Genomic DNA, 71,692 nt, shown 5'->3' with positions numbered 1-71,692 from the left:
GTTGTTCCTGTAGAGGGAAATCTAGCACAGTGATTTTGGCCGCACCTTTGGGAAAAGCTGTAATGTAAAAAAGGAAATACAAGATCAGTCATTAGGGACATAAGACAAGAACACTGTTATAATAAAAGAAGACTGGAATCATATATTGATCTGACATAATGCTAATTTTCTTGTACATTAAAACACTGATACCATGTGATACTACTGTATGTAGCGTAAGTCTAGTGAACAATGCCATGTTAGTGAACCAAAAACAACATAAAATCAGAGTTATCTGGCCTTAAAGATGATATATTAATATTCTATTTTATATTATAATAGATAAAAGTAAAAGTAAAGCATGGCTAATAAAAAAAAAGCACAAGAAACTGCAAGAAAAATAACGGAGAAACTCCTGTGTATTAAAGGAACAGTACCATGACACGCATTGCAAATATAAAATAGTACAGCAATAACCAACATAAACAGAGCCGTTTGTACCATGTTTTGTAAAATGTACCATGATGCCCTTGACTACTTAATACTATTTAATAACACTTCACTCGTTTCAGTATCAGCATTCGATATATTTGCTCATACACGCCTTTCTATGCTAAGACAAACCTCACAACTCTGAGATCCAAGCATGGAAACCAATGTAAATCATTTCTCTCCTAAAATAAAATAAAGGTGTTAGAAATGCTATGCTGTCTATGCTGCATTGTGTATTTAACTTCACAAACATACAGACAGGCCAGACAGGAAAATATCTAGGTTATTCAGGTGGAGTCAGAGACCTGTAAGAGAACAGAGTTCCAGCTAAAAGCTCTATAATGTATTACAACAGACCTGTAATTACATGAACAGAAAAACATTGCTTATCTTTCATTTTTGTCATGAATTCAAGTTCACATACATAGTTTACCATTCATTCATCGCACACTAGACACACTGGTTTAACACATGCGGTTTGTAAATTTGTCTGTCAAACAGGAGCTTTTGCATGGTGAGAGCATGTGTATGCTGTATTCTGGATGATTATACAATACATTTCACGTATGTTTGTACATTAGATTAATAATTACTAAAATATCACTGCATTACTTAATGAAAGACTCGGATTCTGATTCATTTCCTGTAACAGCAGACCTAACTGCAAGCTTTGCATTATAAAATTATATTCCGCCATGTTATTGTTTCTATAGTAACAGCTTACAAGGTGACCTGTATGGTGTACTCATCCGTCCGGTTTTCAAATAAAGAAAAGTTTATCCAACATACATAGAAGGAGTCTCCAGTGTCAGTGGTGTGTAGCAGTCAAATTTAAAGCTTTAACATTAGACAGAGGGTCTTCTGGTTTCTCAGGAACACGACAAACTGCAATTGTTATAATTTATATTATAATTCTTTTAATATTAGTTGAGAAAAACAATTGTTTAGAGACATTCCACAATTTTAAATAACTATAAACATATAAATGATCATAATTCTCACACCACTTTTTTTCACATTTGTTGATTATTGTGCTAACACCGTGTTGTTTTCCATACGCAAGTGTTTAAGATTTTATAAAACAGACTAGTCATATGAATTATTATTATTATTATTATTTTTTATTTATTTTTTTAAATAGGCATACTTAAACCTATTATATCTATATTTGTAAATATATTTTTAAATATTTATTTTACAATACTATTTAGTATTTTACAAATACTAATTATTACTGCACAATATATATTTGTATATTATTATATAATTAATTCATATCATAATTAGGATATAGAAATTATATATAAATAATTAGATAATTATTATACCATTTAGAATAGATTCATGTTATATAAATAATATGTTGAATAAATAATACAATGCTGTGAAATCCATATAAAGTAGATTTAAACATTATTTATATTCTGTAGTCATTAGTAGTGATACTAATACTAATATAATCACCTGTACAATAGATCAGGTCTTTTTACTAATTAATTATACAATCCATATTGCTACATTTATAATAATTTTATTATATTATATTCCAAATGAATGTTTTCTTACCCCAAAGTAGTTATTTGGGACTAAGCCCTCTCGCCCGTAGAGAGAAGCCCACCACCAGTCCATTCCCTCTGGTTTCTGCAGGATGGTCACCATGTCTCCCTCCTTGAAGCTCAGCTCATCATGTGTCTGTGCTGGGTAACTCCAAAGAGCGTACACCACGCCACTTTTCTCCACACCCATCGCCTCCTCCACTCCTGTCATCGCACACGTACACCTGTATTACTATTTATACAGGTATCGGCCTCAACAAGGACAACACGTACGACCACAAATGGATTTTATACAGAACGCATTGTACTAAAAGGCACACATCTGCAATAAGCATTTCACTGTCGTATTTCTCTACATGTTGTTTGTGGTCATGTGTCCAGTGACTGAAGTCACACTTACCTCTGAGGAAGCTCTCACACTCTTCGTAACCCACAGCATAAGGGTCACATTTCTGTGCTGCTGTGGCTCCGTCGCTCTCGGTCACAGCCATCACAGCTGCACCGCTATGCACCAGAAACTCACAGAGGGACCGGTCGTTACAGGAGGCAGCACAGTGCAGGGGCGTCCTACACACACACACACACACACACACACACACACACACACACACACACACACACACACACACACACACACACACACACACACACACAGACACACACACACACAGTTCATATACACATTTGAGGTGTAACGCAATGTCACAATCTGGAAACACACATACAGTGGTGTGAAAAAGTGTTTGCCCCTTCCTGATTTATTTTTTTGCACGTTTGTCACATTTTAATGTTTCAGATCATCAAGAAAATTAAATATTAGACAAAGATAACACGAGTAAACACAATGTGCAGTTTTTAAATTAAAGTTTTTATTATTAAGGGATTTATCCGCAAATGGAACATGGAACAGTAGTAAACCTTCCCAGGAGTGGCCGGTTGACCAAAATTACCCCAAGAGCGCAGCGACGACTTATCCAAGATGTCACAAAAGACCACACAACATCCAAAGAACTGCAGGGATCACTTGCCTCAGGTAAGGTTAGTGTTCATGACTCCAGCATAGGAAGGCCTAGTCAAAGTCCTGACCTGAATCTTATAGAGATGCCGTGGAATGGCCTTAAAGAACGATTCATGCTTGAAAACCCTCAAATGTGGCTGAATTACAACAATTCTGCAAAGAGGACTTGACCAAATTTCCTCCACAGCGCTGTAACAGACTCATTGCATGTTAGCGCAAATGCTTGATTGCAGTTCTTGCTGCTAAGGGCAGCCCAACCAGTTATTATCTTTAGGGGGCAAGGACTTTTTCACACAGAGCCATGTAGGTTTGGATTTTGTTTTCGACTAATAATAAAACCCTGCATTTAAAAACTGCATGTTGTATTTACGTGTGTTATCTTTGACTGATATTTAAATTTGTTTGATAATCTAAAACATTGAAGTGTGACAAAAGTGCAAAAAAAAAACAAGGAAGGGGGCAAACACTTTTTCAGGCTACTGTACATATATACATGCATACATACAATAGTACACCCCATTTGTGTTATCCAGATTAGCACATTATCCATTCATTTGAATGTATTTGTATTTATTTCCATCTCTAATACCTCACATGGTACAAACGCACCCTGCACACAAAGCTAACAAAAATGCACAAGCCATACACATACATTATAAGTGAAGGTATGAAACTAACCAGCCGTGACTGTCTGGGGCACTGACGTTGGCACCGATGCTTACGAGGAACTCCACTACAGCATAGTGTCCACCACAGATAGCATTATGAAGGGCGGTGATGCCCTCATCATTTGGCTGGCTCGGGTCACTCATCTAGCAAAGAAACGTGTTTATTACATATAAATGACATAAAGGTGTCAGCCTTACACAGCTTTTATGCTTTTAATTTGTGAGGTGTGTTGAGTGTTTGTGTGTACTGACTTCCTGCACGGCTCTCTGCACCGTATCCAGCTCTCCAACCAGAGATCCGTCCAGCAGCAGCACCAGAGGACTGAGACGAGCGCGCTGTCCTTTTCCACTACTTCCTTTAGGCTTACGCAGAATTGATTGAAGACCCTGAGACACACACACACACACACACACACACACACACACACACACACACACACACACACACACACACACACACACACACAGCTTCTATCAATTAAAACTAAACAAACTTTTACAGTTATTACTGTTATTATTATAAGGCTTTTTAAGTTAAATAATATTGATACTTTTTGAACATAAGAGTCTTTCCTCACCTTCTGCTGGGGTAGCATAGCCGTGTTTGGGACAGGTGAAGGTGAGTACGGTATTGATGTTGTGTTCTCCTCTCCGTCGGAGGAGCTGCTCTCGCTGCCCGTCTCACTTTTTGTTTGGGGTCTATTCCTGTGGAACATTTTTTTAATCATCTGCTTGTACTGGTTGGGTTGAATAACAGACTTCTTCTTCAGGCTCAGTGAATGGTCGACGGAGCCTCGTTTCTTCAGGGCACGTGGGATCTCAGCTCGGATCTGGAGCAACATGTCCATATCGGGGACAACGGGAGCTTCCGGGGCCACGACTCGCTGCAAGATCGCAGGGCTTGGGGGTCGTGAAGTCGATTCCATCTCCGAATCATCAGTGTTCTCCTCTACTTTGGGCTCGACTGAGGGTGCTTGGGTTTCTGGGGGCACCGATGGCTTATTTACGGAGTTTATTTTTACAAGGTCCACATACCCTGGCTTGGGAGCTGACAAAAAAAAAAAAAAGAACAACAATATTATACAACCTACAATTTCTTCAGCATTTCATATACCTGATATAAGGATAAGCTTATGATTCTATACAAAGGGTGCACATTTTAGAAAGAATGATACGTCAAAGGCTTGATAAAAGTGTTCTGGAGAGGAGATCATGGAGAGTGTGAAACACATTTGCTTCTTCATAAATATTTTAGGAATTTTATAAAACACCCTTAATAGCTTTTTTATAATCAATACAAATGTTGCACTATTTGCTAACTATTTGATCCTGTTTTATACAAGATTTCTTGTGTTTCCCTTTCATTAAAACCAAATGTATCCTCCTGAGTAATGTCATATCTGGGTAGATATTGGTATCTTCATTAAATTTCTAATAAAAAACATGAAAATACATGGATAAAAATCCCACTTTTAATTTACAGTACTCCCTTTAGTACCTTCTGGATAATAAACCGGAGATCTCTGCTCTTGGATGGGTTGAAAGTGGTAAAGCAAATCTCGGGGCAGGGGCAGAGGTGCAGGCTGGCGTTGCATGCTGAGATCTCGCTCGCCCTCTGCATCATATGGATATCTGGTGGCTGCTGTATAGTATGGGTTCTGGAGCCTCATGATGACAGACAGAGGAATGGGCTTATGTGCGCGGAGCCCGGATGATGCTGGCGGGATGGAGACGCGGGAGATGATTGGCTGAGGGTTAAAAGGTGACTGGTTTGGTGGGGCACGATCAGGTGGCACAGAGATACGGGTGTTCCTGGGCAACGAGCCATCAGCCGATGGGAGATGACGAGGCAAAGTGTCCTGTGGACAGAATGTTTAGAAGAATGTGGATGGGGTTGGAAAGTTGCTTTAAGGACACATCATGACCAATAAAGAATAGAAATTACAGTAACTGAAACATTTTCATTTAAACTAAGGATGAATAAACGACCCTGCAAACACTGTAAATCTGCACATCTCAACGGTATTTGTTTGTTCCATAAGCTTCATACATGATGACTAGATCACACTAGCATGAAATTAAATACGTTCAGCTAATGTGATTTATTTGTTGTGTCCATTGGGATCCCTGAGACCTTGATGCACACCCCTATCTCAAGCAGATGACTCGTGAACCTTTCTGGCAAACTTTACAAGAAAAAAAAACTGCTCCGGCTATTAGAATAATAATCTTGTGTTATTTATTCCTGTAAGATGTATTCTTACAGACATACTCTTAATTTATAAAATTGTGTATGTACAAAAGTACGTTCACAAGACACGTGTCTAGAGTTTAGCCTCGACACTATGATAAAAAAAAAAATTCACAAGAATCATATAGTGGGTGCTAAAAACATATCTTGACTGATTCGATGCTTATGAAGAAAACCTGAGTAAGTTTCAAACCGTTTCAAAGCCTAACCCTGATCTCTAAATCCATTAGGGTTACGCCTAATCCTAAAACTAACATCATTTCAACAGATTAAAAAAACTATTTAATATAGTTAGGTTTTCTCTGAGGAGCCGTTTATGTGACTTTTTTTGGGAGGAGTCTGTAGTGTCAGCAATATGTCCTCACTTTCCATAGTTTAGGTAATGTATTTCACGTATTCGAATAGCATATTTTGTCTTGCAGGTCTGACACTACGGTAAAAAAATTTCTGCACTGAAAAAAGAAGGAGGTGAGGCAGGCAGTACCTCCAGTGTCTCACTGAAGGGGGCATGTGTGAGCCCGTTGCTTTATGCTTGTTCTGTTGCTCCTCTTCTCCTCAGAGATGATGGCAATTGCTGATACACTAGCTAAAAAAACCTAAGTTAAGTGCACCGTGTCAGTCAGCAAAAACGGAAGCTTCTATGGCAAAAATTAAAATATAATAAAAGATGCTAGGTAATAAAAACTGGAAGATAAAGCCAAATGAACGGTCATTTAAGGCCATCATATTTTCCGCACTATAAAGCACACCTAAGAGCCTTAAATTTTCTCAAAAATCGGCCGGGCACCTAATAAACCAAATGATTTCGCAGCTTGCCATCATTCCGGGAGGATTAATGAAAGAACTCCAACCCCTGGACATTGCTGTAAACAGGGCGTTCAAAGTGAAGTTGCGAGCGGCGTGGGAGCGATGGATCGCAGACGGCGAACACACCTTTACTAAGACTGAGAGGCAGCGCCGGGTGAGTTACGCCACCATATGTAAATGGATTGTGGATGCCTAGGCTAAGGTATCTGCTTTAACTGTTGTCCGAGCTTTCTCAAAAGCCGGCATCATTGCTGAACAGCCACCTGGCAACGAAACTGACTCTGACAATGATGAGAGGGAACCCGGGATGTTTGATGGCGAAATTGCCCAGCTGTTCAATTCAGACACAGAAGATGAGGACATTGATGGATTTGTAAGAGAAGATAAAAAAATTAAAATATTAAAAAAAAGATTAAAAAATAATGTGGTGTTAAATAGAAGGACGAATAAAGTTCAACTAAACTCACTTTGCTTCCGTTACCTTTTTTTTGTAGACTGTATGTTTTAGCATGTGCCTTATAATACGGTGCGCCTTATGTACGGGTTAAGTACAGAAATAGACCCGTAATTGAGATTGCGCCTTAAAATCCGGTGCGCATTATAGTGCGGAAAATACGGTACTCTTTTGAATTCATGTGTGTAGTGAAAATTTTAAATATAATGAGTGTTATATGTGCTTTCATGGTAAATTCTGTGTGTCAGACTAGGGAGAGAGAACTGGAGGGCATGTCCCTACCATAAACATTCCTACCACAAATGTTCCTGCCATAAATGTTCCTGCCATAAACATTCCATATGTAAAAGGGTTGGGAACTTTAGGGGAGATTGGGTGCATGTGCTTGATAAGATCTGACCTTACTGAGGTGATTGACAGGTCACATAACCACAAGCACACATCTAGGGTATAAACAGGAGAGCTGAATCACTAGTCTTTGCTTCTTCACTGCGTACACTCGGTAATCTACACTGTAAGGAAGACGCCTTTTGCTGCAGCAAAATAAATATCATTTTTACTTATTTGCTTTTACCACCAACTCCGAGTCTGACTGTGTTTTTTTACATGTCGATCAAAACTGCCACCACATATATTTGTAAGACTTTTGTAAGTTAGCGTATGTCACTACACTTAGCCGCGTATTAGAATTAGTGTTAGAAACCTCCTAGCCAGATAAATACACTTCAACCGCAAAGACATGGAGGTGATAACTGATGAAGAAGCCTGCTGTTCAGGGTTTAAAATATGTCCTGATTTTAATTAACATGCACTCTTCGTTATTGGAAATAATTGGTACTAGTGGAAATACTGGTACTGTCATCGCCACCCTGCTGCCGTTTAACATCCACCTGAAATGAGTCACTCACAACCGTTTAATTGTACAGTTCAGGAAAACTATCATGACTTTATTTTCAAATATTTCCTCCTCTCACTAAAATTAGTTTCTGGTTACACCTCTTTCTGTCAGCAAACACGTGCTTCTGTTTTTGTGATTTGTTTCGAACACAGCACACAGCCGTTGGTTTTAACCCCTCTTTCAGGCAGTGGCCAAAGCCGGCATGATAAAAACCGTTGAGAAAAAAAATAATGAACGTTTGCAGCCTGTGTTCACAAACTGTATGGTGGATCTGTAGTGAATTCAAGACAGTTGAAAATGCTGTAAGAGTAAAGTAGGCCTACATAAATGAAACGAGGCTGCAGGTCGGATTTGCACATCGGATCTTGTGCTTGACTTGTATCCTAGAACGTCATAATGTCAGTAAAACCTGTCTCTGTTAAGAAAAAAGATTTATACAGAAGACATACAGACATGATGGCTAATAATAATAAAAAAAAACTGATATTCACTTACAGGTTAATTGCAGGGCAGGGTGCCGTGTTACTAATCTGGAAATTACTATTCTTCTAGTCACTAGTCAGACATGCACCAATGCACGTACACACCCACATTGTGTGCACACACATGCATACACACACATATATACACACGCTTATACGCACATGTTACTAATCTGGAAATTGCTATTGTACCAGACACTAGCTAGACATGCACATTGCACGTCCACACACAAACACACCCCGAAACATATATACAGTACAAGGGTTGAACAAAACAATGTGAACACCCATTGTTATAGTGATTAATATTATTTATATAGGCTACTGTGAAAAAATAATTGTCGTGATTATCATTTCTTTATTTTCATTGTATGTATTTGTCTAGGTTGCAAATTTATGATCCTTTTGAAATCGGTGACATGTCAGACTTCCAAAGAAAAAGCTTCTGTGACCTTTACAACAAAACTCTTTGGTGTTTCAAGAGAAACATTCTCCACGATTATGATTGCGTATACAAAGCATGGCAGGACTTTATCAGCGAAGGAGAATAGTGGACGAAAAGAAAAGAAAACAATAAGGACCGGAAGGATTGTGTCCAAACAACAGAGACTACTGCAGCAAAAGTGACAGCAGAACTTAATAGAACTTAGTAGAACTTAAAGACCCTGCAGAGAAGGTCACAAAGCCAACATCCATGGAAAAGTTGCAATAGCTAAACCATTAATCACAGACACCAATGCAAAAATGCAAAAAGGATGGTGTCATGTTCATAAAACATTGTCAGCTGAAGACTGGAAACGAGTAATATGGTCTGATGAGTCATCATTTACATTATTCCCAATAGTAGGTCATGCTTATGGATGAAGAACCGCCAAGGAAGCGTAAAACATGGACTATGTGATTCCAGCTACCAAACAGGGGGATGGATCTGTGAAGATTTAGCCGGCCATATCTTGGTATTCTGCTGGCCCCATAATTAGCCTATCTGGAAATTCTAAACAATTCTGTGCCCATACACACAGACAAAACAGCTCAATTTTGGTTTGAGGAGCACCAGTATGAACTTCAACATCTGCCCTGGCCGGCCTAATCGTCTGACTTCATATCATCAATATCATTGATATACTTTTGGAAATTTTGGAGAGAAGCATGAGAAGCAGGTTCCCTGCCCCAACCTCTCTGAAGCAGCTAGAAGATATTCTGCTAGATGAATGAATGATACACAATTGCAGTAAAAGATATTCAGAAGTTGTATGAATCTATTCCTAGAAGGTTGGAAGCTGTATAAAACTGTATAAAACACAAGTACAATTATACATTATTCATCCAATATGAAAAATACGTACGTACTAACATGCACGCACGACCAAGCAAATACACAGGCATATATGCACTCATGAACACATACCGTACCTTTCGAGGTACAGCGGGTGAGTCCAGATTGGACTCTCTCCAGTTGCTGCTGGTGAAAGATGGTCTGATCCAATCATTCTCTGGAATGGAAGGAGGTCAAAATAAGTGCACAATCTGCTGTTCTATACCTAGTGCTTATCGTATGCTTAGTTTATCTTTGTCAAGGTTAAAGATTTGTTCCAGGACACTGATGGCAGATTTGGTTCTTATCTGCTGTGCAGACTCACTGTCATAGGTGTGGTGTGGTTTTCTTTCATAAGAAACATCCAAGTCTGTCTCGTTCCATTTTCCAGAGCCGCTCTGCCGTTGTACGCCGTCATCTGAGAGACGACGGCAGTGAGAGTGAATTTAAAGAGGGATTATAGACAGTCAGTTAACTCAAAAAACCTTGACACATTTAAGTTGCCTTCATACAAGCATGATGACTCACCACACACACACACACACACACACACACACACACACACACAGACACACACACTGCACAAGTATGCAACCATAAACAATAAAGCTCTTTGAACGCTAGACTGAAATTCTGAGAGAAATCTTGTTTGTTTTGTGCTTTAACGTTTGACCTGGTTCCTCCTTCCTGAGCTACGCTACAGGTGTGATTCACAGTGCTTTAAAAAAAAAAAAAAAACTAAATCACAAAATAATAAATAAATAAATAAATAAATACATAATCAAATAATAAAAAGAAGACTTTGCTAAGATTTTGCCACACTGCATCTGGTGATTTCTTGCATTTCATTCTCCTCAGGTCATTAATTAATAAATTAGTGAGGAACATTAGTGAGTAATTTCATTTCAAAAATGATTTAAATTGTATATAAAATTAGTTCCTGTTAAAAGATGCAAGTTAGGGTTGAACACATGGCGTCTTCTGTTATTATACTGGTTTACAAGGGAAATTTGTCTACATTGGTCTTATGACATATTAAGCAATGTATTTGTCCAAATAATGAAAAAGATTTGCTGTGCATTTTTACCTGTAGTTTTAAATGGAGTGAAACTGCGTGGCAACGTGCTCGCCATAGGTTGGCTGAAAGGTCCAGGTGAAGGAACTCTGTCCAGCCTGGGTGATCTCCGTCCACTGGTGGGTGAGTCAATCGATGCCACCGGATTGGTTAAGACTTGAAGCATGCTAGGAACAGATGGTTGCTCATATTTGAAGGTAGGTGTGAGTTCAGAAAAGTTGAATGAGCCACTCAGGTTCCGCTCATGTGACCTGGTTGGGTTTGGTGATAACCGGCGTGGGGTATGTGGTGACTGATTTGGGGGCGTCAATGTTCCGTGTGAGTAGACAGGCTCAGTGCGAGTGTTTCGAGGTTGTGTAGAGGTATACTGATAGACCTGGGAGTTTGGGGAGGGCTTTTCTCTAGTGGTAAAGAAAGAGTCTGATGAGTGAATGCTGGGCTCTGAAACTCTGATGGGCGGTGTGGTTTGGGGGAAGGACATGGTGCCTCTATTCTTGCCACTTCCACCTGCATCTCTGATACTGGCAGTGGAAACACTACTGGTGTTGGTGCCAGTCTGAATGGAGCTGATGTTGTCCTGTGGTTTTGAGCTGGAGCTCTATCATAAAAGGGCATAAGAGTACATTCATGATTTCACTTGAGCAAGGTTGAGTAATTCAGTTGAGTAAGTTGCAGTGTGTTTATATAATAAATTACATAACATAATCAAACCTACACAATCTTCTCTGAAAATCATATCTTACTAATATATCAAATACTCCCGAATCTTTAAGGTCTAAAGTAAAGAAGCAATTTGGCTTCCATCCAAGTTACGATATTGACTGTACGTAGAACTAGACAAAAAAAATGATAGAAATCAACGAAACAGGGACGTGGTAGCCTAGTGGTTAAGGTGCTGGTCTACTAATTGGAAGGTTGTGCTTTTGATTCCCACATCCACCAGGCTGCCACTGCTGGGCCCCTGAGCAAGGCCCTTAACCCTCAATTGCTCAGTTGTATAAAATGAGATAAAATGTAAGTTGCTCTGGATAAGGGCATCTGCTTAATACTGTAAATGAAATGTAATTCTCCTCGACAGGGTGGAGAACCCAGGGTTGTAAAACACTTTTCGAGAATTATGCTACTTTGATAGAACAACTAACAGCAGCACACAAAATAAAATGCCCCATGCTTCGGACACACCACATGAGAGTCAATTCCGTGAAAAATAATCCACAGAGCTAATGATAATTAGCTCTACATTCTAATTCACAGCTTTAGTTTTGGTAAATATTGCTAAGAGTCTGAATAGATCACACAAACCCTAGTGTATAGTATGTTCTGATCACAAGCTAATAAAAATACAACTACAGCATACACTATGCAGGCCTAGATCTGCACCCCTTCAAACAACTTCACCTACATGTTTAACTGGTTTATCTCACTGTTTTTGAAGCACTCATTTTGAGACCTTGTAGGAATTGATGCCAGCCAGAAACTATGTAGTTAAATACAAACACATATGTCTTAGGTGGAGCTAACTGACATAATGCATGCTCTCCTTACGTAACTGCCATTCTGCCCTGTCTGCATATGAAAAAAATGATCCTGATCTAAACACTGCCAAGGATAATTTCTAATTAAAATAATAATAATAATAATAATAATAATAATAATAATAATAATAATAATAATAATAATAATAAACCAGTGTAATAGAGCAGTTGGTTGTGAATAAGTCTAATTAGTTACCTGTGCTGTAGAGCTTCCATTACTGTTAGAGGAGATATCCTGCATGAGGGAACTAAACTCACGAGAGAGCTCATCCGCCGTCGCCAGTGACGCGTTCAGATCATCCGTGATGGACTGGACTACAGGTGAAATCAACACAGACCGTCAATAAAATCATGCCCAAACTACACAACACAGAGCACTCGTGGCACATCTCAGCATTCATTCTTAAAATAAATTTCCTAGCTTTAACAATGGATGTTATCATCAGCGCTTCCTGTTTCCCCCCTTTTTAAAGGCCCACATTAATGTTTTCAAGACTTTGGGTCAAAGACAGGGACAAACCAGGAATGCTGGCATAATAACTACTGTTAACTGAGTTCAGATGTATTAGTTGAGGGAGTGAAGGAACAGAGCTGGTGAGTAAATTCTGTAAAACCTTTACCTCCAGAACTATTCACGCATCCAGCAGAAACTCACATGTTAAGCTAATCAACGTAAACAGTGATGTAATCATGGTCTATTTCTAATAAATTTAACCGAAAGCCTGTGGCCTATTACGTCATATTTTATCTTTATCTGACTTGCAGTAGGAAAAGCTTGGTGTAAACCGTTAAAAGACTTTTAACACACTGTATTGAACTTTGAATAGGAATTAACACGATTAACCCTTTTACAGTGTCAACAATCATGAACAGTCAAGAAGAAGAAGAAGAAGAAGCAGAGAAGAAGCAGAGAAAGAAGTAGAAGAAGGGGTTTTCCAGACACCACAACAAATCTAGATTAAAAAACAGATTTATATTTATATATTAATTTATTTATTTATCTATTTATTTGTAATTTAGATATTTGCATAATGTAGCTATAATGTTCTATTCTTTTATTTATCTATTCTATTTATCTATTTTATTTTGGACATTACAATATAAGACTGAAGTTATTATTATTATTATTATTATTATTATTATTATTATTATTATCATTGCTGTTATTTCAGGCATACAAGCATTAATTAAGGACAATGCATTTTCAATATTTCATCAAAGTCTTAAATCAGTTTAAGCTGTAAGAAAGGTATCTGCAACAGTAAAATCAGTATATTCAAATAAATACATAAATAATATATAAATGAATGTAACTAGAACTAACATTATTAACCACTTAATCGGATCTAACATTGGTCTAGTTACTGTAAGTGGTTAACCAACTTCATTACACACATAACTGGAAGTAAAAACGTAAGTGCTGAGGAGCAAGTCATGGCAGATTAATGTGCTGAAATGGAATGAATTCTTCTTTACCGAATGCTGCAGTATTATTTGGCATGCAACGCAATACTTATTTCATTTCACTTCCTCGGAAATGTGTCATTTGCACTGGTAAACATGGATCAGTAGGAAAAGGATTATAAAAATAATGAAGACAATGAGTTTTTTTTCTCACACAGCAAGTTGCTGTTAAAGTTGTTGTTGGAGGACATGACTTCAGGCTCTTTCTGGATGCTTCCGCACCACTTCTGATGAATTCAATACACCTCCTGGGAGATTAAAAAAACAAATAAACACTTCAGTTCAGACAGCCTTTTCCTGAAAGAAACCTGAAAGAAAACAACAATGCCTTTAGATAATACTTAATTGAGATTATGTGTTATGAATCTACACAAAACAGCACAATATTGACGTAGGAAGAAAATCAGTACAAGTCACAAAATTATTCATAAATATAAAACAACATGACTACATACTTATTTACTCCTGTTGTTGTGAACCGATAATTTAGTTAAACAACCTGGCAACAAGCATTATTATTTAATTATTGGTTATTTAAACAAATGGGCCCTCCTATAGTGGAAAGAAATGGAAAGAAAATGGCTTACTTTGAGAGACACTATACACTATACACAGCGCTACCGAGTCCCAGACGATCCAGAAAGCCATAAGTGAAATTATCGATGATATATAATATTCCATTTAGAGTACCAAAACGCACACTGAAGAAGACTATAAATAAGTAAACTATAATAAAGCTATATTTCATTCTATTATATAAAATGCGTTATTGCTTAATGAGACCAGGATTCAAATACAGCACTGCTCATCATCCAGGACAGCATCCCTATGGTGAAGCATGATGGTGGTACAGTAGCATCCTTTTAAGGGAGTGCTTTCCATGAAGGGGAACTGAAAAACTGGGACATGGTTGAGAACAAGATGCTAGTTTAAATCCAAGAACCTAAAGAATTGACCAGTCAAAGCCCTGACCTGAACCTGTTTCAAAATGTGTGGAAAGATAAAAAAAAAAAAAAATGTTGTTTATTAATAGAGTCCATTTTAATCTGACACAATGTGAGAAATTTGATCAGGAAGAATGGGATTAAATATCAGGATCCATATATGCAAAGCTGATAAAGCCATTGCTCAGAACACCCACAGCTACAATAGAAGTCAGAGATGTCACAATTCTTCCCATGTAAACTAAATGGTTTGACCTAAAGAGAACGCATCATAGCATGGAGGTCAGATGGCATTCTTAGAAAAGTAGAAGTATAAAAAGTCTGTTTCAGGCTTCAGGAGACATTTATTAAACGGTTTACTACTGCAGCTTTGTTTAAACTGCTTTCTATTCATCACTGTGTTTCTGGACCTTCTCCAGTATACTGTAAATCCATGGACCTGTCTAGCTGTGCAATATCAGTGTGGCAAACAGATCCTCCTTCTTCTCTCTCTAGCTCTCGGCCTCACCCTGCCAAGGACTGTACGCTCAAAGCCAACTCAGGCACCCATTCATTTTGTGACCTCAGAAACAAAAACTAGTTCAAGTTCAAACAAGTCTCTATTTCAGTCCCTGAGCTTAACTCCATCCTTCTTACGCCACGCACTCATGCAATCATGAATCCTAAAAAGTGCCTACTGAACTCAAATCTGTGATTTATGAAGCTTCCGACTCCTCGGTACAGCCTGACGTACTCACGTGATCGCGCTACTCATTAGCAGTGCTTTGAACTCCATGGTTTTTGCACCTAGACTGGGTGGATCTGCAAGTCCAGACAAGAGCAGCCATAACCTGAAACACCTGTAGAAACTGATGTTGCTGTACACTCATTCTTCCACCTGCAGCACAAGACACCATCTGGTAGACTCACGCTGGCTAACGCTGGGTACTTTTTACGCTATTCATGGGAATAAGGTTTCAATTACTACGAACGTTAGTATAACATGACTCTTAGCGCAAGGTTAAGAGAAGGGGATCATGGATAGAATTCATCATTTATAACAGTATGATTTGTCATTAATGACTATTCCTAGCATGTAGTATAGTAGAGCATGAGCTACTGGCTAGCAAACTGGTGCCACTAAACCAGGGGCGGCCAACACGCGGCTCCCGAGCTGCATGCGGTGGCTCTTTGCCCGGTTTCATGCGGCTCTTACGTTCATACGGAAGTTTGTATTTGTGTTTTTTAATGCGCGTGTTCGCTTTGCTTGAGTTCAATACGGTATTTTCGTCAAACGTGCATGTGTGTGGGATGAAAATACCTAAAAGTTTCCCAGTAGGAGAAAGATCATTTGAGTAAACAATTTGTGTCAAGTTTGCTCTCAAAATGGCAGGGGAAAAAGAAGGTGATGTTCATGTGTGCCCATGTGTATGATGTGGCTCTTTGCAGTAACACAGTAAAAAATGTGGCTCTTGGTCTCTGACTTTTTGGCCACCCCTGCACTAAACTATTAAATGTATCTGTCTGAAGCAAGTGGCTTAAAGTAAATAGTACTTCCTTACTAAAAGCATGATATACAAATCAGGAAAACCTGCTTCACTCCAAAATTTGTGTTTGAATTTGAAATCTCAAATGAGATTTGAAAATCTGAAAATGAGATTTCTAATTGGCGGTCAGCTTTGACTGACAGGAGTGGAAATCTTTGTGGTTTGCTGCTTTTGTAACATATTAACCTCCTCAAGGTTTGGCATTTTGTGCATTCCAAGATGCTTTTCTTCTCAACACAGTTATAAACTGTTATTATTTGCTGTCAGTTCAAACCAGTCTGGCCAGTCGCCACTGAAAAAGGTGTTTCTGTGAACTGGTTATTCTAGACACAATATAGCCGAAAGGATGTGGACACCAGACCCTCACACCAACATAAGGAACTTTACCAGAAAGTTGGAAGAAAACAATAGTCTTGGATGTCTCTGTATGCGCATATTGCCCTGTAATGTGTGTCCGGTGCATTCCAGCGATGTAGTGTCTTATCAGTTTTGGACAAGTGCACACATCAACAGTGTCTGTTTCACATACTCCAGTCACTAAAACCATACTGTCAGGCTGCTATTTAGAGTCAACACCTTCTGCATGACCTCAATGTAGATTCTTATTTCAGACACATATTCCCTGTGTTTGAATTTGGCTCAGATTGCAAATTTTTGTGCATAGCTCTTCATCCTTTCTTTGTATTTCTCACAATCTCTGTGCTGAATTTATTCATTAGTCATTCCAGAGCTCTAGCTCTAGCTCAGTTGTGTGACTAATATTTGGCTTGAATTCAGTTCTATTACAATCCACTGTTGAGCTCCAGTGTAGGGCAGACAAGTGATAAGGGGGCGAGTTCATCACAAATTTGCTGTGGGAGGCTGGAGGGGATTAACGGATTAGGATTATAATGACTATAAATCAATCAAACCTTTTCTCACGTCTCTCATTCCCAATAATTCACTCAGCCTATTTCTCTCTCTCTCTCTCTCTCTCTCTCTCTCTCTCACTCTCTCTCTCGCTCTCTCTCTCTCTCTCTCTCGCTCTCTCCATGTGTGTGTGAGAACAAAGCAGCTGGAAGCTCTGGAAAGCTTTTGTTATCCAAATCTTCTTTTCCAGGCTCTCCTCTTGCCCCTCCCAAGTTTCTGTTCTCCTTGACTCAGATTTCGTCTTCTAAAGTCTCAGATTCTTACACCCTTAATTTCTGAGCCCTTAATTTCCTTAACACACCCAGCAAAGAGGAAACAACTCATAATCGACCTGAAGAGGTTTTGAACACAGATTTGATAAGTAAGCAATAAAACATGTCGGGAGGTACCGTTCTCGTTAAATAATCAAGGATTAGATGGTGTGGTGTGATTCAACATGATGTGACAAGAAGAGGATTTACTGTTGTCACCTTGATTGAGATTATTTTCCTATAACCTCATCAGCGTGTCCTTTCTCCAGTCTGTTTATTTGGATCATCTCTGTGATGGAGTTATTAGTATGACCTATCGAAACGATTCGATATTAGAACGAGTGCAATGACATAAGCCTTGCAGCCAGAACTACTGTTTGAGCGGTGTTATTTCTGACAACAAGTAATGAGCACCTTCTATCCAATCATAATCAAGAAATCAACAGTCCCTAACTCTGTGTTGAAAAGCCCTGAATATATCATCACAATTTGCCAAAATGATGCTCGATCTAAGTGAACATTGCCTCACAATTTGTTATCATTTGAGTTTACGTTAATTAATTAACGCAACTTTTTTGTTTGTGTTTTAAGAATCGTGTAATAAGAGCCGACCTTTGCTAATGGTCTCTAGGATGGCCTCTAGGATACTGTTTGACTATTAGCAAAAAGCTGGCACTGAAACATACCTGACTTTATGATAAAAACACACAGGTCAGTTGTGTTAAATAATTCATTTCAATCCATGATCCTGAAATGGGACGGAATTCCAAATCTTACACAAGATCAAGATCAAGAATTTTGAGTGACTAAGAGCTTTTTTTTTTTTTACACCTGGTCACTTCATGCGTTTTCTGTGACCCGATAGCTATCCGATCGCAAAAAGACCAGGTGTAAATGCCCTCCAGGAGTTAAATGCCCTCCACCACTTCAGGAGGTGGTCTGGGATGCATTTCAGATGGAACTGGACAGGTGTAAATGAATGTGGTTGATCAAGCCACATACGTCGGCGCTATAATCCTCCCAAACGCAAGTACGTCACTCGCAGGTGACTCGCGAGTCGTGCATCAAGCCAGAAACTAATATGATTTCCCACCAGTGCTGGCTCCGATCTTTCACCCAGGTGTCTCGTTGGGTCTTAAAATGCACTGCTGCTGCCAGCGAAAATGCAGCGTGTTCCATTTCAATTACCCCGGAAATGAGGTAAAAATATTTGGATATATTTGGATATCCGTTTCGCCAAGACGCATTTATGTGGTCTAATGTAAATGGAACAGTTTTAACAAATCAGATAGCTATGGGATCAGAGAAAACACATGAAGTGAGCAGGTGTAAAAAGGCCCTAATAGAAAATGTACATACTGTATAAGTATAAACAGTATACAGTATAAACAGGGCTAGGCAGAATATACTGAAAATGTATTAATGGTTGAATATTTGACACACCTTCGTAATCTTTTACTGTGCATAAAATAAAAAAAAATATATATATATATTCAGAATATATTCAGAATACATTCAGAGTACAAACATCCTGATAAGACACAAGTAAGAACTGCACCACTTTTTCTGGTCAACAGTTTTCTTTTCTTTTTTTTTAAGAATGAAAATGACTTTTTATGCTTTACCAAGAATGATCAACATAACTGGACTGAAAATGTAGAAAAGACCAATCTACTTGCTACATACTAAATAAATTTCCCTCGCACAATACGATTAGTAGGCTAATTGGTGGTGCACGGTGGTGGCTCACATGGTTACAGCTATGGGTTTTTAATCGAAATTTCAGGATTCAAGCCCCAGCACGAACAAGCTACCACTTTTGTGCCCTTGAGAAAAGCCCTCATCATGGCTGCCCCTACCATGACCCTCTAACCCCTTACAAACTGGAATATGTAAAGGAATTCATTTCACTTTCATTGTTATGTATATATGATATATAAAAGCTAATTTGTGACCTAGTATATTTCATTATAGCTATAGATGTGTCTAATTTACTAATGTCGCATTTTTAAGGCTTTAATGTATGGAGAATAGGGTTAATCACAAATAAAACAAATAGTTCCAGAAATAAGAATTTTTATTCTAAAAACATACACAAAGGAATGATGTTAATTGTGAAACCTACTACCATTGTTAATTACAAAATCCCTTAATTCTCAATCCTAAAAGACACCAGAGTCGGTCATGACCAGAAAGTGTGGTTATAGTGGTTTTAAAATAATTACTAAACAGGTATCCGATTGGTGTCTATTACAAGTGTTTTTTTGTTTTTTTACTCCTAGAAATTCAAGATCACTGCAGTTCAACACGCTTAAGACAAGTTCATGTGAAATACAACGGCACAAGCACAATGACTGAAACCAGACATGCGATAAGAGGCTTACTATCTGTGTAGAGGGTCACATTAGGGTAGGGCATTTACTCATCAAAAGGTGAGAGATAACAGGAAGAAAGGAAAGGAGGCATTAAATATAAGACATGAGACAAAAGACCCATGAGACATTAAGTATGAGTCACCCCTCTGAATAAGACCTGGCTGAGGTAAGGGTGTTTTTTCTCCAGTTGAAGTCACACTAATTTTCATACAGTAGCAAGAATTCACTTTCTGGCCTGCTTACATCACTACTCCGTCATACGTCTGAATTCTCATGGTGGACTGTTTTAAACCCTGACCTTCCTGTGGTCACTCCTGTTTAAATGTCTCAATAGACAAATTTAAAGAGGTCACAAAAAACAGCCCACATTTCAAAGTTATCACCTCAGTCAGACAGCTAGCATAGATCATCATCATCAATTGAGTTATTATTTAGTTTGTAGCTTTGATGATCTCCTTGGTGCTCAAATAATGACTTGTTGATGGTTGTTAATAGTCTCTGTTAATGCACTTGATCACCTAACTAGATCCGTGTCATTGCATTACATTCATTGTAATATTAACATTTCAATTCATTTTCCGGTTCTAAAAGCAACAACAATAACAAAAACCATGAAATCGAGAAGCACATTGGAACACGGAACAATAAAGGGTGTGATAATACTGGGCATAAAATAATAAGGGGACCTGAAGTCTGTGTGTGAGTGTGAGTGAGTGAGTGAGTGAGTGAGTGAGTGAGTGAGTGAGTGAGTGAGTGGGTGGGTCGGTCAGTCCGTCTGTCCGTCCGTCTGTCTTCTATACCCTTTGATATCCCAAAGGAATTGGGACACAAGGCAGGTAACACCTTGGTTGAGGTAGCACAATACATCACAAAACATAATCTCGCACACACTCGTACAGCCATTTACACACTACAGATAATTTAGACATCAGCCTAAAAAATGCATGTCTTTGAACTGGGGGAGGAAACTGGAGAAACACCCGAAGCATTGAGAAATCATGCAAACTCTGTACACCAGTACTGCTCCCACCATCTCTCAGGGTACGTGGAAGGTATGTATGAAAACCCTTCTCCGTTCTGACACCTAGGTGGTGGAATTAACTTCCCCTAGATTTCTGAACAGTCGAGTCACCGACAGTCATTTCTACAGACCTAGCCAGTCCTGAAAATAGCACTTATAATCAGTAAGACACGACTGTAGACAGTATCAATAGCACTTATAATCAGATAAGACACGACTGGCATCCCTGCAGCTAGTGGCATTCCAACTAGAAGTGGTGATGATGATGATGACGACACAATGGCATAACGCTAAGTTCACTCCGATTTCTGTGGGCCATCATCTGACCCATGAATCATATGATTCACAAAGCCATGTGCTAAACATTCCTCAGCAGTCACACTAAGTCTCCACCCAAAACACTGCTACTAATAAGGCACTTCCAAAGTCAACTCAGACTCAGGATACTTGTGGATCCATGAACTTTACCCCTGCATATTTGCAAACCGGTTGTACTGACAGGAATGAGGTGGGCTTTTTGTAGCATCTTCAACTTGAGCGACGTTTAATAATGTTGCCCCTTATGTTGTTCACCTGCACCATGATTACTATTTGCTGCACAAAGGCAATGTTTCTGATCATTCTTACAAAGTATAAAATGAAAAACAATACATTATGTACTGTATGTAGCAGAGATGGAGGACTCAAGTCATATGACTTCACTCAAGTCAGACTTAAGTCGCAAATTTGAGACTTGAGACTTTGACTTGACATTCATGACTTGAGACTTGACTCGGACTTGAGTTAAATAACTCCGAGATGGGGGACTCGTCTTGACTCGTGTCAGACTTAAGTCGCAAATTTGAGAGTTGACCAAAAAAAGACTCGACTTGACTTTGACTTGACATTCATGACTTGAGACTTACTTGTGACTTGCACATATGTGACTTACTCCCACCTCCGGTATGTAGATTGTAAGTATGCAGTGTTTTGTTATGTTTAAGGACACAAACTCACAAACCTGCACATGAACCCAAACTCACAAACCATCATTTGAGGGTGAATTACTCTGGTTAACGTTACTGCAATTGTGCTGTGCTGTGTTGTTGTAAGCACATTCTTTTTGCCTTTTGTCTTAGAATAGAAATTGATAATCAAAAAAATAAATAAATAAATAAATAAACACTTGCACCCAAAATTACAAGCTTGCGTTCAGACGCAAGGTCACGAACTTCATGCCAAACTAACACATGGACCAAAACTCACAAACAGAGCTCAAGAGCCAAAATCAAACGCGCACAAAGACCAAAATAACACATGGACCCAATCATCCATGTAAACCAAAATATGAACCAGAAACCTAAACTTGAACCAAATTCACAAAAGAAAACATGTCATGTCAAAAAAAGCTAATTAGAAATGTTCAAATTTGAAATTCTGCATTATCTACATGCATACAAAAACATATGGTTCCATTTGATGGGTTGGTTGAATCTCTGTTTTTTTAGAGCCGTTCCCCATCCTCTGTTGTTGGGAGCCTGTAGTCTATGAAATGGGACACTGGACACTCTGGACAGGGAACCGATGCGTCACAGGGAACAATCGTTCTCACACAAGACAGACAATTTAGAGATACCGATCAGCCTGCAAGCATGTAGCTTAAGCAGGTATAAGCTCAAATGGTTACATGTTACATGACTAGCAGAGCTACAGAACAGGGAATGAACCCTCGAAGAATAGGAAGAACTTACAAACTCCATGCAGGTAGAATGAAGGCAAGAATAAAACCCCGAACCGCCAACAACAAAGGTGTTAAGACAAACATGCTAACACTAACCCACATTGCCCCCATAGTGAAAACTGAAAAACAAGTCAAGAACAAAAACAAGAAATTCAATACACCACATCAAGGATCTCAGGAAGGCCATACAATACAAAATTTGCATACAATACAAACTAAAAGAAAGAATAAAGACTTAGACAGGAAGCTCCTTTCCTTAGAAAGTCTAACGTTTCCTATAATGACACACAACGCTGTGAGAAATGGAAAGGAGTTTAAGCAATATAATTCTGCACTAAAGCGTCCAGCGCACTCGCTCGATCGGTTTCAAATTTCTGACACAAGTAATTCTTCTGAAACTACTTCTTAGGAATCTTAAGAATTTGAAGAAATTCGATGATGCTCCTGCACAAAAAGAGTTTGCTAATCATCAATGCAGAGAAAAGTAAACGAGGACTGGCGAAACGGAAGGTCACTTATATTTCCCACCTTTAACAACACTATAACAGGTCATTCACAACATTATGAACGATTATACTTTAAAGGAAATATGTTATAAGAAATCAACAACAGGGTAGTGCGATGAAGCGGGATGTGAAGCCGAGTTACTCTTACATCCTCTTATATTACCACAATATTTTTTTTTTACTTACACACAGCTATTATTATTATTAGAATTATTTCTTCTCAACTTTTTTCTCAGAGGCCAAAAAAAATTCAATTTGTGACCTATTCAACCTATTTCATGATATTTATATTCAGCAATGATTTATTTTTGTCACACTTCAATGGACTTGCTTGTGAATTTTCAATCATTTGACTAAGCAATGAGGATTTCTATTGGCTTAAGGATCGGCTGTTAGGTTTTATGACACAATAACACTTTCCACTTCTCGGGTTTCCTCTTCTCAAAATTTCCAGTGAGAAATTCCTTAAATCCATTTTGTTTGTTTTTGTTGTTTTGTTTTTTGCGGAAAAAAGTGTCTTTAGGACTAAAATTGTAAATAAATTAAAAAAAAAAAAAATCAGCTGCTCCTTATTATTTTGGGGTCTCAACAGTAGATAATCCTCATTCAGACATTCGCACAGGATTTAGGCCAACTATCCGTCCTCACACAACCCTCCCTACCTTAACCAGGCTTGGGACCTCCTCCAAATGACGCACGAATTAAAAAAAAGGAAGAAAAAAGAAAAGAAAAATGTACTACACACTAAAATATTTCACTTTATTGATGTAAAGGATTTAATTAGTTTGTTCTGACATTTTGGCACCAGTATATATATATACTTTGCATAGGTGTGTATGTGTGTGGCAGAATAATTATTGAATATCAAAGAAGATTTTCATCAGAAGCATGTCTGAGCAGGTGAATAAAACAACATAGCAATGTTGCTCAGCTGGATCTTAAAGCTTTAGGCTCCGGGCCAATGTTTGCTTGTTGCAACATTCAGATATCTTTGTCGAAGTATTACAGGTTGCAAATATACGAATTGTTTCTCTTCATGTATTTAAAACAAAAACTACTCTGTTTTTCCTGAAATGTTTACCGTTGATTTAGTATGCAATTCACATTAGTATAATCACTGTACATCCTCTAGATTTGCCTTCCTTTTACATTATCCATAACAATGACTAAAGGTTTTTTCTCTTACCTTTGCAGACTGCATGCAAAGTTTGGACTCGGCTTAGAATTCACAAGAACATACACAACTGTGTATACAAATGCTCTCTATGGTTCTAGTTATCTGGAACTGTGATCTAGCACTAAATTGTTTTGATTAGAAAGTATAAAGGAACTCTCACATATGTCATTTAATCTGAATTGAACCCTGGCCGGTTTACCTGCATGTTTCGTTGGACAAGTGTTTGCACAACAGCAATGTTGCAAGTGTTCAAGGCTGATTCAGTTTATAACCATTTTAACTGCCGCATTTTAAGCATATGTTGTTGTTCTTTTGGCTGCTCCCTGTTTGGAGTCACCGCCGCTAATCATTTGGGTGGCACATTTGATTGGGCACAGGTTTTGCACCAGACACCCTTCCTGACACGACCAAGCTTTTATTCGGGCTTGGGACCGGCACTGAGCGTGAGCCCCACACTGGCTGGATTAGCTCCCTTGCCTAAAAATTGAAAGGCAAACTCAACAAATAAATAGGTCTAATAATTCTAATAGTTTTGGAAAATATATATATTTTCTATCCATAGCCTTTTATCATAACCCAGTTATTACAACAGATAGAAAAGAACAGGCAGAAACTAAGGATAGGAAGTGAAGCAAAGCTGATGCACTGATCCATTTCCACCGAGTTTTATTTACTTACTGTGAGTCTAAATGCATTAACACCACATCATTTAGAAAGAAAAACTGGCAACAAAGAGGCTGAAAGACTTGACATTGAGGATACTAACAAACTTAATGACTTAGAAATACAATTACAGTACTGAAACACCAGAATTCTAGGACAGTGCAAAACTAGGAGACTGGAAAGGAATTGCTATATGCTTCAGACACAAACACACGAAGTGTGAAGACTCACATTTCACATAAGTGTTTATTATGATAAATCAGAAATGTGTAGCCTTTTAAATGTTTGATCGCACTAGACACCTGGCTAACTAAATCAAACTGGTTGGTGTTGAGGTGTAAAGCAAATGCAAATAACTGATGGAATAATTGGTTAATTGGAATAATTATTTGTGTTGGTTATGTGTTGCTTGAACATCAGCTCTGGCAATAGAGCTGGCCACAAGACAAATAAGTTTTTAACTGACGCACTTGGACTAATATGTTATTGCTTTTTTTTTTTTTTTTTTTAAATCAAAGCCTACATATAATCCTAGATATTGTGAAGCTATTTATAAGGAAGTGTTTACTCAAGTGTCTCAAGTATCGATTCTTTTAATATCCTACAACAGCAAGCCCTGTCATGTTTAATCCTTAATAATTGAACTGTGCAGTGCTGTGTTAGTTCTTAGTGGTTTTATTTTTTTAAAGAAAGACTTCCATAATAATGATAGTGTTTGTAAGACACTTGTCAATACAATCTCGGATAATGGAGGGAATCTCCATTGCACGGATGAGACTGGAGCGATTTAGAGCAATCACAACCAATACCTGCTTGGTTTTTAGTCCTAAACTTGTCATAAACTTGACTTAAATGTAAATAGGAAGCTGGATTCCTGATTTTTCTAAGGTTAGCATTTCCTCTCACTTCTTACCATACTGTGTATTTTTCCTATGATCATACCGGACTTTAAATATATATCAGATCATATAATCTGTTGTGGATGCCGATAACACCAGGCACCCCTGGTGTGCATTGTTTCTTCATAGTCATGATCATTTTCAAACATCACTGAGATTCAGAAGTGTTTTACAGAGAACGCTACAAGTTCTCACTTGTTTTAGTAGAGGTCGGCTACCACTTGTGCTGCCAGGTTGGATTTTAGTTTTTAGAATAAAACAGTTAATTCTACTTTTTTTCAGTATGCAATTTGACCAGTTTTGGATCCTTGAGATTGGCTAACATCTGATTCTCATTAAGGTTCCATGACAACACACACACACACACACACACACACACACACACACACACACACACAGAAAGTCATTGGAATGTTGGAACATTCCTGACATTCCTGGATTGTTGGCAAATATAACAGAAATAACAATTATGTGTTTTATGTTGTTAGTTTGGGTAAGAAATGTAACTTTTCTAAATCACTCAGTCTCTCTCTCTCTCTCTCTCTCTCTCTCTCACACACACACACACACACACACACACACACACACACACACACACACAATGTCTCATGTGTGATGTATAGCATATAACCCGACTTTTTAGTGTGAACTTTTACATCAAAATAATGTCTCTACCCTGGCGTTGCATTTAAAAAACACACCCATGTGTAAATAACCACTTTTAACAAGCTTTAAAGTGAGTTAATGAGTTAGTGCGCATGCGCAGCGCTGTTTAAAAAAACAGCCCCAAAGAGAAAATCACGCCGCTTTACCTACCCCTATAAAGTAGCCGGCGGCTGTAATTCTGTTGTTACGGATGGAAACACTTCTCCTAAGCCTTGTTAACTGCTGTAGTCTGTTTCCTCCAGATTAAAACTGCAGTCTGCATGTCTTCCTTTTAGGAAAACAGCAGACGATTCCTCTTTACTGGAGAGATATTATTCAGTAGTTTTATGTCCTGCCCACTGCTGCTGCTGCACTGCTCTCAAACTCCACCCAGGTGTGTGTGTGTGTGTGTGTGTGTGTGTGTGTGTGTGTGTGTGTGTGTGTGTGTGTGTGTGTGTGTGTGTGTGTGTGACAGGTACACAAGGCCCAGGGCCTGCAAACAATCTGGAGGTTTTATTAATGTACTTACACACTTATTCCCACGGGAAAATAATAATAATATCATACTTATAATATCACACCTCCAGGGTTGGGGGGGTCGATTCCCGCCTCCGCCTTGTGTGTGTGGAGTTTGCATGTTCTCCCCGTGCCTCAGGGGTTTCCTCCGGGTACTCCGGTTTCCTCCCCCGGTCCAAAGACATGCATGGTAGGTTGATTGGCATCTCTGGAAAAATTTTCTGTAGTGTGTGATTGCGTGAGTGAATGAGAGTGTGTGTGTGCCCTGGGATGGGTTGGCACTCCGTTCAGGGTGTATCCTGCCTTGATGCCCAAAGATGCTTGAGATAGGTAGTTCGGATAAGTGGTAGAAAATGAATGAATTAATGAATGAATGAATACTTTTATTATAATAATAATAATAATAATAATAATAATAATAATAATAATAATAATAATAATAATATCATACTGTATGTGTATTGATAAAAAGCAATACAATTATTATATAAATACTATATCGTATATTAATAATGATGATAATTATAACAATAATAATAATGCATCGTTTAGATTCGTTCTTTTATTATTATTATTATTATTATTATTATTATTATTATTATTGTGACGTTTTGTATACATTTGTTCAACCATTTTTACATTAACAATAATGAATTTAATATACAATACATATGTATCATGACGTTATATTAATATTTTTTATTTTGATATCATTTTAATTTTTATTATTCATTATTATACAGTATAATTGTTATTATTTAGTATTTAATAAATCTTTAAATAATACCAGTCTCTGCGCAGAATTCGGCGATCTACATTACAAACACGGACTACATTTTCCGGGGGAGATTAGGTGAAGATTTGACAAATATAAACGCAAAGCGTAATTGTATGTAAAAAAAAAACACATGTTGTCGGAGCTCTGATATGTATATGATTTAATATTCTTGATCAAACACACACATACTCTGGGAAGGTATTTTAAAGAATAGTGTATTTTAAAGGACAGTATTTATGGGACAGTTTTAAACTTATTTTGCGCAATAGTAACGCAACGAGTATGCACGCAAGTGCTTTCTAATTTGACCGCAAGTTCTATTTTTTGTCCCGCCTTCCTTTAGTGACGCACTTCCGCCAAGATGGTAGTAGGCGCTTTCCCTATTGCAAAGCTGCTCTATTTGGGCGTTCGTCAGCTCAGCAAACCAGTGGCCAACAGAATTAAAGCAGGAGCGAGGAGAAGTGAATTCTTCAAGAATTACATATGTCGTCCTCCGGCAAATGGTAAGTACGGTTACAGAGTTAAGGTTGAAAATGAAAGCAGGGTTGATTGAATAGCCGGAAGCAGAACAGCGCAGTTTACATCCAATAGGATTGTTTTGTAAAATATCGCTTAGCCAATTAGGACCGTTGTTGGACCAACAAGCTGTTATAGATTAATCATTGAACCAATGAAAAGCTAAGAGGCGGGTACTTACCCATCGAGATGTCATTGAGTGTTGAACATTTGAAAGTGCCTTTTACTGACAAACTAACAGAAATCATATAAACCAATAATTATACATTTTTAGGGAGTTACATCTCTGTCCTGTGACAATATTGGGACATTCTTTTTGAGAATATTAATTGGAAATTGAGTTGTACTTAATAATAATAATAATACAATAATAATAATAATAATAATAATAGAAAATAAATATTGCATTAATAATAATAATAATAATAATAATAATAATCCACATGTGTTTTGTGGATCTGGAGAAGCCATTTGACTGTGTCCTTCGTGGTGACCTGTGGGGGTGCTAAGGGCTGCCCGGTCCCTATATGACCAGAGCAGGAGTTTGGTTCGCTTTGCCGGCAGTAAGTCAGACTTGTTCCTGGTGCTTGTTGGTCTCCGGCAGGGTTGCCCTCTGTCACCTGTCCTGTTCATTATTTATATGGACAGGATTTCTAGGGGGGCCGGAGGGAGTCCGGTTTGGGGACCACAGGATTTCGTCTCTGCTTTTTGCAGATGATGTTGTCTTGTTGGCTTTCTCAAATCAGGACCCTCAGTGTGCACTGGGATGGTTTGCATCCGAGTGTGAAGCGGCGGGGATGAGAATCAGCACCTCTTGCCCCCTTCAGGTTGGTGGAAAGCTCCTGCCTCAAGTGGAGGAGTTTAAGTATCTTGGGGTCTTGTTCACGAGTGAGGGAAGGGCGGAGCGGTGTATCCTCTGCAATGATGACCGGTCGATATACCGGTCTGTTGTGGTGAAGGAAGAGCTGAGCTGCAAGGCGAAGCTCTCTATTTACGAGTCGATCTACGTTCCTACCCTCTCCTATGGTCATGACTTTCCTCCGTAGGGTGGCTGGGCGCTCCCTTAGCGATAGGGTGAGGAGCTCGGTCACTCGGGAGGAGCTCAAAGTAGAGCCGCCACTCCTCCACATCGAGAGATGGCTCGGGCATCTGTTCCGCATGCCTTCTGGACGCCTCCCTGGGGAGGTGTTCCGGGCATGTCCAACCGGCAAGAGGCCCCTGGGACACGCTGGAGGGACTATGTCTCTCGGCTGGCCTGGGAACGCCTCGGTATTCCCCCAGAAGAGCTGGAGGAAGTGACTGGGGAGAGGGAAATCTGTGCGTCCCTGCTTAGACTGCTGCCCCCGTGCCCCGGTTCCGGATAAGCGGTAGAAAATGGAATTGAATAATAATAATAGGTGAACTATATTTAAAAATTATACTTAATTTATCCAATGTCTACCAAATTTTTATATCAGATTTTTGTACATTTTGTAATGTAAATACAGAATCTGCGCCTTTTTGATTATGTAAACTGGACTCGATATAGATTTGGTGAAGATATGGTGACGCTTTCTACACACAATTTATTTGTATAGCGCTTTTAACAATTAAAAATTGTCTCAAAGCAGCTTTACAGAACATAAACATAGAACAAAAGGTTATTATAAAGAATAATATAAAGATTAATAGAATACAAAAAAAATCAAGATTAATATTAGATATATTTAAATGTGTTTGTATTTATCCCCATTGAGCAGGTCTGAGGTGACTCAGGTGACTGTGGGGAGGAAAAACTCCCTTGAATGGTAAAGGAAGAAACTTTGAGAGGAACCAGACTCAAAGGGGAACTTCAGCCTCATTTGGGTGACACTGGAGGGTGTGATTATAAATATACAGTCTGATAAATGTTGTATTGATGAGGAGATTGTTGTCCTCAAAGACCACATGGAGTTTCATCTCCTCTTTAATATAGCAGAGTCTAACTGGAGCTGGTAAATCTCTAGATGCCTCAGGATCCTCACAGAGTCGGCCTCGTCTCAGCGGAGGTCCAAAGTATTCATGGAACAGAAGACAATAACATTAGTATTGAACATTTATTTATTTATTTGTCTCTGTTTGTTAGGAAAAGGTTTTCTGCCACAATAAAATATGAGCTGTTATGAAAATAACAGTTTATAGGTGCCTGATGATAGTGATGTACATGTTCCATATCATTGTAATGTAAACTATATATGGTTAAAGGTATAACAATGTGGTTTATTAATTTTGTTCTAAACCTATATCTATTGTCTTATTGTTATTTTCCTATAAAAGCATAGACTGAAAAGGGGTTTGTACTAATAGCTAGTTATGTTTGTCATTCTGAAGCATACCACTGGATCGAGATGAAAACGAAGATGAGGATAATGGGCTTTCGTGGCTCTGCCATCAAACCACTTAACGAGGATGCGGCTGCAGAGCTGGGAGCCGAACTGCTCGGCGAGGCCATCATCTTTATCATCGGCGGCGGCTGCCTCGTACTCGAGTACAGCAGGCAGGCGGCAAACAGCCGGAGAAAGGAAGAGGAGCTGAATGTCACGATCAGCAGCCTGCAGACACAAATCGGAGAGCTTGCCCTGACCACAGAAACTTTAGACGCTCAGCTTCGTGAGGTCAACAGGCTTCTACTGTCCTTGCCGTCTGCCCCGAGTGGCAAATAACAACCATAAACATTAACACGTGGCTTTGAGTGTAACAGACAGACTAAATCTGTATGTGTGATGTCCTACAATACAAAGAAGCAACAACATGATATATAATGACACTTAATTAAAATCCTTCCACACACACACAACCTGTCATCAACATTTAAGAGGGCAACAGAACCTGTGATTTAGTACGTCTTCATTTTGTGGCTTGGTTCAGTATTGCATATATGGAGAGCAAATGATTCATATATCACACTCACCAGAAACATTTCATTAGAAAACTGAGTTTGATTTGATGGCTGTAGCTTGTTTAAGGTCATTTCAAATAAGCTAATTCTTTGCTGAATCCGGTTATTTAATATCGACTGTTTGCTGCTCACAGTGAGGGAACTTAAAGTGCAGTTCCTTTGGTTGGGTTAGCGATGCTATTTTTTTGCACTCAGCTATTCCATTGAAATGAGTCTGATGTGTTCGAGCGATGCAAAGGAGACTGCAAATAGGCTAGGGATCATTTTATTAATGATAAATTTGACAAAATTGACTCAAATTTGTGATAACAAACCTCATGCCTGTGTAGTGCTACCGTTTGTTTTGAAGAACGGATGGAACGTGCAGTGCGAGAAGTGTATATTGATTATTGTAAAATAAAATAAATGTACTATATCTTATTTTCGTTTTTTTTTTTATTTACATAAAACCGACTGCCATCGTTTTATCCGTTTATCCGCTTCTGAAGTTTTTTCTGCACAAAAAATATGTAGAAAGCACTAGCGTAGATTTTAACTAACACGTTAAAAAGAATTGCATGCGAGATATTAAACAATGAAACTGCGATTCATTTATTTTATTTATGTTTTATTCAAGCAGGGTATATTTTGTTTCCAGTGTCTGAATATTCTTAAGAATTACAAATGCATTACTGTTTGAAAGGGTGTACTTGCTTTATTATGCTATTCTATTAGCATTAGATTAGTTGCAGAAAATTGTCCTAAAAATAAAATAATATTGTGTATCCCAATGACTTCTGAGCCTACAAGAACTTAAAAACACTACTTTTACAATCCGCTAGGTGGCAGCTCAGAGCCACGGCTTACTATACATACTTTTGAGCCCCACTGTTTGTTAAGCTTTGCACTCTTTTTAGTATGGACGTCTGCGCAGATTGATGACATCACTACATTAGCCAGTAGGCTAGCTAGGTATTGACAGGCGGTGGCTGTTTACTAATAGCTGGCGTTTCGATTTCGATAGAGGCCAACGTCTTTTACTCGACTGTTTGCAAAGGTAATAACCTTCTGTTCATGCATTTTATTTTGGATTTAATGCAACTAAATTGCATGTGACTAACAATTAGTTTCAAACACCATTTGACGTTGCTAAGCTAACGGTTGTGTTTCGTGGCTGTGTTCCAATACGAGCGGTTTTATACGTATAGTGCACTAAGTAGGGTGCAGAACACCGCTATTTTCAGTACGCCGTAGGGAGCACCGTGTAGCAATTTGTGATTCGGCCTTATGATGTAACCGTAAACACAAACGCTAGTGATAGAAACTGTTTAGCCAGACAGTCAGCTGACCTTACAATTACAACCGGGATATCATTTTATTGCTACAATAATGAATGTATTTTTTTCCCCAACAATAAGTTCTAAGATGAAACTAATTAGCACTGCTATACTAAGCCGTGTAAGCTGCATCATTTCTCCGTGTACCCTACAATTAGCAAAGTATTTCCAGGGTGTAGTTTGCATCCTCTGGTGCATTATCACACTAGCTTGTTGCTGTGTATTGTGAAGTTTCATATGTACACACACACACACACACACACACACTAACATACACACACTAACATACTAACACATACACTAACATATACACACACACACACACACTCTCCAAATCACAAACAATACACTATATAGTAGGCACAGGTTGTTATTCGAAGACATTTAGGTAGCTTTCATGCTACAGTAATGATGGCGTGTATTATTTAAACTGGTTTAAGAGGCAGATTGTGGTTTATAAGATGACAGATTGAGCTCAGCAGGTTATAGAGTTAACCTTGAGATAAGTTTGACAGATTGCATGATTTTTTTTGTTGTTAATCTGCTGTTATTCCTTTTGCAAATTTAGAAGAGAGTTATAAGGTGATCTGCAATGGACATTGACGTGAAGAGACTGAAAGTGAATGAGTTGAAAGAGGAGCTGCAGAAGAGGGGATTAGACACTCGCGGTCTGAAGGCAGACCTGTCGGACAGACTGAAGGCTGCTTTAGAGAGCGAGGCAGCAGCACAGGACACCCAGGAGATCACACCGAATGATGGGCAGCAGCCTGAAGCAGGTAATAAGAAAAATATCGCAGTACTTGAAAGGATTTCATCAATACGTTATATGTATGGCTACTTCTTTAATATTTAAGGTGGGGGTGAATACTAATACAAAGTGCATGTCTTCCTCCAAAGGCTCAAAAGTTAGGAGCGCCAATTAGATTGTAAATTTAAATTCTGACGGCATAGATTTAGAACAGTATTGGTGAAAAGGATGTCTTGAAGCTGAAAAAATGATTCCATACGTGCCATGGCAGGCGAGGAGGAGCGTGGCAACGAAGATGTCTGTCACCAAGGACAGCAGCGAGACGAGGGCCCTCAGATCAAAGATGACAAAAACTTCATCCCTGATGTAGATCAAGATGTTCCTGACTTCTCTGTAGATGCCTGCATGAACAGAGCAGAGGTTGTCGAGAAGCCTGAAGTCAAACCTGAAACAGAAGCACTGCCTGTCTGTACAGAAGGTAAGATTGTATTCAATGTCCTCACTTGCATACACAGAAATCTAGATTTAGTAACTTCAGTTCCTTCTGATAAGTCAGCTGGCATACATAGCACAGGTTTCCTTTACTACAGAGCTGAAAACACCCAGGCACCTTAAAGCTGGAGCGACTTTCTTCTTTTGCACGCTGTTTCATATCAATTCCTGCAAGCATTAGATATATACATGCTAAAACTGATTCTGTACAAACAGTGTTCCTGAGACAAGCAACGTCTTTTAAGGCGAGTCTGTGATCTTGTATGATGCTAAACATCTTCAATGATTAGACTCTTGTGTCCGCAGAGCAAAATGCACAACCAGTCGAGGTGAAGGAGGAGGAAGATCTAAAGCCAGAACTGCAGCAGGATTCCGGATCAGCCATTGAGTGGAAAGAGGTCCATCAGACTTCTCATTACCAGGACAACCAGGCACCTTACGGCTGCAAAAGGCCCCACGATGACACCCATGGATATAATTACTACGAGCATCGAGAGGAAAAGAGGTGAGAATTCGGGTTGTTCCAAAACCTGTATTGTTTTACACCGTAGGATTTAAAGGAGCAGTTGTAAACCTTGCTTCTGGATGACGTGTAATTTTTCGTTCGATTACAGGTCCCGCTCACCTCAGCCTCCAGCTGAAGAAGATGAGGAGGATTTCGATGACACACTAGTTGCCATCGATACCTGTTAGTGTCATTGTGTCCTTTTTTTTTGTAGATGGCTGCCTTTGTAAACATTATAAATGTAGAATGTGAATACTGTTTAATAAATAAATATATTCCCTCGCTTGTAGATAATTGCGATCTACACTTCAAAGTTGCCCGTGACCGCTACAGTGGCTACCCTCTGACCATCGAAGGCTTCGCGTACCTGTGGTCCGGCGCACGTGCCTCATACGGTGTGAACAAGGGCCGCGTCTGCTACGAGATGAGGGTAAGCATGTTATCCTGCCTAAACACTTTTTACAGTCTTAATGAACAGGAAAGCAATACAGAATACCCTGCATGTAGAACTGTGAGGAATAAAGGCTACAACAAAGACCAAGACCGAAGACCAACAAAGACCAAGCTTATAGAACCCGGATTTATGACGTTTGGGAAAAGACGATTATCCATGGAGTTATCCATCCTTAAATGGTTTTCTGTTCACTGTATTTGTAAAGAATGGGTAAAGTTTGAACAGTACACAATCCGTTGACACTACTGTGTGAGCTGAGATGTTTGTCTGTGTGTGGTTTATGGCAGATAACAGAAGAGATCTCTGTCAAACATCTTCCCAGCAGCGAGCCTGACCCACATGTAGTGAGAGTGGGCTGGTCTCTGGATTCCTGCAGCACACAGCTTGGTGAGTGGAAAATATCCCTACAATATCGAGGTTATAGATTTACACTTCTCTTTTTTTTTTTTTGTAATGTTTAATAAATTGGTGACATATTGGTCAGAAGCATCTCTACCCTTGCTTTCATTAAAACCTTTGTCTTGCAGGGTGAATGATGATACGTTTTCTCACACTTGCTTATGCTTTAGGTGAGGAGCCTTTCTCTTATGGATACGGTGGAACAGGAAAAAAATCCTCCAACTGCAAATTTGAAGATTATGGGCAGAGATTTGGTGAAAACGACATCATCGGATGCTACGTTGTGAGTTTGTTGGGAGTTTCTGATCCCAGAATCCTAACTGTCCTTTATAACGACTGTGTGTAATGATATATCCATGTGCTAACGTTTTAGGACTTTGACAGTAGTCCTGAAGTGGAGATTTCATTCTCTAAGAATGGGAAGTGGTTGGGTGTAGCTTTCCAGGTGAGGAAGGAGGAGCTGGACGGCCGAGTCCTTTTCCCTCATATCCTGGTGAAGAACTGCGCCGTGGAGTTTAACTTTGGTCAGAAGGAGGAGCCGTTCTTCCCTTCACGCGAAGGATATGTCTTCATCCAGTCTGTCACAATGGAGGACAGGAATAGAGGCACTGTTGGTCCTGCAACCAAGGCAGACTGTGAGGTGGGTGCTGTCAGTCAGCTACGGGTTCTACATTTTCTACATGATTAAATAAATGATTAAAAATAACAATTTCACACAACACACACCGGGCCTTGTTTGTACATGCCGAGGTCATTGCTGTGCCTTTTTCTTAGATCTTGATGATGGTTGGTCTACCTGCGTGTGGCAAAACCACCTGGGCAGCCAAGCATGCGGAGATGAACCCCGCGAAGAAATACAACATACTCGGCACCAACGCCATTATGGAGAAGATGAAGGTAAGTCTCTCGCCGTTATATGAACTGGAGTCTATGGAATAATGAGTGATGCTTTTAAAGCATGTCACTATATTTGTGCAGTATGGCAATATTAAAGGAAAGAAAACTTTATCTCCATTTTAATGTGTCACAATCGTAGACCACTGATTGATTCGAGTTTGCCAGTCCTACATGACATTTATAATCTGTCTGGAAAAAATTATTATGTACGAAGAGGAATGAAAGTCACTCATTGTAAGACAATGCGTGTGTTTGAACGAGAGAGAGAGCGAGGTAGAAGGTTCAGGAGTTTAGGTATTTGGGGTCAACCGTTCACGGTCGACGGGAAGTGTTGAAAAGAGTCGAAGAGGCGAGTGCAAGCGGGTTGGAGTGAGTGCAGAAAAGTGCAAGGTGTGTTGTGTGTGTGACAGAAGAGTGTCAGCAAGAATCAAAGGAAAGGTGTAGACGACAGTAGTGAGAGCAGCTCTGCTGTATGGGTTAGAGACTGTAGCAGTGAGGAAAAGTCAGGGGACAAGGTCAGAGAGACTAGAATGAGATGGTTTGGACATGTACAGGGGAGGGAGATGGTTATATTGGTAGAAGGAGGTTGGAGATGGAGCTGTCAGGTAAGAGGTCAAGAGGAAGGCCAAAGAGGAGATATATGGACGTTAAATGAGGACATGAAGGTAATTTTTGTGAGAGTAGAGAATGCCGTGGACAGAGTTAGGTGGAAACTGATGATTCGCTGTGACGACCCCTAAAGGGAAAAGCTGAAAGTAGAAGAAAGATTTCAACAAAACAGACCCTTTTTAATCTTGTGCCTCTAGAAGTTCCTTATGGCTAGATGTATAAATAGATTTGGGCACATTTATGATCACCTATGAACACATCAATACGTGGTGCTGAAAGCCAAGCTGCTGCCTAACCAGGTTTAAATCTTGTTACAGAGACTGGATAAACTTCTCTGTTATAGCTAACTCCTCAGGAGGAAATATCTAGTGCTTGTTTCTTGATGTAGCTATAAACTCCTAACCGTAAGGCTGTGGGTTCGAGTCTCAGGCCGGCAATACCACGACTGAGGTGCCCTTGAGCAAGGCACCAAACCCCCCAACTGCTCCCTGGGCGCTGCAGCATAAATGGCTGCCCACTGCTCCGGGTGTGTGTTCATGGTGTGTGTGTGTGTTCACTGCTGTGTGTGTGCACTGTGGATGGGTTAAATGCAGAGAACGAATTCTGAGTATGGTTCACTTTTTATATAGAAGAAAAAAGTCAATGCTAAAAACGTGTTGAAGTGTTGACGTCTGCGTGTATGTTGCTTGTAGTTGATGGGTCTGAGGCGTCAGAGGAATTACGCAGGTCGCTGGGACATTCTCATTCAGCAAGCCACGCAGTGTCTGAATCGACTCATCCAGATCGCCGCCCGCAAGAAACGCAACTACATTCTCGACCAGGTACTGCTTCCAGTCCCGCAATCCTCTACCAAGACAAAACTGTCTATGACCTTTAATGCCATCTTTCTAATGCGTTATTTATTTATCTTTCAGGGAGCCAAAATATGATAGAGTAGAAGAAGCATCAGCCTCTCTTTTTTTAGTTTTGTTGCCCTGCATTGTAAAGAAATGCTATTTTGTAACTTGAGAGGAAAGTCATTGCTGTTATTGCTGCAGTTACTGCATTTTAAGCATATTTTTTCTACTTTTGTATATTGTCTTGTAAGCCTTTTCAATACCGTACAAGTAAATCCATTACAGTGTTAAGATGTTGAGAGACAAGTAAGCTCTGCCTGGTGAGTAAGAAAAACAACTTTTGTTGCTTTGCTAACTACCAGAAGTAACCTTCAGTATCATGTACAGGTGGAAATGTTAAGTGTTAATGTTTTGGTAAAGCACCAAGGTAAGTGAGAACTAACGATTTTGGATTTGTAGGAGCTTGTCGTCTGGTTTGCGAGGTAAGTTAGGTCAAACGGACGTGCTTTGGCTTGACCTCGGAAACTGTAAGTACGTTCAGGTGAGTATTTGTGTTTATATGTGAATGGGACACAAGGACCGATGCCGGACAGGCAAGTAAAGGTGAGTTATGGGACCCTTTCCGGATATCCGAAGTCAGGTTAATACGACTACATAGATCGTGTCGTGAGCAGTGGCGTAACGACAACAGGCGACGTAACAGGGATTCGGAAACGAAGCCAAAATGTCTTCAAGTCTCTGTAGTGGCTTCTGCAATATAGTTTTTGACCTCATCCTTTCTCATGTTTGTGGCAGAGAAAAGACCCACAGTTCATTATAATTATGTTTGATACATTACATTAGTACTTAAATTAAAATTATGGATAATGTCAGCTAGCTAGTGACTGGTTAACTGTTCCATCCCAGACCCCGACAATTTATACAAAATCCAAGCAGATGTCATTTAATCACCGTTAAGAGAGTTCTTTCTTTTTAACGAACACAAGTAATACATTAATTGAGTTCTCTTTCAATAGACAGAATTATTTTTACATGGAACGAAAATGCTGGCTAACCCAAACAAGTGAGGAGGCATTGTTGCAAATAAGGAACTAATTAATTACATTTTCTTTTATGTCACTTTTTTGTTATGACCTCTCGGTTAAAATGAGCACAAATTCGTGGCCCTCAGAATTGCGAGCTGATCGGGCTATCCATGAACTCTAAGGATCTCTTAGGTCAACTTCGTGCTGTCTGTCTACTCTGACAGTCAACTCAGGTCTGAAAACTAAATACACATCCAGCAGGTTTACGTTTAGTTCTTTTGTCTTTCTCTCGACTTTTAGTCCGTAGCAGTTTCTAGACGCTACACGACCTAGAAATATAAATCAGGCTTAATATGAAACGTCTGAGACCTTCGATTACATCGTGTTTGCAAATTGTTAAACTATTGTGTTGCGTTTTAAAAGGAAAACTAATCGAGTAAAGGCTATTAAAGTGAATACTCAGTAGAAGCCTGCAGGCAGCTGAACTATTTTGCACCGCAAAGAGTTTTTCAGCTTAAGCTTTATAATGTGAAAGGGTCCCTGGTAACAGCCCTGTTGTAGGTTGGGGTGAACAGATACAGGAGGTAAGTAGGCGGAGTTGTGAGAGGCCGTCAGTAGAAAAAAAAAACCCTCTCTCACTTAATCATTGCAGGCTTCGCGTCGCCCAAACCAGAACCCAAAGTAACAATAACGAACAGCTTCTACTTCTTTCTTGTCACCATTGCTAGACAAATGTATATGGATCAGCCCAGAGACGAAAAATGCGTCCCTTTGAAGGGTTTCAACGCAAGGCTATTGTAATTTGTCCCACGGACGAGGACTTAAAAGCGCGAAGGTTAAAGCAAACTGATGTGGAAGGGAAGGATGTGCCCGATCATGCTGTTTTAGAAATGAAAGGTAGGAATGCAGTGGACAAAAGCAAACCACTTTTAAATCCGATTCAAGATCTCTGCTCAACTATTTGTATATTTTTGTTTGTAGTCAAACTTGGACGATGCCCCCTACCCCTTTCATCATTGAACTAAGAACTCTGTCTCTTGGGCCCTTGGCCCAAGTTTGTTTGTTTGTTTATTTATTTATTTGTTTGTTTATTTATTTATTATTTATATTTTGATATCTGCTCTCACCCCTCCCCATTAGTGGTGGGTAGTATACCAATATAAACAGTTTCTGTTGCACAAAATACAACCCTAGTATTTAAAGCCAACTCATTTATTTCCCGCTAAACATTTTATATCGTAGCTGTATCGATTTCTGAAATCTGAAGATGCTCATTCGTTTTCTAAAACACCACACTGCTCTGGCAGTAGTTCTGTCTCTAATTCAAGTAATGGGTTTTTAGAAACACTCATTTCTAATCATTTATCGTAGTAGGAACTCATTTATAAGGAGTTTTATATTAACTGGATAACTGGAGCTAACAATTTTGCAGATATAACCAGTTATGTCATTAACCGATCTATTGTTCATTAAAAAAATGCAATCGCTGGCAGATCCGAGTAGTATAAGAGGAATAAAACAATCGCACCTGCTGACCACTTCTAGGCTCACTTCGGTTGGATCGCACCACCACGTCATCTTTACATGATGTCGTAACTTTGTAGATAACGGTCTCTCTTTCTGTTCATTTAAGTCTGGTTTGTGTTTTTTGGTATTGAGCACAGTGATTAATGAAGTCTTGCAACATTAGTGCAGTCGATTATTGCGGGCTTAAAAGGAACTGCCAATAGAAAGGTTTATATAGACTATTTAAGGATATTTTAGGATAATAATATAGCATTTGTTGTCTTTTTAATAGTTATTTGTAGCATCGATACCTTTTACCTTTATTTAGTGCTCTTGGTATGTGATGTCTTCTATTATATACAGTGTTTTATTTCAATACAAATGCGTATACTGTCGTACATTGGCTATATTGCCCACCGCTTAATCCCCATTTTCCCTTCCTGATGAAGCACTGCAAACTGAGCAGACGATCACTAAAGGCTTCATGACTTTCATTATCTGGCTTCAAATTGACTGAAATCTACAACGCAAACTTCCTGGCTTGTTCAAAACTTCTCATATTTGGCACGACATTGAGTTAGCTCTTAGTTTGCAGAGGCAGTGTCCATTATCTAAAACTTATTTGCCCATTTGGATCATTGATGTCAGTTCTTCCTGTCTATGTAAACCAGAGCAAGTATTAAATCCCATCCTTTCTGGGATCCATGTTTGCTCGAGGTCTTATCGTTTATGTCTCATCTCTACATGATCGTGTTGTCTCTTTCTTTTTTCTTTTCTTCAGGAAATATATATTTGCTGATCTATTATTTTAATGAAGGTTTTTCTGTCTCCTGGTGGTGTGACTCTACCTGTCCCCATCATTTCTTCTCCCTTCTCTGCTACTCTTTTCTCCCTTTCTGTGACATCCCTCCCCACTTCCCCTTCTTGCCGGGCCTGCATCCTTTCGAAGCTAACTTTGTGCTGCCAGAGGCTGGAGAGTTTCTGGATGAGGTGAGCTTCGTTGAGCTGCAGAAAGACGAGGCAGAGAAGTTGGTGAAGCAGTACAACGAGGAGGGCCGGCGGGCTGCTCCTCCACCTGAAAAACGCTACGATAACAGACAGACGGGTTTCCGCGGCCAGAGCAGCAGCTTCCAGCGGTATGACAACCGCGGAGGTCCTCGAGGAGGCTATCTGAACCGTAGCATCTCTGGAGGAGGATACAGACCAGGTCCTTACTCATTTCATCGAGCCTGTATTGTATAATATTATTTTTTAAGTTCTAGCATACTGTGTTCTGTAGAAATGTATTCATTTATCAAGGTTTATTATTATTATTATTATTATTATTATTATTATTATTTTGCTATATATTTATATATTTGCTATATATACAGTCTTGTAAGTTTCGATGCCTGATCAAGTGTATTTCGTGTATCGGTCAGGTTTCAAACGTGGAGGCTACAACCAGAACGGCTGGGGCGGGAATTACAGAGACATCAACTCGAGAGGTGGTTACAACCGTAACCAGAACTACGGAGGAAGCTACAACAGCAATCATCAAGGCTCCTACTATAAGGATGGATACAGCCAGGTATGACTTGTGCAATACTGATACTATTGTTCTCTTCTGATGCTTTTATTTAGTGTCTAACTTGTTCATTTGATTCATACAGAGCTACAATCAAGGTTATAACCAAGATTACAACCAGAGCAACTATAACCAAGGCAGCTACAATCAAGGGAGCTACAACTACGGTAATTACAACCAGTATCCTGGATATGGACAAGGCTACAGTGATAATCAAGCTTCTGGATACAACCAGCAACAGAGCTACAACCAGCAGTATCAGCAGGTAAGACCGACACTAGTGATACCCAGTGTGTTGTTTTGACATACATGCATCCTGGTTTATTTTAACATTATTTCCAATTGTGTTACTATCATGACCAGTGATATTTGAATAGCTCACAAAATGTATCTTTACTTATGGGTTACAGAATTCTTTCACCTCTCAATCAGATCCTATATATGGTATTGTCATGTGACGTACTAGCCAAAGAAAAAGACAGACAGCCTGGATTTTATATTTTTTTTTACAAATTTATATATTATGTTATTTTTAGGCTCCATGAGCAGAGCAAGCAATTTAATATCCATGTTAATAAAAATTTAGCTCTACAAGGACATTCAATTCAAATTTATTTGTATAGCGCTTTTAACAATCGACATTCTCAAAGCAGCTTTACAGAACATAAACATACAACAAAAGGTTAAAATAAAGAATGATATAAAGGTTATTAAAATACAAAAAAATCAAGATTAATATTAGATATATTTAAATGTGTTTGTATTTATCCCCAATGATCAAGTCTGAGGTGACTCAGGTGACTGTGGGGAGGAAAAACTCCCTTGAATGGTAAAGGAAGAAACTTTGAGAGGAACCAGACTCAAAGGGGAACTTCAGCCTCATTTGGGTGACCTTGGAGGGTGTGATTATAAATATACAGCCTGATAAATGTTGGAGTTTTTTGCCCTCGAAGACCACATGGAGTTGGCATCTCCTCTTTAGATATCGCAGAGTCCAACTGGAGCTGGTAGATCTCTGGATGCCTCAGGATCCTCACAGAGTCGGCCTCAGAGTCGCACGGAAGACTGGTACTATTTCTGGATGCCTCAGGATGGGTAGAAAGACAGAAGCAGTGGAGATGAATTAACCTGAGACCCGAAGACTATCAGAAAGTCTATTTTAAGTTTCGGAGCTAAATACAAAAAAACTCTACCGCCTTTAGTAGACTTTAGATATTCTGGGAAGTTTCAGAAGTCCTGAGTTTTGTGATCTCAAACAGCGTAAAGGATTGTGACATGTTAGACTAGTTAGATACATGGGAGCTAAACCTTTAAGAGCCTTGTACATAAGTAGCAGCGGTTTGTAATCAATTCTAAACTTAAGAGGTAGCCAGTGTAGAGATGATAAAATTGGGGTTATATGATCATATTTTCAGTTGAGCTGGTAATTGTAATTGTGAGAGCATCTGTGTACTGGGTTTTGGACCGATGAGACCCTACCTTTAATTCTACAAAATGGTATCGATCAGACAGGTCGGATATAAACCAACTTAACGCCTGTCCCTGAATACCTGTGTAATTTTGTAAGCGATCTAGGAGAATGTTGTGATCTATAGTGTCGACACTAAGGTCAAGTAGAACTAATAGTAACATGCAGTCTTGGTCTGAAGCTAAAAACAAGTCATTTGTAACTTTCACAAGTGCAGTTTCTGGGCTATGATGGGCCCAGAAACCTGACTGAAACTCTTCAAAAATATTGTTCTCCTGTAAGAAGGAGCTCCGTTGAACATACACAACCATAAGACATAAAGGATAGGTTTGAAATAGGTCTGTAATTTGATAGTTCATCAGGATCTAAATTAGGTTTCTTAATGAGGGGCCTAATAACTGCCAACTTGAAGGATTTAGGGACGTAACCTAAAGACAACGAGGAGTTAATAATATTAAGAAGAGGCTCACCAGCTTTACAGTATGTAACACTTCTTTCAGAAATCCAGTTGGAATGGGATCTAGTAAAAAAGTTGTTGATTTATCTGTAGTAATACGTTTATCTAGCTCTTCCTGTCCTGTATTTGTAAAGCACTGTTGTTGTGAGTATAGAGCTTTAGGTGAGACTGGGACACGAGATGATCTCATGGGTTGAACATCAACTATTTTGTTCCTGATACTTTCAGTTTTATCAGTGAAGAATCTCAAAGTCCTCACTACTGAACTGTGATGGAATAGTGTTTTCAGATCTCTGGGTTTTTGCCACTGTATTAAATAAGAATCAGGGATTGTTTTGGTTATTTTCTTTGAGTTTGCTCAGGTGCTCAGCCCTAGCAGCTTTTAGAGGCTGTCTATAGCTGGACATGATGTCCTTATACGCAGTTCTAAAAGCCTCTAATTTAGTTTTTCTCCACTTTCGCTCAAGGTTACGGGTTTCTCTCTTGAGGGTGTGAATATGACTGACTATTATACCATGGTGCAGACGTTAAGTCTGTAATCTTCTTTGATCAGACGGGGGCAACTGTGTCTAATGTGTGTCTAGATCATCTCATCATTTGTGTTTAAGGGTACAGTAAGTAGTTGAGACCGATCAGGCAGGTTATTTGTGAATCTGTCTTCAGCGGTCATAATAAGTGTGATGTAACGGTGACATCATAACGTAAAGAACCTGAAGTAACAGTGTGATGTAAGTCCAAATGAGTTTAGTGGATCCATAAATGTGAGTCCTAAAGCATCGTTTGTATCATCAACGTGAATGTTAAAATCTCCTACAATTAACGCTTTATTAAAATTAACCAATAGGTCTGAAAGAAAATCTGCAAATTCTCTAAGAAAATCAGTGTATAGCCCTGGGGTTCTATACACGGTCAGTGTACACAGAGTGTAACATTAAGAATGAGCACTTCAAAGGAATTAAATCTATACTGTGTTCTCTGGGTAACAGTAAGGACATCGCTAAAGATAGTGGCAACACCACGACCAGTCTGACGAGGCTCATAGATATATCCTGATAGGGTAGACTCCTTTAGACCAATGTAATCATTTGGTTTAATCCAAGTTTCAGTAAGGCAGAGTGCAGTAAGTCTATTTTCTGAGATGATTTCATTTACAAGTGATCTAACGTTCAGAAGCCCAGACTTTAGGAACTGCTTTTGTTATGGAATAAAAACACTGCCAATAATAATCGTACGTAATTCAAAGAATTTGTGTGTAAATTTAAATTTTGCGGAGTTGGATCCCAAAATTTATGGCCACGACAGTTTACAGATACGAGATTTTGTTTGTTTGTTCAAATACAACTCCAAAATGTACGACTATGACAGTTTACACACACAACGCTTGTTTTCACAACACCTCTTTTTCACACACGAAAACAGTCTGCGAAACAACTGTCAAAAATACGTCATCACGTTCACAGACATTACTATCCGAGGGAAGATGAACCGATTCCACGAAGTGCGCGTGCGCCCCGCCCTCTTTTAAACCACTGGCGCCGAAATGGCGGATCAGCAGCCAAGCGCTCACTCATCGTCTCAGGTAAGTTGGTTTTTCCTTTCAAATTCGGACATGTTTAAGGGTTAGTTATCACTAATAACAGAGAGGAGTAATATTACAGATAAAGGTTTACTATAGTAAGTAAGATTAGCTCTCAGAGTAAGGTTACACGCTACAGACTGCAGTGATGACCTCCTAAACAGCTGTATTCTTTAAGCACCTTTACTCTGAGAGCTAATCCTACTTACTATAGTTAACCTATCTCTGTAATATTACTCCTCTCTGTTATTAGTGATAACTAACCCTTAAACATGTCCGAATTTGGAAGGAAAAACCAACTTACCTGAGACGATGAGCAGTGTTGTAATGTGACGGAGTAAAAACACTTCGTTACTGTACTTAAGTAGAAATGTCACGTATCTGTACTTTACTTCGCTATTTAAATTTATGTCAACTTTCACTTTTACTCCACTACATTTCCTAGATAAAATGTATACTTTTATTCCGTTATATTTCCACTAAGCATCTTCATTACTACAAAATAAAATCAGAAGAAATGTGTGTGACTGTAATAAGGGAGATTTGGTGAATCACTGCTCCTAGATTGTATTACGCTCCGCACGCTGTACGGAGAAGCACAGGTACGCGCAGTCAGAGCTGGAGGCGGTAATGTATAACGTTAATCGGAAAGCCGCAAATACGGCAACCAAAAGCAGTGAAATGTCACTATTCTTATTACCAGAGTTGTAGCACAAACAAAATATTAATGCAAACAATCCATACAATACTAAATAAAAATAACATTTATTGATTTGGTCTTTGTGAATATTAGTTTATTAATGACTGCATTGGACACACTGTTTGTAGAGAATGCACACATACATGAACTGATTTGATTCAAGACTGGCATCATTACATCATGCATAAAATTTTGGTGTCCACTTTTGTCATTTAATAATACCATAACTTTTGGCTTACTATGTAGTCATCTAATATATAATATAAAACTCTTCTTGTTTTAAATTCTCACTGAGGGCTAAAACCCCTAAAGATGAAACCCTAGAACCGCCCCTGCTCTTATGCCTACCGAAAATCACTGAAATTTTACTTTTTACTTTTACTTCAAATACTTAAGTAGCTACATTAAATATCAGAAAATGACTTTTGATACTTAAGTACAGTAAATATCAGATACTTTAAGACTTTTACTTGAGTAATATTCTAAAAGGTAACTTTCACTTCTACCAAAGTCTTTTTCTAGTACGATACTTGTACTTTTACTCAAGTATTGCTTTCTAATACTTTATACAGCACTGACGATGAGTGAGCGCTTGGCTGCTGATCCGCCATTTCGGCGCCAGTGGTTTAAAAGAGGGCGGGGCGCACGCGCACTTCGTGGAATCGAATCATCTTCCCTCGGATAGTAATGTTTGTGAACGTGATGACGTATTTTTGACAGTTGTTTCGCAGACCGTTTTCGTGTGTGAAAAAGAGGTGTTGAGAAAACAAGCGTTGTGTGTGTAAACTATCATAGTCGTACATTTTGGAGTTGTATTTGAACAAACACACAAAATCTCGTATCTGTAAACTGCCATGGCCGTAGATTTTGGGATCCAACTCCGCAAAATGTAATTACGTACGATTATTATTGACAGTGTTTTTATTCCATATTTTGTTTGTTTTATTTGGCATCAACATGACCACAAAAAACCCCCAACGTCACTTAGGTCCTAAGTACCTTTTTCAACACATTTTAATAAAGTGAACCTATCCAACAGAATGTAAACATTGTAATATAAAATGTTTACCACTTCTGCTAACGTCCACATCGCTTCTGCTAAATGGAAATGTGAGAGTTGAAAAGACTGAATACGTTCGCTGAATAGGTTTCATTTCATTCGTGTGGCATTGCTTAGGTATTTTCCACTTCTTTCAGCATCGGGAGATGAGGAAGGGTAGCGTTTAAAATACGGATTTGAGTCACTCCAAACCCGCTTTTTAACCATTTCGATGGACATTGTGTCTTCGGTCAGTAGTAAGCATCAAATTGCTAATGTAAGAGCAATAATATAAACTAATAATTAAATAAACAATGTTCAAACAGATAATCTGTTGGTGTGTTTCTCTCTTTCTCTTTGACCAGTATGCCCAGCAGTGGCAACAGTACTACCAGAACCAGAGCCAGTGGAACCAGTATTACAGCCAGTATGGCAACTATTCTGGGCAAGAAGGCAACAACCAGGGCCAGTGAAGCACGTGCCATCCACATACACTCATCAAATTCATGTAATCCTTCACGCACCTGCACGTGTCATCACCCTATTTTCTTTACAACCTTATTCCTTTATATTCAATCATTCTTGTCATCCTAATACGCTGTGTGCTGCATTTGGGATCTAGTATCATTCGTTTCTAGTTGGTTTGAGAAACGTTAATTATTTCGTCCATTTTGTAATTTAGCTGATTTGGATAAGTGATTGTTATAGGCGAGTCAGAACCTAATATAAACGTACAGCTGAGGAGGAGATGGTTAATGGGGTCAGGTAGCAGTCCTGAAAGCTTTACCTCATACTAAGTAGAGATAGTGCTGTACATATAAAAGAGCAGTCTGCCTAGAAAGATTTTCTACTGTATATCCGAGGATATGTCAATTTAAAGATGGATTTGTTTTGATTTGACTTTTTTTTTTTTAAGGAAATGCTCAGAGAACTCGAGTACATTACGCTTTGTGTAATGTACTCGAGTTCTCTGAGCATTTCCTGTGATTAAAGAGGGTCTGGATCAGATTAAAGCAGGATCCTAAAAAAAAAAAAAAGTCAAATCAAAACAAATGATTTTTAGATGATTAGTAAATAATTTATTGTGCAGCTCTAACCACTGAGCTACCACTGCCCTCTCGAAATGACGTGCGTTTGTGTAATTAGTTTGAACTGTACATTATGAACATAGGATAAGCTCTTTTTATTTCCATCTAGCTCATTTTGTCACTACTTTGCCTAATGTGTTGCTTTTTTTTTCTTGTTACTATGAAAAAGTATAGTCTAATGTTAAAGGAAAAATCCACCCTGAAATGAATGATATAATCTTGGATTAACTATTTCTCAGATTACCCACAATGCCTTTTGACTATTTTAAGGCTAAAGAGAAGTTTGATTTTGAGCTTGCTTAAATTTCTAATTTCCAATAACTCCACCATTACACACTAGCAGCACACTAGCTGCATCCACCCGTAACCTCAGCATCGGCTGACGAACACGGTCTTCTCACAGGAATAACAGCTACACAGCAGCAACAATCAGAAATCCGTTAATATCAAATTATTCTACGTTTCATGGTGGAGTTCTCCTTTAAAGAATGTGGAATTTTGCTTTTTCTACCTACATTATTAATGGTTACGGTTCATAAATGGAAGTAACTGAAAGCATGTGGTCTGTGATGTGATTTTTGTTACCTGTCTAAAACCGGAAAGCTTTTATTTTTCCTTGTAAAACTGACTTTGGAGATTTTTCATTCAGTAATCGGAAAGATTTTAAGATTGTCGATAATGTTGATCTGGAGTACTTTTACATGTTGTCTCATTGTGTGGTTTTCTTTTTCATTTGAGTCTCGTAAATACTCTATAAAACAGATGAAAAAATGAAAAAACTTGTTTTGTTATCATTCGGCATTTAATGCAACCACACAGTAAAACTGTCTGTCTGTCTGTCACACTCCTTTTGTTTCATTTCATTTATTTATTTATTTATTTTTACAGTCATTGCAGTAATCTGGCAGTGCTAGTTTCAGAATGAAATGCGATACTGTAGATTCATATTAATACATTCTCAATAAATAAACATCATAAATCCAGGCTTTAGTAAGACAGACATTCAAGTCGGAAATGTACATTCGGTGGAATGTTGTTAGAGGTTCGATAAAACACACACACACACACACACACACACACACACAAACGCGCACATCGGGTCCACCGTGTTTGTTTACAGATTTCGGCATTGGTTCAGTCAGTGGATTCAGTAACCTTCCCCACTCTGAGTGAAACAGTCATCGCATAAAGCACAGTTGATGCATTTCGGGAGTACAGCACCAGCTGACATTGGCCTTTTGACAAGCCAGAGCGATTTACATTCCCATGACACAAGGCACAGACGACACCCACGCATCTCGATGTAATTCACAGTACAAAACTCTGTGTCAGTGTGAACACAAAAAAACTATATGTCAAACTTTTTGGTACACATAAACAGAGTTACAACAGTAAGCACCTTTTTTTTTTTTTAAGTCCCTGTGGTTTTATCATGTGGGTGGTGTAGAGGTGCATAGGAAGGCCCTTAGCTCTTACACGCAGGCAGTAGTGGTGAGATCATTGCTCTGGTAGTCCTCCTTAGGATACTTCTGTAGATATATTCATTAATGTTCATGTATGTAGGCAGTGGATGCTGGTGAGGATCTCTCGGTTCTGTTCTTGTCCAACATGGCTCTGTAGCTGAAAGTGGTCCCACTTGTATTTTTTTTTATTTATTTTTTTTTTTACTATTAATGCATCGGTACAAGGTGTGTACAGAGTTCAGCTCTTTGTTAATGGTAATGAAATATGTGTTCAGTGTGTTTGAACAGTTCTCAAATACTAAATGTAAGCACAGTCTTTTTTGTCTTGGGGTTCAGTCAGGCTCCTTGCGTTTGTCTTTGTTTAACTGGAGTTCCTCCATTTTCTCCTGGAGGAAAGAGCTGGGTGCAGAAGAACCTCTCATTCTGATTGGCAGGGTGGCACTCTGGAACGATACAGGAGAAGATGGTTGTGATTTTTAAAAAAGCGTTTTTTTTTTTCTTTCATTTTTAAAGCTCTGTGATGTCTGGATTTGTTAGCTCGTCTTTTCTGATATATTTTTAAAAAGTAGAGTTAGCAACTCTTTTAGATTTTCAGACAAAACCGTCTAGAGCTTACTCAGAATAGTGCGAACAACAAAAAACATCCTGCGAGCAGAAGAGAGCAGGCTGAGACTCCGTGCAGATGATTGGATTAGAATGACAGAATCTCAGAATACACAACACGTGAACCTTGAGCTGGATGAGTTACACGGAAGAAGAACATACTGTGTTCCACTCCTGTGAGCCAAAAACAGGAATCTGAGGCAATCATGGGAACAAATTCAACCAAACTGGGCAGCTGAAGATTTAGAAAAGATCAGTTGATAATCCTCAACTGTCCAGTTAAAGCTTTTGAAATGTATCTGCATGATTCAGGTTCAAATCTGGATACAGATAGTGTCATAGCCTTACACCTTATTAGTCCTGAATACTGACGCATTACGCAGCAGTAATTTTTCTCCTGACACTCTGTAGACCACCAGTTGGAATTTTAGAAACCCCAGACATCAGTAAAGCTGAAATCTATTCTTTTCCACTCAGTGTAAATGTCTTTTGTACCTTCTCAGTGAGTGAAAGAGTTTTGGGATTGTGAAGGTCTCTGCGGTTCGCCACCGGTGTCCAAACTCCCGGGTCTGTCTGAGTGGAGCGGTCTGACAGTGAGGCGTTCTCCGCAATGCTCTGCGGAGTGGTGTGACTCTTAGAGTGGTCATGTCCATGAGGAAACACAAATGTTTCTTCCTCAGAACCTTATTGAGTAAAACAGAAACACATCGATTAAATAAGGTGCAGACGAAGACGCCTAACGTATTCTTGACGATAAAAAAGTCTACAGAATTTTGGCAACATCTTCAGCATCATCTTTACAGAGGTAACTGTTTTGTGTATGATGATATGGAAGTAAAACTCACTCCAGCTGTTTCCCTTTGTCCTTATCCCGTGTCCCAGACCTGGAGTGCAGGGACAGGAGCCTCCAGAAACCTGGAACTTCATACACTCCATCGTCACCAGGTCTTTACAGTGCTTATGGCAGTTTACTCCACAGTCTACAGAGCAGATGAAAGAGAGAGATGAATGAGAGATATGACTGTTTTTAGATGTTTTTATTTATTTTTTTTTCCTTTACTATCCATGCATAAATGCATCTGGTCTTACCTTTGCAGTGGTAGCCTTGCTTTGTGACTCCCCAGAGCTGATGGATTAAAAATAATAATAAAAAAAAGCAAATCATAAACTTTTTATTAATGATACCAAATACATATAGTATATAGAATCATATGCAACTTTAAGCATTTAGGTGAAAAATGTCAAATTAAAATTCAATTCATTGTGCATGCATAGTAAAAACACACTGCATGGAAAACTAAAACGAAACGAAACAAAACAAAAAACTCACAAATCCTCGGCAGTTGTCGCAGAAGGTGGGCTTTTTGTATGTCATCTCGTGGAAGTTGTGAAGGTTGTGGAGGTTGAAGCCTAGCTTTGCACATACTGACATCCCTCTCATGAAATAGGACGTGATCTCCTCTCTGCTAATCTCTCCTTCCCTACGGAGAGAACAAAGGAAATATGGCAACAATCAAATCTAGATCAAACTCAGTGATAAAGGTTTGTAAAAAAATTTCTTCTGGAACAATTAAGAACTTTGACTAATTAAGAAATCTCTGAGAGACTAACATAGCAAATAAATAAATAAATAAATAAATAAATCTTTTTTTAATTTAAGAGGTGTTCTCTTAAACGTTATGTAATCAGTTTCCTACATTCTTGCATACGAAAATTTCTTAGTGAACTGTATCTAGTATTTCCTATGATAGGATTATTAAACATATTTCTGAATAGTTTTGTTTTTTGTGGGTGTTTTTTTTGGCAGATAATTTATGCATTTATTTCTAGAAATAACCAAAACATACACACACACATTTTATATATATATATATATATATATATATATATATATATATATATATATATATATATATATATATATATATATATATATATATGTGTGTGTGTGTGTGTGTGTGTGTGTGTGTGTGTATAATCTAATTTTAAGTATTATTGCTTCTTTTAAGTATTATTGTTATTGTATTATTGTTTTTCTTTTGCCGTCATTTTGGTTATTTCTAGAAATAAATATATATAATTATATATTATATTATACAATAATATGTTCTATTTAGTTTTATTTTCAGAGCTAACAGCAAAATCTGAAAATAGAGCACCAACCAAATTAGCAAAGCACAAAATCTATGAGTTTGTCCATCTTAGAGTTTCCAAAATAGGGCAAAGTACTAGATTCAGGATCCAATTTAAACCTTTTTTTCTCACTGACACTGCTACAAAATTGTAACTCTTGTCTAAATGCTGAGAGAGAAAATGTCATGCGAAGCAGAATGCTACATACAAGAATAGCAACAAGTCAGTGTTTCTAGCGTCCTCTGTACCTGTCACTGTCATGAGTGCAGAAAGAGAAAGGAAAGTTAGCAGCTATCTTCTCAAAGTCCTCCAGCAAGATGTAGCCATCCATGTTCAGGTCATAATTCTTCAAGATCGACTGTAGAGGGAGACAGTGTCCATATGAGCTGGGAAACCTTTTAATTTCAGTTCTGAACATGTTGTACAATGTATAATAAGGAAGTGAAAGAAAGCAGACAGGAACTGTTGCTACAGTCCTGTCAATAGCACTGCGCAAGTGCTTTTTTACTTACGTCCACCATCTGCTTGACGTGTTTGGAGATGGTGTCGGGGTCGAGCCGTGGAGCAACACCTGAACCCCATTCTGCAACCACAGGGGGCTTCACTGGGGTTACAGGCTAGAATGAGACAGAAAGAGAAAGACAAGCAGGAGACTTGTTAAAGCAGGAGACGTTAAGTTAAAAGATCATATGCACCGAGTTTCGTTTTGAGAACGGCAGTTGCTTGAAAGTTGATGGAAAAAACACTGCAAGGTGCTGTGCTATGCATTTGCATGTCACACACAGACAGAGGTGTTAGAAGAACCTTCATAAGTAATAAAGCCCATACTCAAAGTGAAAGAGATAACGATCCGTCGTTTTCTTCTCTTTTCTTGTGGTTTGCTTTGAAGTGTGTATACACGAAGAACACGTCGCTTACTGTACTCAGTGCACTGAGGGATACTCCCTGTTTCTAAGCAGTTCACACACAAGGTCAAGACATTTAGCATGAAACGCAGTATCCACAGAGTCCAAAATAAGGTATATGTATAGACCTTAAGAGGACCAAATGAGTCAAATGTTCACATATAGTTTCGCTTTGTGTGTAATTTCACAGGTGGAGTGAAATTAGTACATTTTAAAAATAATATTCTTCAACAATTTATGTGCATGTCAGATACATAATGTTTGAGATGTTGTAGGTCTACAGGTAAAAATATAGGCTGTATGTGAGACTGGAAGAAAAATATGTGGATTCACGTCATGTTTAACTTAAAGGTAGAGTCTCCGATTTTTGAAAGCCAATGTCGACATTTGAAATCACCAAAACAAACACGCCCCTAACACAAATGGGTCCCACCCCTAAATTGATAGCTCCGCCCACACATCAATACGTAACCCAGGCAACTAATGGAAAGAAATGTCTTTATCTTAGCTGAAGGGAAGAACAATACGATTGCAGATAAACAAACAAGCAAAAATGACACACAACATAATCATGTAAAGGACAAAGGCATATATTAGTTCTGTGTAACAAAGCAAAACCAACGTTACTCACCTATCGAGAAGGAAAAAAGCACCTCGGTGTCTTAAGTATAGTTGAATTTCCCGAGTCAATAACTCCAGAGCTAAACGCTGTTACTACACAAAACACGGTTGTAGCTGCCTCTCTACATTACTACGATAGAAAAGAGGTGTTATTTGTGTAGTAACAGCGTTTAGCTCAGGAGTTATTGACTCAGGAAACTCCAATCTATGAATATGTGGCCAACTTCCTGCTCCTTCAGTTCTCTCCAGCGCTAGAAAGCTGATCCTATATTAACACGTCCTACTTCTTGCCTTATCGTAAGTCTTTCTTTGCTTTCTTTCTTTGTTTTATCCTCCTAGTCAATGCTAAATTCTGCTGTGTTCTGCTAATGTCACACATGCGCACTGAACACTCTCTCCGTCGCATATTGACAAGCCCCGCCCCTTTCTGCTGATTGGCTACACGTTTGTTTTGATTTTTGTTTTTTCATTTTTGTTTATTATTCGGCCCGACTCAGTTTTCTAAAGTATTTCTCAAAAATCGGAGACCCTTCCTTTAAATATTTCCGTTAAGGAACTACAGTAAGTCTGACTCTCAGACAACGTGCCAAGACATCACTTTTCTCTGTAAATGTTCATAAGAGCGTTTTTGTCGGAATGCCTGGATCCATTATATCTTATTAAACAGTAAAAAAAAAAAAAAAACTGTCTGTAAATCTGTAATGCTTTTTGTTGACACTTATCATAAATGATTGTACCTGTATTTTGGGATTCTTGGGTTCCTTGGCATAGGACAGCTCGTAGATCTGATCCTCTGTGTAGTACAGGTCCAGGGAAAGCTGTACACAGGAGAAGCAAGACCAAGTACAAGTACAGGTTAAAACGAGTTTAGCCCAGCCTTGAGCATTTACCCAATTTATGCTTCCTTCTTTGCATATATTACATAATAATCTTAGATAAGTTCAAATCAGTCATCCTGCTGCAGCCATCATAAAGACTGAGAAGGGATTAAACTAACTTAAATGAATGCTTTTTTTTTTGGTATGACTTTTTTTTGAGTAATTTGAAAGATGATGGCTTGGTCTAGGTTTATATTGATATTACTTCAGAAATTAAAACTTGTCATAAGACACAAGTCATAATTTAACTCAATCACTTGGACTATTTCAAACAATGGATTTACAGCATGTAATGATTTATAGTTCCACTCTCTGGTGTCACTCAGAAGAGGACAGGTTCCCATTTGAAGTACGGTTCCTCTCAAGGTTTCTTCCTCATTTTGTGTCAGGGAGTTTTTCCTTTCTGCCGTCACTCGTTAGCAATCTATGTCTACATCCGGATTCCTGTAACGTCTGCTTTGGGTCAGTGTCTGTTGTTAAAGGGGCTTTAGAAATGATATTGAATTTCAGCATAGTTTCCGATTTATACCAAGCCAGAGACTAGCTCACGAAGGACTAATTATTATGAATTTATATGCATAGTAGAGAAAATAGGTACGGTTTGGGATCCTAATTAGACTTACTGGCCTCCATTCTGTAATATTGTTTGAGGTTATGTTCGGGAAGGAATGGCGTACTGTGCATCAGACTCATACTAAACTCTATTTAAAGGCAGTATGTAGTACACAGTTGGTGAACAAGCTTCTGGAGTGGCTAACAAGAATTTAGAGTACACAGTGATAGTCAGATAACGTACACTAAAAAAAATCTGGCAAAAATTATGGACAAATCTAGGGATGCCTAGTTATTATTGTCATAGACAATATTGTCAATACTGTCATAGTCATAAAAAATGCTCTACCAATAAAATACCAACATTAGTTTCTACAGGTTAAGATGTGATATAACACTTATATACATTGCTAAACTAATTGCATGACATGACAGTAGAGTGGATTGCTATTTCACAATAAACTATGGTAATCAATGCAGAGCAGACTGCAAAGCGCATCAAGTAACCTAAACCTTAAACTCATGTCAGGAACCAATGCTGCAGTAAATGCTAGCGAGGTGAGAAAAATGTCTCTAATTCTTTCACACATACACATAAAAAGAAACGCATATTCACTCATAGCTGTTACAGATCATTCTCTTTTTCACTTCGACCCTACTGAACTTTATCTTTGTAACATACTATTGCTATGTCATTGACTGATTCCTTCAGGCATGTCTTTCTCTGCCTTATATTGATACGTCTAAGAATCAGACATGAGCAACAGAATGAGGAAAAAGACCCAAACAGCATGCATAGATGGTAGTAAAAATACTGATTCAGGTTAAAAATAAACCAGGCTGTTGTTGGCTCAACAGAGCAGCCAGGTGTACCTGGTGTATTGGCACATAGAAATGTTTGTGTTCAATGGTGCCACTGAACTGCCCGAGTATTTATAACAACACTATGGCTCATGGCGTGACTGATACAAACACTTCCTTGAAGGGGATTTTTAAGTTATACCGTTCTCTCTAATTCCCTCTATGCTAAATTGCCCTTAAACATTTCCTGGAGCATTTATCATTCCTTTACCGTGAGCAGGTGCAGCAGGTCTTTGTTGGCCTCAAACGGTGGCTTGCACTTGTGGATGGCCAACAGATCGCTAATGTTGCTGTACAGGTGCTGTAGCTTTCCCAGGTTGATCTTGTCACCCTCCAGGAAGTCAGGAAGTGCCTCATTCAGTGAGATAAGATCTTTAAGGTGTACACCCAGGATGGGCACTTTAAAGCCGCTGCACTCATTGTACACTCTTCTGTAGTTACTGTAGTTACTGTAAGACGAGAGCAACTCCGTGAGCTCACTCAGCGCCTGCAGACAGAGAAGAGGTTTTTTTTGTTTAATTTAACAATTGCTCTATCCAAGACCTGCACTGTATTTAAGAACTATTTAATCAGCCAGATCCTCACATCAGATCCGCTAATTTCATGATTTATTCCGCCCAATTTGGTGAACTGCACCTTTTCACAATAACTAGTGAAACAAAACAGAGTAAAGTGTTATCCACCCTCTTCAGTGCTGCTGAATGCTTGAATGTAAATAGTAAGAGGGTGGTTAATGATAATACAGATCACAGCTTTGTAATCTGTGTGTGTGGCTGGGAAGCTCCAAAATTGTCTTTTGTGGGTAAATTTGTGGGATTGCACAAACCTTGGTGATGTCAGAAGAGAGGAGACTGGCCGTGTCTTTGAGTCGGGAGATGGAGCTGTGACACAAACCGCCTATGACTGCCATGAGAGTGTTGAAATTCTGCAGAGACCTCAGTTTCTGCTCACACACACACACACACACACACACACACACACACACACACACACACACACACACACACACACACACACACACACACACACACACATAGAAAGGGGAAGAATGTTCAATGGGCTTACAGTTCTTAAGCATATTTGTTATGTTTGTTATAGTGTACTCAGTCTGCTTCCTGTACATTTGCTTTTGAAATGTCCAGGAAGTTTATGTAAGTATTCTCCCAAACAGGAACATGTCAGAATGACATATTTATTTAATTACTAACCACTCGCATCATGACACACCAGCTTAATGTGTATTTCCCCAAGATTGGATGTCAACACTGCTATGACTGCATGTTTGTACTTGCACTATAATGCCCAGCTACTGCTCGAGGGCACAACATAGGGCTTTCTCAATGACATCACTTCCTGGCATCCAGCAACTTGTACACTAGTCAACAACGTGACAGCAGTCCACAACATAGTAAATGTTTCATTTAATGGGTGTTAGTTTCTGAGTAACAAATGAGTCATGATTAATTTTCATCAGTGTTTCCACGATATTAGAAATTCAGCAACAAAATGAATGCTGAGTTTTTCGTGACATTTTGGAGCTCTTGTGACAGTTACTTCCTTAGGGATATGCTAACACGCTGTCTTGATGGAATATCATACGTCAACCAAAGGTTCATTTCAACATTTTGCTCACTACACTATTGTAACACAAACCACTCATTGTATTAGTACACATTACTGTATATAAGGACTCATTGTATTATAGATTTTTATTCCTCATTACTGTATATATGAACAATATGTAACATTACATGTTATTGAATGTAAGAACTTGCTGCATTATTACTCATTATTGTATATATATATATATATATATATATATATATATATATATGTTTTAATATATATATATATATATATATATATATATATATATATATATATATATATATATATATATATATTAACAACTGATAATCAATTCTGTAGCCTAACAAGTTGACAACACCTAAAAAATATAGAAAATGTTGTTGACAAAAGCTAGATTTCCTTTCTAAATTAGACTGAGTTAGATTTCATTTTTGACCTCATCAGCATTATATGACATACCAAGTGAAGTATACAAATCTACTCCATCTAGCATCAGTGTCATAATCTAGGACTATAACAACGTTTTTGTGTGAAATTGACATTAGCATTAACAAAAGTATCTATATGCAGTTGCATCTCAGATGTATGGAAGGACGTATGCAGATTTAATGTACTTCTAGCAATAATTAAAGTAAATTCATTCAAACTAAATTTTAGGAACCTAAACAGAAATAAAATCCACCCAACTATCCATTTTTTAAACCTCCGTCCTACACAGGGTCATGGGAAGCTGGAACCTTTCCTCTGAGAAGCGGCCAACAATTCGAGGACAACCATAGACAAGTTGCCAGTTCAGTACAGGGCACACTCATGTTTACACACTACAGGCAGGTTAGAAATGTCACTCAGTCTACCACATATGACTTTAGACTGGGAAGTCGGATCACCTGAGGAAACTCCCGAAGGGGATAACATGAAAACTCAGGGTGGAGGAGGGAATGAAACCCCTAACACTGAAGGTGTAAAGCAAAGAGGCAACATGCTAACCATGAAGCCACTCAAGAAATTATTTCTGTTTTTTCTCTGTATTGTTGCGCAATGTTCACGTGGCTTCCAGATTAGTGTGGAAAGGATGACTGGCAGTAAGAAAGTGCTTGTTTCATGGGTGTTACACAACGTGTGCACTGTGCCTTCTTCTGTTTCTCTCGAAACATCAGAGAGAATGGGGAACCAATCTTTTCAAATAGTAATTTAACATTAGAAATTTGGATGGTTTTGTCTGGTTTATACAGACGCCCATGCCTTTATGTTGACTCTATAATAAATATGATAGCTATCTTTACCAAAGAAGAAAAAAGTCAGCTTATTGATCGGGTTCTATCCGCAAGTATGGTGCTAAGATGCTAAATAGTGAATAGTGAATAAATAATAAGGTTTGGCTCCTGTGTATACGTATTGTGTTGGTGGGAGTTTACCTGTGCTACATGTATGAATTTTGTGAAGACTTCAGCCCTCTGCTGCGGAGTGTGTCTGTTGAGAATCATGAGCTGGACCCACTGTGAGACACCGTTACACAGCATGACGGAGCGTTCCAGCGCCGGATTATCCCTCACCGAGTTGTTCACCATGTAGCTGCGATAATCTAGGAACTAAGACAGTAAATGACACACAATTAGCAATCACAAGCTCACAAGCTACACCTCACTCAGAAACAAGTCAAAACATGACAAAAATTCTTCACGAACTCCCAATTCAGAGCGTGTTAGTCAAGTTTCAATTACCTCAGCATAAGTGTACAGTATGGGTGAGAAATATCTATTTTTTTCAACGGTTATCAGTCGTATTTAAATAGTCATTATTATTATAGACATTATTACTATGATGCAATGTTTATTCTGTGCTGTGTAACAGTCTGTGTCTGGAGGAAATCGTCAAGGTGTGAACGGGTGTGGTAATTTGTGTTTTAGGTCTGCCCACGCACTGAAATGCTGCAGAAGTTTTTGAACTCCAGGTAACTCAGGTGCTCAGCCATCTCATCAGCCTCCATGTGATCAAACAACAGAGACACCTTCCTCTTCTTCACTGAGGGAGAGGGAGCCAGGCAGATATCTGAAGGAGGATTACTGCTTTTCGGAAACAGAGAACAGAAAAAGCAAAGAGATTGAAGAGAGGTTGAAGAGCCAGGAATAAACAACAATGGCGTGTGCTGTTATTGTAAAAATAACAATATTAAAGAATGAGGTGTGATCTGTATGATCTGGATAATTTTCTTGTAATAGAATGTCCTGTAGTAACAAAACTTAATGGTCAGTTTTACCATATAATTTAATGCCATTTCAGAGTAATTTATTTCATAGTAATTTATTTCAATTATTTCATAATTTATTTTAGTGTTTTATCAACACATCTGAGAGAAAATATTGCTATTTGTGATGACTTGTTTTTATTGTCAGTGTGGAAAACAGTATGAAAGACAGCTACATGTTAGCTAGGCTTAGGCAGTTCATCTTAGTCATTATCTATACTCAGTGTCTATATTTCTCAGGTGTCTAGCAGTGGTGTTCTTACACTTCTTTACTATATTTCCATGTCAAAATCATACCATGATGTAGCTATTACTGTCAGTGGGATTTCAGTGATGTAGAACTAGAAGAGCCACTGCATGTGGTTAATAAAGTTTGTGTTCACTCACGGGTATGGAGTATCGATCAGCTTGCATTGGGAGTCCTTCTCAGCCCTGACTAGAGCACACATATCCCCCATGACCTGCTCCAATCTGGGGTCCGTCTCAAACATCAGAGGATAATGGACTATCCAGTGCCTGAGTGGTGGAAAAAAATGGTGTGTAATTATAAACGCAATAGTCTGTTAATCTCAATACATTTTCAGTGTAAATGTCTCACGTTACTCACCTTATAAACTGGCAGATTTGGGGCCTCCTCTGGGCTCTCTTCTCCATAGGACAGTCCTTGTATGTAATGCCTAGTCAAGGAATCGTCTTCGAAGAGCAAGGACACACACCCTTATTGCTACACACCCTCAAAGGAACCAGTCTTACCAGCACATAGATTTGTAAATATCTCCAAACAAGGCAGCTCTTGTTTCAATGTTTTGGAGATTAGATGTGATGCGATGTGCTGTGTAGCTAAATATTGTATACACCCTGACATGAGCACATTAGTTTAGAAGTTAGGCAAAGCCAGCCCTCTGGTCACCTATATGAAATGCTGTTTCAAAAGTGAATACACAGTCAATAAAGGATATAGAGAGAGCAGTTTATGGGCAAAAATGTGTGAAGGCACAACCCAGTTGTGCATCATCAGAGTCATATTGACCAGCTGCATGCCTCGGATTAACTTTCCTTCAGAGTCTGTAACACACAAAGAAAAGTAGCGCTCTTTATATAAGTGAAGAGCAATTCAAGAGAGAGGACGAGGAAGACAGAGCAGGTATTGTTTCAGCAGTGAGACAGGACAAAAACGTTCCCAGGATCTAAAACACAGCGAACAATAAGATTTTTCTCTTTTCTTTTTTTCTCTCTAAGTCAAGACAAAAAGGGTTTTAAACCAGCAAAACATTTATAAATAACCCATAAATTCTATATAAGGGAAAATTCTGGCATGGTGATAAGAAAGACCCAATAAAAACATTGTGAATTGTCCAAAGATTGTCTTCAGGCTATAAAGTTAGACAGTAGACTGGAGCTAAAGCATGTGATCAGAAGACATTGATCAGTATTGTGGAGAAAAGACACAATAAGACACAAAGATGACAAGATAGTCACAGCCCTTATACAGAGGACACTGCAACGATTCAGTGATAATGGGCTTTGAACCACAGCACTATCTCAATCAGATTTCTCAGAAGGTGAATTGTTTTCTACAGCAGCAAAGTGAAGTGTTTTGTGAAGATGCATTAGTTTAACATTTTAAGAAGGAGTCTCCAGTGGTAACACTTTGTAACATTAACCTGAACATTTAAGCTTTAAGTCTTCAGGACTAACATTGACAACATGCTTAGCTGCATTTTCTGTCTTCCTGTCTTCAAGAACGGCTGTTAGACAGTGGAAGGATAGTAAAAGTGAATGTCATTATGCTAGACAGACAGTTAGACCATGAAAGTGATTGTCATTATGCTAGACAGACAGTTAGACCATGAAAGTGAATGTCATTATGCTAGACAGACAGTTAGACCATGAAAGTGATTGACAGACAGCAGATTGAAAGTGAATGTCTTTAAGCAGACTGAATGTAACACTATTATAAACAGATAGACATCAAAAGTAGATATCATTATCCTAGACGGACAGGAAGCGAATGTCATTATGATAGACAGACGGTTACACGGTGAGAATGAATGTCATTATGCTAGTATGACAGTTAGACAGTGAGAGTGAATGCCATTATGATCAACAGACAGACAACAAGAGCGAATGTTATAATGCTAGACAGAGAGTCAGACAGTAAGTGTGATTATCATTATTATAGACAGACAGCTACACAGTGAGAATGAATGTCATTATGATCAATAAGCAGACAACGAGAGTAAATGCCATAATGCTTGACAGAGAGTTAGGCAGTGAGTGTAAATGTCATTATGATAGTCAGACAGACAATGAGAGTGGTTTTTTTTATGCAAGACAGACAGTAAGACAGAGAGTGTCACACTATTATAAACATATAGACATTAAGAGTGAATATCATTATGCTAGACGAACAGACAATGAGAGTGAATGTCATAATGCTGGATAGACAGTTTGACAGTAAAAGTGATTGTCATTATGATAGACAGACAACTACACACTGAGAGCTAGTTAGACAGTAAGAGTGAGAGTAAATAGACTGATAGTTAGACAGTTAAAGTGAGTGTGTCATTATTATATACAGACTTTTAGTAGACACACACTGACCAAAGCAGTGAAGGCAGCGCTGAATGAGATCGTCCAAACTTGCAGCATGGGCACTCGTAGGTACCGTGGGGCTATGCAGCGCCCGGCTGATCTCCTGAGGACTCGGACAGGTCATCCGCCTCTGCACCGGCCTCCTGGTCTTCTTCATGCTTCCTCCTTCTTGATGTGATTTCCTGCTGATGAAAAGATAGACAACAGTATTATTTATTTATTTAGAAAGAGTCATTTTACAATTACATTATTTTACCATGTGCTTCTTTTCGCCAAGGTACAGTAGAAAGAAGTCAAGAGAGCAGGCAAAGAGAACATACCTTTCATTTTAGGTACTGTATTCCAGCAAGAGGCTAGAAGGGCAGCATTGTACTCACAACCTACTGTAAACCTTTAACTGTATTGAATATTACATTGCTTCATTGCTTGTTGAGAGAACTCAACAATAATATGAGTGCACTAGTTTGCAACCATCACGTAATCCAGATCTAAGTGTAGTGTGTCCTAGATTTGCATGTTTGACATTTATTAGTGCTTATGATTTCTGACAAATTAACCCTTGCCTTAAAAGAACTGAGACATGCATTATGCTTTATATGCTTTATATACAGTATGTTTACAAAAACCATACACAATTAAATAAAAAAAAACCCTGAAGAGCAGCTGTGATGGATAATCAGCTGTCTGCTTATTAAACTGTTTGCAACTTACAGAGAGGATCAAGTGCTAATTTCACAGTAAGCATGGCAGATGATACTGGGTGTACTTTCATGTCACACCACACACAGTGTATCGTTGTGAAGCTGCGAACTTGGTCTGTGCTCCATTTTTTTGTGTTTCACTTTTAGTTTAATGTTCTATCGGGAATAAAGTACGCTTGATCGGAAGTCGTCCATTTCTAAGTAGCGAGCGGAACATGAGGTTAAGGCACTAGCATTATTTTGGCATGAAAATCAACCAAAGAAAAGTGTGCTGACCTGTGCAAGTGAAATGCAAGCCTTTTCGCAGAGCCTCAGCTATCTGATTATTGTGGCTTCACCTTCTGATTGGCCCCCTGTGCTTATAGAGGTTGCATGAGTATATGCATGTATGCATGTAGTCAGTTTCCATTACTTGGCTAAACGTTTTGAACGTGTAAATAAGAAAGCATGAATGGAAATGTTTTAAAAATATCTAAAACAGTCTATAGAAAAAGACTGTAAGTACAGAATATCAGGTCTGTTCTCTCTGGTGTTTTAGTCACTACAGGTGACAAGGTCCTTTTTGTGATTGTGCACCAGCTCAAGTGTCTTGATAAATGTTTATTCTCTATTCCTTTAGAATATGGGGATAGTGCTCCAGCTTGGATTCTTCTAAATGGCACAAGAGACCTTGTTACGTGGAACCGGCAACACTATTTTCGGGACATTTCTGTTTTTTTCAAATGGTGGATTAATCTTTATTATCTTTAGGTGGTAATGTATTTATTAGCATTCTGCACCAGTTCGGGTACATTGTTTCCAAAACATCATCCTAGTTTATTTACTTTAAATATTACAAGGTCATTCAGGACCTTCTACACAAACTAAGGTACAGTCCTAGACCATATAACCATGTAACTGGAAATGCTATTTTTGGGCCCATGCACCAGCTTGGGTACATTCTTAGTGCCTAAAATGATGGCCTAATACTTACAGTATTACCTACATGAGACATCAATACTAAGATTCTGCACCAGCTGGGGTATATTCATAGCGCTCCAAAAAAAAAACCACATGTCAGTACCTTATACCGACAAGTAAAGTGCGATAAGTGCGTCATCTACACAATGATGAGATCACTACACAGTATAAATATATGCTAGTTAATATAATTAGTTTACAGTTATAGAAGTGTTTTATAATCACAATATACGGTGTCACCCAGATGAGCATGGGTTCTCTTTTGAATCTGGTTCCTTCCTCTTACTACCTCTGGAAGTTTTTCCTCGTCATCATTGCCTCTGGTTCGCTCATCGCGGTTAAATTTAAATGATAATCTTATTTCCGGAATTCTGTTAAGCTGCTTTGTGACAATTATATAGCAGCATGCAAATAAAATGAATTTAAACGGTATAATAAATAGATGTTTGCTTGTTTTCTGTTTCTGAACTCATATCGCTGTTAGACCTTTATGATATTACAGATATTAGCAGTAAAACTTTAGAAACACGTTGAAATTGTAGCCCGGATGAAACAGAGATTCGGTATGTACACGCATGTTCCAACATGTGTGTGTGTGTGTGTGTGTGTGTGTGTGTGTGTGTGTGTGTGTGTGTGTGTGTGTGTGTGTGTGTGTGTGTGTGTGTGTGTGTACCAGCATGGCATGTGTGGTTTTGTTTACAGAGCAAGTCTGCTTCAGTGTTTGTCCTGATCATATCCACATTACTGTTTTGCTCATAGCAGTACACTGTTTGTTGTCACTTCCCGTGTCCCATCACCTGCCTGGAGTCACAACACAGCACACACAGCACACACACACACACACACACACACACACACACACACACACACACACACACACACACATATACCACGAGGTATCGATAGTCACAATGTGTGAATGTCACTTTGTAAAGCTTGTCAATGTCAGATATACGCACCCTTCCTCCTTCTTCAAAAAAGTCTTATTCTTGCACACATTTGTGTCACATTGGTGCTGTAACTAGCATTTTTCTCTTTTTTGTGTTAATATGTTTTAGCGTTCCGGCTCTACGCTGAGGTTCCTCATTGCTTTACTAGAAAATGCACAGCTGTATATAATGTATTATTTTGCTTATTATGAATACTGTCATTTATTTTCTTAAAGTAGGTCCTGCAAGTGATTCTGTGGAAATTATGAAACCTAATATTTGGGATTTCATAAATTTGATAAAAGATAAAAATCAGAATGTAATGTGTAAAGCTTGTGATTATTTTTTTACAACGATTTATAGCAGCACTATGTCATGACTTTATTTAATTTAAGCATTTGGAAACACTTATCCAGAGCTACTTACAGAGCCTTGCCCAGGTGCCCAGCAGTGGCAGCTTAGTGGACCTGGGATTTGAACTCACAACCTTCCAATCAGTAGTCCAACACCTTAACCACTAAGCTACAAAATCCCTACACCCATGTCACATGACTGATAATATTAATATTATTCTATATGTTATTAACATCATATATCCATTATTCCCCGTAACGCTTTATCTCTCAAATTCAGGTCAATTTATTAGATGAACTGTAACTATTTCAAGCATACAGTCCATTCACTCTTCACATACAGTACTGTATGCCCAATACACAGGATACACAATCCATGACAATAAATGTTGAACTTGTCTTTGAGCTGTCTAATTAACACATACTGTATGTTCTTTAAATGTGCAAAGAGAAAAAAAAAGAGAACTGTGGAGTAAGACGTCTACTGGCAAATCATTCGATTTCTATTCACTATTCACACACCGAGTCGGTTTTGTTTGTGTGTATCAGGTAACAGCGGGTAGAAAAGATAAAGAGCAGCATGTACGAGTGTGGTCAGGCTTCATGGCTGAACTGACAACACATACAGGAAGTTAGCTGTGTGTGTAGAGAAGTGGGGACAATTTCTTAGAATGACCAACCCCCTTCTCTCTCTCTCTCTCTCTCTCTCTCTCTCTCTCTCTCTCTCTCTCTCTCTCTCTCTCTCTCTCTCTCTCTCTCTCTCTCTCTCTCTCTCTCTCTCTCTCTCTCTTTCTCTCTCTCTCTCTCTCTCTCATCCAGCAGAACTTTTTCAATTCTCCTCTGCTCACTGCTTAGACTCTCACATCCTAAAAACATATACACATACACTCACTTTTAAGGCTGCACTTTAAATCAGCCTGCTGTTAAGAGCGAACGAGATATATTACATATTTACTTTTTATAAGCACGTTATCAGTATTGAATCATACAGGCACACACCTCACTCCAATATTTGTTCCACTTTACTTTCTTCTGAGCCTAATGATGAACAGTCGAATCCCAATGCAAAATATTTCATTTCATATTTTCGTCCCTTATTTGCATAAATCAGCAATGCACACGGATGCTACAGGTAGGAAGACAACTACTCTGTAGTTACTGATCACACGAACTCATGTTGTAATGCACTCTGAATATGTTTGGAATATGTTTTCCTGTAGGTTAATGCTGGAGGAGGGCTTCAGAACCAGGATAGTTGCTTACACAAAGCCTTAAAGCACAGGCTGCTGGGTTTAATTCATTAGACTGCGTTATTTAAGATTGTTATGTGTGGATGTCTGTGCATGCATGTCTTTCATGCTTATACAGCACCTACCCTTTCTCACACACTTTCTCTTCCTCTCCTTCAGCACCCTTGCTCTATTCAGGTCATTCAGAAAACAACTTCTCCTTTTTATTGTGGAAATCCCCCCTTAACACTCCCCCTCCTCTTCCCTGACACAGAAGCCGGTATTTTACTCCCAGTTCCTGGCTGCAGCTTTGGCAACATCCCCAGCCGCACACACACACACGCACGCACACACACACACACACACACACACACACACACACACACACACACACACACACACACACACGAGTCAGGAGTCCTTTTCTCTCAGTAATTGATTAATTGATACTAGACTCATTTGAAGTAAGGCCCATTTGTCTCATTTTAAATCACACACACACACACACACACACACACACACACACACACACACACACACACACACACACACACACACACACACACACACACACACACACACACACGAGTCAGGAGTCCTTTTCTGTCAGTAATTGATTAATTGATACTAGACTCATTTGAAGTAAGGCCCATTTGCCTCATTTTAAATCATTTTTTGATTGACTGACTTTAAATAAACTTCTTAAACAAAACACAAAACGAAACCAAACACTCTCTATAAACCAATAAATAGCCACCATATTTGTGCCTAAATATCTGCAGAGTGGCAGATAATCAATGAAATCAATCCTCTCCAGGAACCCTCTGGGATCTGTCAAGATCCATCAAAGTGTCTGTGATTTTATAGACATTAGATTTAATTGTAATGTAAAGATCAATGTCATTATAATAATAACAGAGTTCTTATAGCCATAGAACTGAATCATTATCCGGAAACTCCTTGAAAAAGACAAGAAAGAAAGAAAGAAAGAAAGAAAGAAAGAAAGAAAGAAAGAAAGAAAGAAAGAAAGAAAGAAAGAAAGAAAGAAAGAAAGAAAGAAAGAAAGAAAGAAAGAAAGAAAGAAAGAAAGAAAGAAAGAAAGAAAGAAAGAAAGAAAGAAAGAAAGAAAGAAAGAAAGAAAGAAACTTGAACAATATTTTAAAAAAAATAAATAAATAAGTATAATAACATCAGCTTGTCATGGCTCCATGGCTGTACTGCACACATTCAAATACTGTTCATGAAATAAATCCATGTTCAATTGGTCTGAGAAGTCTTTGAGGTTCTTAAGTATCCTGGAATGTGTGTGTCATTTAAAGACAAAAACACAAACTATGTACTGGCTAATACATCTACGTAATGTGTATCCGCAATCCGGAAATGTGCCAATGCCAATGCACTATGTTAAACCACATGTCACAAATCATGGTGTCAATCTTGGCCTTAACCTCATATCTGTTGCCAAGAGTAGCTTTTAGCAACTTGGGAACATTTTAAAAGTTATATCATCCTTTCAGGACTTGACAAAAAAAAAAAAAAAAAAAATCTGTTGTGAGTTCATCTTATCTGGTTTTGATCATTCAAAGTGCTTCTAAACAAGTGTTTATTGTGTGTATATTTAATAGAGATAGACTGTTATCCAGCACAAAGCTTTAAATTGTACCTGATCAAATTTAACCTGTAAACTCCCAGAATCCACCAACAGGTCCTAACATACAGTCCTCATGAATTAAACCATACTATCATTAACGTTCATACTTCTTGTTTCCCAAACACATTACACTGACAAACACAACTGAATGAATTGAATGCCAAATCTGTATAATGCAATTATCTTAATGACGTCTCATACAGCAACTGCACTGATTAAGTGCTTAGTATTAAAACGTATAGAAAGGTACCCAGAAAAATATTATATACAAGAACCATCAATGCTATCATGAACGTATGAATAAGTGTATGCCAAATTATTCCCTATTAAAACTGTAAAAATGTGATAATGTGTATATGAAAGATCAGCATATATTGTTTATATCTCTACACATGTGACCCCACTTCCTAATTAGTGCTCTCAGTCGCTGAGGCTGATACTATCATGTACCTAGGAGCTCAGCGACTGTCATTTCCTAGCAATCAGATAAAAGCACAGAGAGTGGGTGAAAAGAGACACATCAAGACTGAGAAACTTTAAACACTGATGTTTCTGAGGTTTCACATCATTTCTCTCTAAATAGAATTTCAAAAGTAAATTCAGCCACTACTGGCTTGCAGCACTCACTGCGTGGAGGTGTTGCTGGAGCCGTTCTGCTGTGTCCAGTGTGAGACACAGAAAGATGCCTTCTTCCTCACTTTGCGGAGATCTTCACGAATCGACATCGCCTGGATCTCTTTAGCCGAGCCCTAAGACAGGAGTCTCTATCTGCAGCAGATGACGGCAGCGGAATGTTAAGTTCAAAAGCGACTCTCATGTGAAATCCCCTCTCGACAGATCATAGATAAAAAAAGTTGATGATTCAACACAAACGTGTTAGATATGTAAATCCGCACATCTTCACTAAAAAAGGGTTACGATGGACCAAGCTAACTTTAAATTCAGATTTAAAAAAAAAATTTATTTGGGGTCTATATCTGAGAAATAGGTGCTGTGTTTCTGTAACAGGGAATTGAGAACTGAACTGCTGTAATTCTAAAGAATGAGAAGGGAAGCCACAGCCTTGTCTTGTAACCACAATTATCGTGCCTCTTTGCACTGCACTGCAAAGGCAACTCTAACGGACCTCGCAAAGGCACCACACAGAAAATGGTAATGCATACAAAACTATTTGCACTGACACATAACCTGTAGAAATCACCTGTAATAGCTGAGAAAGCAGGGAAGGCCCCTGTTACCTTTTGGTTTCTTTTCGAATCATGGCATAAGGACGATCTTCTCCCTTCTGAGCTCCTGTGTCGATTCTCTGGATGCGTAAGGGCATCTGTTCGCAAGTCCTGGGTCCCTACTTTTCCATGAGGCTGTGCTATCGACACTGTGTTTATGCCAACAACAGAGACTCTGAGGCCAACCTCTCTCTCTCTCTCCTCACTGTGTTAGAAAATCTCTCTGTCCTGTTCAGAAACACTCAGAAAGCCAGTCCTGTACACTAACAGCTGCAAGATCTCTTTCTCTCTCTCTACCGCACCTCTACCTAATTGAGTAAACAGCAGAGCGAAAACAAACCAACCAACCACCACCCCCCTAAAAAAAAGAAGAAGAAAACCTCCCACTCAAGCGGCGACAAGTTCAGAGTGGTGAAAGACTGTCAGCGAAATAAAGTGTGTCAAGAAAGGAATCTTCCAAAATGAGCATCAAGCTAAAACTGGTCGATGCACACGTCCCAATTTCAAACACAAGCACTGGCTCTGACAGATAAGAGAACTGTCAAGTGCATGAGTATGTATGTGTGTATTTGTATGCGTGTGAGTGTGAGTGAAAGAGGGAGGGCAGGACTTCTAGAGACAAAAGCAAGCGGGTGACTAGAGAGCTCTTGTGAAACACGGCAGAGTGAGCATCGTGAATTAAACATCATTTAAAAAGACAATGAGAAGAGGGTAATGAAAGGGAGACGCTGGGAAAAAAGAGAAAATAATCCAAACTAAATGAATGGTAGTATAACTACTAGAGAGAGAGAGAGAGAGAGAGAGAGAGAGAGAGAGTGAGAGAGAGAGAGAGAGAGAGAGAGAGAGAGAGAGAGAGAGAGAGAGAGAGCGAGTGACGTATTTACGTTACAAATCATGTGTTGTGTTCTTTCCTAGCCCTGAGGGTACAGGTAGACCATCTGAAAATCGTCTTGTTAAGAAACCCCGGCTTGCCTCTGCTTGTTTAGTCAGTGCTTTCTGTCTACTGAATTTCACATTTCACAGCCTACACTTCGCTCCCTTACCTCTTTTTCAGCCTCTTTATCTATCAGTTCTGCTCTAACAGTGAGCCAGTGTGTCTCGGCCATGTGCAGCTGTATGATGGACTCAAAGACGGCCTTGTTCTGAGCCGAGGCCACAGGAGCTGATAGGAAAGCCTGGTGTGTCCGTGCACGTAAATGCTGTGGGAACCTGGGTGTCTGTGTGTGTGTGTGTGTGTGTGTGTGTTTGTGTGTGTGTGTTTGCTCACAGGTGGGACACCCAGCCGGATGGTGCAGGGACACTCCGCATGTCAATTCTGAATAAATGTCCCTTTTCTTTTCACAGTTCTACTCATTCACAGCTTTGGTTACTTAGACATAACAGGTTCATTTTTTAAAGCAGATGAACCATATAAATTGTCACTATTAATAATTTCCATTTAATTAAAAATAGGGCGGAAAAATTCAACATGTCTGTGTAATACACGATAACCCGAAACGATTCGCTTTCTGCAGTCTCGGTATGGAGTCACTCTTCTGCTATTGGTGACCACTTAAAAAGGCAGATAAAATGATATAGGGTTAGCACATTGCGCTTGTGCCTTTGTTTTGTTTTTGTTTTTGTTTTGTTTTTATTCGTATGAAATCAAATGAACTTCAACATTCCTATACTTAAAGTTTTCCTTGTCCAATTTCATACCACTACAAAGTCACATGAAAAGACACAGAACATATAAAGTACATCCTTAAGCTTACCCTTTAATCTTCATATTAAAAAATATGAAAAATATAATAGAAAATACTGATTCATACAAATTATACATAGCTGCGTTTTTATCCAGTTGCCTGTGTAAGCAGCCAGTTTTAATATTTTCATGCAAATCTAATGAGGTTAAACTTCCTCCTACTTTTACTTTTATTTTCTACAATTTAAAAGAAACAATGCTCTACCTGTGGGCACAGCAGGTTAGTGGTTAGCATGTTTGCCTCACACCTCTGGGGTTGGGGGCTAGATATCGGTCTTTACACTGTGTACACAATGCATGCATGTTCTCCACATGCTTTGGGGGGTTTTCATTCTCTGTCCTAAAGCACGCATTGTAAGCCGTACGATAATTTCCTGTATTGAGCCCTAGGCACAATAGACTCCTGGATTGGCA

The 71,692-nt window shown here is 38.8% G+C and overlaps 4 protein-coding genes across 8 annotated transcripts in view; 2 read left to right on the top strand and 2 right to left on the bottom strand.

Moving 5' to 3' along the window:
• Positions 1-26,981, bottom strand: part of ppp1r13l (protein phosphatase 1, regulatory subunit 13 like) — a 29,327-nt gene extending 2,346 nt beyond the window's left edge. The window contains exons 1-13 of the mRNA XM_027135008.2: positions 26,802-26,981; positions 14,149-14,242; positions 12,727-12,845; positions 11,008-11,593; positions 10,246-10,338; positions 10,019-10,098; positions 5,212-5,572; positions 4,292-4,761; positions 3,966-4,100; positions 3,724-3,857; positions 2,428-2,594; positions 2,038-2,231; positions 1-57 (exon numbers count right to left, since the gene is read on the bottom strand). The exon at positions 1-57 is cut by the window's left edge and continues 2,346 nt beyond it. Of these exons, the coding sequence (XP_026990809.2) occupies positions 22-57; positions 2,038-2,231; positions 2,428-2,594; positions 3,724-3,857; positions 3,966-4,100; positions 4,292-4,761; positions 5,212-5,572; positions 10,019-10,098; positions 10,246-10,338; positions 11,008-11,593; positions 12,727-12,845; positions 14,149-14,185 (2,412 nt within the window). The 5' untranslated portion in view covers positions 14,186-14,242; positions 26,802-26,981 and the 3' untranslated portion in view covers positions 1-21. The remainder of the gene's footprint in view (positions 58-2,037; positions 2,232-2,427; positions 2,595-3,723; positions 3,858-3,965; positions 4,101-4,291; positions 4,762-5,211; positions 5,573-10,018; positions 10,099-10,245; positions 10,339-11,007; positions 11,594-12,726; positions 12,846-14,148; positions 14,243-26,801) is intronic.
• opa3 (outer mitochondrial membrane lipid metabolism regulator OPA3) lies at positions 26,886-31,772 on the top strand. Its single transcript, XM_027135228.2, has 3 exons — positions 26,886-27,024; positions 28,268-28,427; positions 30,790-31,772. The coding sequence occupies exons 2-3, from the start codon at positions 28,286-28,288 to the stop codon at positions 31,119-31,121; spliced, it is 474 nt and encodes a 157-aa protein (XP_026991029.1). The 5' UTR covers positions 26,886-27,024; positions 28,268-28,285; the 3' UTR covers positions 31,122-31,772.
• Positions 31,773-32,235: 463 nt separating this feature from the next.
• On the top strand, positions 32,236-59,690 carry hnrnpul1 (heterogeneous nuclear ribonucleoprotein U-like 1). 3 transcript variants are annotated; one of them, XM_047822451.1, is made up of 16 exons: positions 32,236-32,393; positions 33,242-33,449; positions 33,693-33,899; positions 34,220-34,418; positions 34,528-34,601; positions 34,709-34,848; positions 35,160-35,259; positions 35,442-35,554; positions 35,645-35,911; positions 36,046-36,168; positions 37,470-37,598; positions 39,367-39,535; positions 41,094-41,351; positions 41,566-41,714; positions 41,797-41,976; positions 59,553-59,690. In XM_047822451.1, exons 2-16 carry the CDS (start codon positions 33,266-33,268, stop codon positions 59,598-59,600), a joined length of 2,340 nt encoding a protein of 779 aa, XP_047678407.1. In that variant the 5' UTR covers positions 32,236-32,393; positions 33,242-33,265; the 3' UTR covers positions 59,601-59,690. The 3 variants fall into 3 exon arrangements, with proteins under 3 accessions (XP_047678407.1, XP_026990335.2, XP_026990413.2); XM_027134534.2 differs by lacking the exon at positions 59,553-59,690 and adding an exon at positions 47,317-48,597; XM_027134612.2 differs by lacking the exons at positions 32,236-32,393; positions 59,553-59,690 and adding exons at positions 32,649-32,794; positions 47,317-48,597.
• On the bottom strand, positions 48,825-70,083 carry rasgrp4 (RAS guanyl releasing protein 4). Of its 3 annotated transcripts, none has more exons than XM_027134799.2 (18): positions 69,547-70,083; positions 68,936-69,076; positions 62,495-62,670; positions 60,850-60,955; positions 60,498-60,560; positions 60,278-60,406; positions 59,567-59,708; positions 59,061-59,234; positions 56,882-56,998; positions 56,267-56,542; positions 54,502-54,582; positions 52,751-52,855; positions 52,487-52,596; positions 51,436-51,586; positions 51,195-51,231; positions 50,951-51,085; positions 50,601-50,788; positions 48,825-49,945 (listed from the first exon to the last, which is right to left on the bottom strand). In XM_027134799.2, the coding sequence occupies exons 2-18, from the start codon at positions 69,031-69,033 to the stop codon at positions 49,835-49,837; spliced, it is 2,199 nt and encodes a 732-aa protein (XP_026990600.1). In that variant the 5' UTR covers positions 69,034-69,076; positions 69,547-70,083; the 3' UTR covers positions 48,825-49,834. The 3 variants fall into 3 exon arrangements, with proteins under 3 accessions (XP_026990600.1, XP_026990686.1, XP_047678408.1); XM_027134885.2 differs by having other exon boundaries at positions 62,495-62,667; XM_047822452.1 differs by lacking the exon at positions 68,936-69,076.
• Between the last annotated feature and the right edge of the window lie 1,609 nt (positions 70,084-71,692).

The sequence above is a fragment of the Tachysurus fulvidraco genome, chromosome 13 (genome assembly GCF_022655615.1).
Source record: "Tachysurus fulvidraco isolate hzauxx_2018 chromosome 13, HZAU_PFXX_2.0, whole genome shotgun sequence".
Lineage (NCBI taxonomy): Eukaryota > Metazoa > Chordata > Actinopteri > Siluriformes > Bagridae > Tachysurus > Tachysurus fulvidraco.
This window is presented reverse-complemented; position numbering and strand designations above follow the sequence as displayed.

Bases quoted from the DNA above. Each gene is read 5' to 3' on its own strand.
- opa3 (XM_027135228.2), top strand. From the start codon at position 28,286: ATGGTAGTAGGCGCTTTCCCTATTGCAAAGCTGCTCTATTTGGGCGTT. The intron at 28,428-30,789 runs GTAAGTACGGTT...GTCATTCTGAAG, and splicing joins ATGTCGTCCTCCGGCAAATG to CATACCACTGGATCGAGATG.
- hnrnpul1 (XM_027134534.2), top strand. From the start codon at position 33,266: ATGGACATTGACGTGAAGAGACTGAAAGTGAATGAGTTGAAAGAGGAG. The intron at 34,419-34,527 runs GTGAGAATTCGG...GTTCGATTACAG, and splicing joins GAGCATCGAGAGGAAAAGAG to GTCCCGCTCACCTCAGCCTC. The intron at 39,536-41,093 runs GTAGGAATGCAG...ATCCTTTCGAAG, and splicing joins TGCTGTTTTAGAAATGAAAG to CTAACTTTGTGCTGCCAGAG.
- rasgrp4 (XM_027134799.2), bottom strand. From the start codon at position 69,033: ATGTCGATTCGTGAAGATCTCCGCAAAGTGAGGAAGAAGGCATCTTTC. The intron at 59,709-60,277 runs GTGAGTGAACAC...TCCGAAAAGCAG, and splicing joins CTGATCGATACTCCATACCC to TAATCCTCCTTCAGATATCT. The intron at 52,597-52,750 runs GTAAGTAAAAAA...CTCCCTCTACAG, and splicing joins ACGTCAAGCAGATGGTGGAC to TCGATCTTGAAGAATTATGA.